Source organism: Cajanus cajan, chromosome 6, assembly GCF_000230855.2.
Source record: "Cajanus cajan strain Asha chromosome 6, NIPB_CcT2T_4, whole genome shotgun sequence".
Lineage (NCBI taxonomy): Eukaryota > Viridiplantae > Streptophyta > Magnoliopsida > Fabales > Fabaceae > Cajanus > Cajanus cajan.
Window position 1 is genome coordinate 58,451,446 of NC_138522.1, and position 71,276 is coordinate 58,522,721.

The 71,276-nt window shown below is 31.8% G+C and overlaps 8 protein-coding genes and 1 non-coding gene across 20 annotated transcripts in view; 5 read left to right on the forward strand and 4 right to left on the reverse strand.

Moving 5' to 3' along the window:
* The window catches only part of LOC109796150 (TOPLESS-related 3), a 10,563-nt gene extending 8,205 nt beyond the window's left edge, over positions 1-2,358 (reverse strand). Inside the window, exons 1-4 of one of the 2 annotated variants that reach the window (XM_083059100.1) lie at positions 2,156-2,358; positions 1,905-2,037; positions 161-340; positions 1-62 (exon numbers count right to left, since the gene is read on the reverse strand). The exon at positions 1-62 is cut by the window's left edge and continues 52 nt beyond it. In XM_083059100.1, the coding sequence (XP_082915226.1) occupies positions 1-62; positions 161-340; positions 1,905-1,984 (322 nt within the window). In that variant the 5' untranslated portion in view covers positions 1,985-2,037; positions 2,156-2,358. The remainder of the gene's footprint in view (positions 63-160; positions 341-1,904; positions 2,038-2,155) is intronic. The other variant, XM_020355808.3, reaches the window with a different exon arrangement.
* A 10,012-nt stretch (positions 2,359-12,370) lies between these two features.
* LOC109798175 (putative protein phosphatase 2C 34) lies at positions 12,371-15,980 on the reverse strand. Of its 4 annotated transcripts, none has more exons than XM_020358424.3 (6): positions 15,832-15,980; positions 14,290-14,596; positions 13,814-14,128; positions 13,276-13,393; positions 12,959-13,182; positions 12,371-12,679 (listed from the first exon to the last, which is right to left on the reverse strand). In XM_020358424.3, the coding sequence occupies exons 2-6, from the start codon at positions 14,530-14,532 to the stop codon at positions 12,470-12,472; spliced, it is 1,110 nt and encodes a 369-aa protein (XP_020214013.1). In that variant the 5' UTR covers positions 14,533-14,596; positions 15,832-15,980; the 3' UTR covers positions 12,371-12,469. The 4 variants fall into 4 exon arrangements, with proteins under 4 accessions (XP_020214013.1, XP_082915227.1, XP_020214012.1 ...); XM_083059101.1 differs by lacking the exon at positions 15,832-15,980 and adding an exon at positions 15,517-15,816; XM_020358423.3 differs by lacking the exon at positions 15,832-15,980 and adding an exon at positions 14,882-15,461.
* Positions 15,981-33,704: 17,724 nt separating this feature from the next.
* MDO1 (telomere-capping, CST complex subunit) lies at positions 33,705-37,124 on the reverse strand. Its single transcript, XM_020355421.3, has 4 exons — positions 36,966-37,124; positions 35,855-35,997; positions 34,079-34,232; positions 33,705-33,925 (listed from the first exon to the last, which is right to left on the reverse strand). The coding sequence occupies exons 2-4, from the start codon at positions 35,956-35,958 to the stop codon at positions 33,803-33,805; spliced, it is 381 nt and encodes a 126-aa protein (XP_020211010.1). The 5' UTR covers positions 35,959-35,997; positions 36,966-37,124; the 3' UTR covers positions 33,705-33,802.
* Positions 37,125-38,982: 1,858 nt separating this feature from the next.
* LOC109796427 (cation/H(+) antiporter 15) lies at positions 38,983-42,344 on the reverse strand. The gene is made up of 3 exons (XM_083076336.1): positions 42,153-42,344; positions 40,856-41,949; positions 38,983-40,705 (listed from the first exon to the last, which is right to left on the reverse strand). The coding sequence occupies exons 1-3, from the start codon at positions 42,342-42,344 to the stop codon at positions 39,424-39,426; spliced, it is 2,568 nt and encodes an 855-aa protein (XP_082932462.1). The 3' UTR covers positions 38,983-39,423.
* A 6,711-nt stretch (positions 42,345-49,055) lies between these two features.
* LOC109798055 (F-box protein VBF) lies at positions 49,056-50,357 on the forward strand. The gene is made up of 3 exons (XM_020358258.3): positions 49,056-49,530; positions 49,609-49,727; positions 49,807-50,357. The coding sequence occupies exons 1-3, from the start codon at positions 49,249-49,251 to the stop codon at positions 50,270-50,272; spliced, it is 867 nt and encodes a 288-aa protein (XP_020213847.1). The 5' UTR covers positions 49,056-49,248; the 3' UTR covers positions 50,273-50,357.
* Positions 50,358-51,699: 1,342 nt separating this feature from the next.
* LOC109797856 (F-box protein PP2-B15) lies at positions 51,700-54,604 on the forward strand. The gene is made up of 3 exons (XM_020358006.3): positions 51,700-51,990; positions 53,615-53,733; positions 53,944-54,604. The coding sequence occupies exons 1-3, from the start codon at positions 51,739-51,741 to the stop codon at positions 54,383-54,385; spliced, it is 813 nt and encodes a 270-aa protein (XP_020213595.1). The 5' UTR covers positions 51,700-51,738; the 3' UTR covers positions 54,386-54,604.
* A 37-nt stretch (positions 54,605-54,641) lies between these two features.
* LOC114915891 (small nucleolar RNA snoR69Y) lies at positions 54,642-54,739 on the forward strand. Its single transcript, XR_003804080.1, has one exon. It is a non-coding gene; the product is annotated as a small nucleolar RNA snoR69Y (small nucleolar RNA).
* An 8,781-nt stretch (positions 54,740-63,520) lies between these two features.
* Positions 63,521-69,309, forward strand: LOC109797164 (F-box family protein). Of its 8 annotated transcripts, none has more exons than XM_020357104.3 (8): positions 63,522-64,576; positions 65,801-65,926; positions 66,033-66,137; positions 66,254-66,653; positions 66,752-66,881; positions 66,982-67,276; positions 68,586-68,685; positions 68,780-68,973. In XM_020357104.3, exons 1-7 carry the CDS (start codon positions 63,956-63,958, stop codon positions 68,637-68,639), a joined length of 1,731 nt encoding a protein of 576 aa, XP_020212693.1. In that variant the 5' UTR covers positions 63,522-63,955; the 3' UTR covers positions 68,640-68,685; positions 68,780-68,973. The 8 variants fall into 8 exon arrangements, with proteins under 8 accessions (XP_082915230.1, XP_020212693.1, XP_082915231.1 ...); XM_083059105.1 differs by having other exon boundaries at positions 63,523-64,576; positions 68,592-68,685; XM_029271053.2 differs by having other exon boundaries at positions 63,523-64,576; positions 68,592-68,973.
* A 1,631-nt stretch (positions 69,310-70,940) lies between these two features.
* Positions 70,941-71,276, forward strand: part of LOC109797384 (Plant invertase/pectin methylesterase inhibitor superfamily) — a 2,275-nt gene continuing 1,939 nt past the window's right edge. Inside the window, exon 1 of the mRNA XM_020357410.3 lies at positions 70,941-71,276. This exon is cut by the window's right edge and continues 920 nt beyond it. Within this exon, the coding sequence (XP_020212999.1) occupies positions 71,254-71,276 (23 nt within the window). The 5' untranslated portion in view covers positions 70,941-71,253.

The following is a 71,276-nucleotide window of genomic DNA, read 5'->3' on the forward strand; positions in this document are numbered from 1 at the left end:
TGAAGGTGGAGAAAACTTTCAAGTCACCCACTAATATCTCAACAGCCTTTGCCTTGTCTTGCCTGAAATTTAACAGCACCAAAGACAAAACATGTGAAGTATCATCATAAGCAGAAACACAATTAAAAAAAATTCAATAGGGATTCAAATTAATAGATACCTATCAAGTGCTTCCAGATATTTCTGCTTCCTGATTTCAAAGAATATTTTCATGGAGTATCTATTATCATCAACTTTGGTAAACCCTGTTAAGTACTTCTCAACTTCATCCCACTCACCAGCCTGTACTTTTTCTTCAAAGTACTTCATATTGAAGAAAAACCCAGATTCTTTCTCAAGCCTGCACCAGAAACAAGAATTTAAGAAAGAAATAAGCATCAACGATAATATGAAAAATACGAAATGTTTATAAAAGGATGAGAAAGAGTTTTTAATTAATTTGTTATCATCTAAATTCCAATTTCTAAGTGACGAGATTATGCATTTCATTTTTTCTACATGAAAGGAATTCTCACATTACCATTAAAATATTTACAAGTTTAGCTTTCATATTGAAGTAATTCATTGCTTTAAAAAACCAACTAGAGTAACAGCCAACAAAAGAAGTGCAATATACATTGTTCTACCCCTTTTAATGTAATTGTGGTGGTGGTCATGGTTATAGAGAATTGCAAAAAAATAATCATGCTACCAACAATTATGCAGCCACAATTGTGGAAAATTTTGAAATTGCAGTCACAATGGCAGTTGCAAATTGCAATTCAAAACTTACTAGCCCTGTCATTCTGGCAGGATGATTGAATCTTAACAAAGAATTTGATAGTTGACAAACAATAGGGTTTTTATAATGCAAACATCAACTAGATTATTCACTCTGCAATTCATCTATCCACATTCAAATTATAAGCTTCTTGGATTACATCATTACAAGGATATCTATCAGCTTGAAGACATAAATTTGAAAACACTCCTCATCTCATTTCTCTAACTCTTTTAGCTCATTTCCAATACAATGCCCCATCTAGAAACATCATAGCATAAGCCAAAAGCAAGATTTAAAATCAGCCCACAACAGCGATTATGGCTGTGCAATGTCAAGGTTTTGAGGTCTCTGCAGCTGCACCAGCCACATTTGTGGGCAATTTCATACAGTATCGAGGATCACAATGAAACTGCAACCACAATTTAAACTTTAGCCGAACAACACTTAGTGTGTGTTTGGTTTCTCATCTCAACACACCAAACGTCAGTTGAATTCAGGGGGTGTTTATATTATCATTTGCACATTTCAATCAGAAAAGCATGTATCTAGGTGCATTCAAATAAATGGAAGTTTGCCTCTCAGAAACGTTAAAACACACATGCACTCAATCCATCAAGAGAGAAGCTTTTCCATTTAGGTGCAAAGGAACGTGTCAGAACAGTTATTCAAGCACACTCTTAACTCGCGAAGAGTGTTAATTTTTAACCACCTGTCCCTTTTTAATTTGAAAAAAAACTAAGATAAACAGAAGAAATTATTATGAGCTGGGACCATCATTTGTCTATGATCCAAACCAATCTCTATGAAACACGTAATCGAATTTTATTTAATTTTTCTCATAAATTGGCAAAAGCACAGTATGATGATCCCGAGCCATAAAATATTTTCTCCATAAACAGACAGCTAATTCATAATGACACTTGCAATTTCAACAAGCAGTCTACCCACTAACAATAATAATAATTGTAAAAATTTAACATTTAAAAAATTTCCCTCCCTTTCGTAGCAAGAATTGCTGGCTCCTAGCCTTTAATTTTATTTTCAGTCACACATAAAACTTGCACAGAGAAAAGAGGCGACAGATATTAGCTAAAGCTAAACAAAATCAGATGAAAAAGAGGGGCCAAGGAGACTTGCTTACCTGTGCACAGACTCCTTGAACTTTTCTTCCTCCAAAAATTGGAGTATCAGAAACACTAATTCTCGACTCAAAGAAGTCATAGCTGCTTCTCAAATCTGAAACACACCAATAATCTCGATCTTGGAACACCGATCTTCAAACACAAACACGCCAAAGAAAAAAAACACAAAAAAACAAAATCAGGCCGAGAGAAAACAGCACATAACTTAAATTCCCATAAACAGAGAGAAATCAGGAATGAAGCAGGCAACCTCAACGCGAAATCCGAACCCAGAGAGTGTCCGCAACCTCAAATTCTTCCAAAATCTAGAGCCTCTTTAGGATTACAGAAGCTCCGTTCGAGAATTTCTAGGGTTTGAAAGACTGCGGATAAGAGGAGGAGAGAGAGAGAGAGAGAGAGTCGGTCTCGCTATCTTCGATGAGTTGTACAGAGGCGTCTATCTTTTTCTACTGACCCATCAGACATAAGTACATCTAGTTATTTGATAAGTACGACTGCTTATTACGATAGGCTATCATTTCGTGAATGATAAGGCAATGAAGGAGAGTGTCGCGGATTCGAAACTACTAATTCAAATTTGGTGAATATTCGCAACACACGTCCACTCGGGCCCATCTTCTATGTACTGTCGCTTTCCCTTTCAAGCGATAATAATGCAATTTATTATTAACTCTTTTTAATATATCTTCTCGCCATCTCGGATTTTATCGCGATACTTTCAACGATGTGAACCCACGCAGCGTGCAGCATTCATTGTGGGGACCACAACTATTTTGTCATTTTGTTACTGTTTTTTATTTTTATTTTTATTTTCTTATACATTCTTGTCTCTCTGACTTGGTAGTGAGCCATCTCTTTCTGGTCTACCAATTAAGTAACCAATTATAGGACATATCACCAGTCGTGCCCATTTTCAGAAATTTAAATACTACTTACCTTTAAAGTCAATTTTAATAACACTATTTTAGGCTAAACGACCATTGTGGGGTACTATTAGAAACTTATTACCAAAATGGGGCTGTTTTGAAACATTTTACACCTTTGGGATTCTTTTATTGGGTGTCGCTATGGCCCATAGCGACACCCATGACACGTGGCATTTTTTGGTCTGAATATGAGCTATGAACGCCATATTGATAGAGTCGTTGTAGCTGGTGGAGACCTTCAAAGAGTCGCTATAGCCTATAGCGACTCAAATCGGCTAAAAACGAAAAAAAAATAATTAAAAAACGAAAAAAAAAATTTATTTGGGGCGCTATGGCCCATAGCTCCACTCAGGCGCTATGGGCCACAGCGCCTGTGTTAAAAATATATCTAATATTTTTAAAATATATCTTATATTTTTAAATTTTAATTTTTTTTTACAAATTTATAAAAAAATAACAGGTAAAAGGGAAAAAAAGATTGAAATAAGAAAAAAATGTTAATTTTAAAAAATAAGTAATAAAATGTAAAAAATAATTTTAAAAAAATAAATAAATTATTTGGGGCGCTATGGCCCATAGCTCCACTCAGGCGCTATGGGCCACAGCGCCTGTATTAAAAATATAAAAATTTTAAAATAAATTATAAAAAAAATTGTGATAAAAGGAAAAATAAGAAATGAAATTTTAAAAAAAAAATGTTAAAACTTAAGTAAGAAAAAATTAAACACTGGGCCGTTTTCGTGACTGAGAGAAGTTTGAAATTATATGTAAAAGTTCTTTTTAAATATAAAATTTTAAAAATAAATTATAAAAAAATTTATGATAAAAGGCAAAATAATAATTGAAATTTTAAAAAAATAAATTTTAAAACTTAACTAATATAATGTGAGAAATAATTAAAAACGAAAAAATATATATATAAATTGAGGCGCTATGACCCAGAGCGTCACCACACAGAGGCTGACACATGTCCACAGCTAATTTGAGGCGTTGCAACTCATAGCGCCTCATTAATTGACCGCCTGCGTGACCACACAGAGGCTGACACGTGTCCACAGCTAATTTGAGGCGTTGCAACTCATAGCGCCTCATTAATTGACCGCCTGCGTGACCACACAGAGGCTGACACGTGTCCACAGCTAATTTGAGGCGTTGCAACTCATAGCGCCTCATTAATTGACCGCCTGCGTGACCACACAGAGGCTGACACGTGTTAATTAAAAAAAAATTGATTTATATTTGAAATACGTTTAATTTATTTCTGCTTAAATATTGAATTTATTTATTTTAATTCTGTTTTAATTTTATTTAATTAAAAAAAATAAGTTTATTTAAATTTTGAATTTATTTAATTTAATTCTGTTTTAATTTTATTTAATTAGAAAAAAGTTTATTTAAATTTTCTAATTTATTTAATTTAATTCTGTTTTAATTTTATTTAATTAGAAAATAAGTTTATTTAAATTTTTAATTAATTTAATTTAATTTAATTCTGTCTTAATTTTATTTAATGTAGAAAATAATTATAAATAAAAAAAAATGGGGCGCTGTGAGCCACAGCGCCATTCAGGCGTACTGGGCCACAGCGCCTGTTAAGAAAATAATGTAAAAAATAATTGAAAAACGAAAAAAAAATAAAAAATGGGGCGCTGTGAGCCACAGCGCCACTCAGGCGTACTGGGCCACAGCGCCTGTTAAGAAAATAATGTAAAAAATAATTGAAAAACGAAAAAAAAAAAAAATGGGGCGCTGTGAGGCACAGCGCCACTTAGGCGTACTGGGCCACAGCGCCTGTTAAGAAAATAATGTAAAAAATAATTGAAAAACGAAAAAAAAAAAAAAAAATGGGGCGCTGTGAGCCACAGCGCCACTCAGGCGTACTGGGCCACAGCGCCTGTTAAGAAAATAATGTAAAAAATAATTGAAAAACGAAAAAAAAAAAAAAAAAAAAAAAAATGGGGCGCTGTGAGCCACAACGCCACTTAGGCGTACTGGGCCACAGCGCCTGTTAAGAAAATAATGTAAAAAATAATTGAAAAACGAAAAAAAAAAAAAAAAAAAAATGGGGCGCTGTGAGCCACAGCGCCACTTAGGCGTACTGGGCAAGCCTATAGCGACACTAGTCCAACCCAATCAAGTCTAAAAAAAAAAAAAAAACCCCACGTGTCATGGGTGTCGCTATGGCCCATAGCGACACCCAATAAAAGAGCCCCAAAGGTGTAAATTGTTTCAAAACAGCATTATTTTGGTAATAAGTTTTTAAAAATGCGCTACAGTGGTCGTTTAGCCCACTATTTTAACTATATTCTATAAAATATATATTTAATAAACAATAATATTCCTTGTTTTCAAAATATATAAACATTATGATTTTCCCTGATTAAATTGATAATTAATAGAAGATCTTATATTTTTAAATATATAATAAGAAATTTAATTTTAGATTTTTGTGCATAACAAATGTCACATATCCCTCGTGAGATTCCTTGGAAGATATGGAGTTGTTAAACAAATAGACTAAATCACGTTTTTATCTTCTAATACTATAATTATGTAATTTTGTTTTTTAAGATTTTAATCAAATATTTAATTTTGTAAGTATCACAAATTGTATGATTTTGATCTTTTGAATTTTAATTGAGTGATTTTAATTTCTTAAATATTATAATTTTATAATTTTAATTTATCAACCATTAGGGTTAGTCTAGTAGTTAGGTGAGGAGGGATTGAGATAGTTAAAAGTATAGATTCTGAATTTAATTTTTATTACGACCGTCTATGTAATCTTTCATACTTTTACAAAAAAAAAATTATTAAATATTACAATTATACGAATTTTGATCTATTTAAATTACGTATATTATAATTTTTATTTATTATTAAATAATATATTTATTATTATTAAATTACTAATATATATAATTTAAATAGGTAAAAAATTATATATTTGTAATATTTAGAGACTAAAATCACACATCAAATTTTAGGGGCTAAGAAATTGTTCAACTAAAAATTAAGATACCAAAATTGTACAATTATAATACTTAAGAGATTAAAATTATTTAATTAAAATTTAAGAGACTAAAATTATACAATTATTATATTTGAAATTAAGGGATAAAAATGCATTTAAACCAAATATTTTTTATATTTAAAAAAAATTAATTTTTAATTGACAGATACCACTAATTCAAAATAAGCATGTCTTTAAATATGGTTTGATTTATGTAATAAAACAAATTCGTAAGAAGCACTATTATGTTTTATTTTACAATTATTATGTTAGAAACTCATGGTTTGTTAAGTTAATTAAGACAATATATATATATATGTATATATATATCGAATTCAAATTAAAAGATAATTTTGAATTTTATTTCTTAAATTTAACATTTTTCTTCTTTTTCTCTACTTTTTTGGTTAACTTAATAAAGGGAAAAAAATTACGATAAATATTTTCCCCCTTTATCAATTTTCCTATCCCAACAGAGTTTGACGAATGCCATTTTTTTTTCTCCTTATGAAACATTGTTTGAAAAGAATTCATATTTTAACGCCCTATATCAAAAACTATATTTTTAATGCTACATTAATTAGATGAGATATAAAAAAGGAAAAAATATAAATAATTATTATTTAAAGGAAATAAGCTAGTTTTGCAAATGTGTAATTTTACTTTCAATTTTTTTTATAACAAATTTGATTCACTAACTATTCAAAATTAAATAGAAAATATTAACATATATATGAATTATACATTGACACATAAGAAAATAAAAACATTAAAATAATGTTTTAATAGATTATAATTTTCAATTACAATAAAAATAAACATAACATATAACATATATGTAATAAAAAAACTAATGTTATTTTTTTTACATGAAAGCCAACATAACTAAGTACTATTAGACAATGTCATTCATGGATATATTTGCATTTTTTGTTTAATTTTGGAATAACATGTTAATGAGTGGACAACATTACTTAATTTTTAAAATTAAAGGGACCAAATTTATAATAAAAAAATTTGTAAACCAAAATTACACATTTTCTAAATTATAGACACAAAAAAATAACTTTTTTTTAGTTAAAATTTGATTATTAAAATAAAAATTTATTTTTTACATTTCAATTTTATTTAACTTGAAAAAATAGTTTATTTTAAAATATTTAATACAATAAGTAAAATTGTATAAAAAAATTTAATAAGAAATAATTGGTACTATTTCAGTATAGTTTTATTTTAATGTCTAAGTCTTAAACAAATAACATTATATTATATAATTTTAAGGTTAAATTATATTTTTGTCCTTTTTCTAGTATTTTTATATTTATTATGATTTTTTATCTATTAAAATATTTATTTTGATCCTTTATATGTTATATTTGAATGATATAGTCATTTTAAAATAATAACTAGTTTAAATTTAAAACATGATTGTGAATCAATTTTTTGACTGATTTAAAACGTAAAACTTATAAAAATTATGAAATGCAATTGACATTTAAATTCAAAAAAATTATAAATACAGTAAAATTCATTTGACAAAATATATTTCATAAACAACTTGAAAATAGCATATAAATAAATTTTTTGAAATTTTTGATTCATCATGTTTATAACAGTTTTGGTTTAAATTTTGATTATATTTAATAATTTTCATATAATTAAATTGTATGAGACAAGTTTTAAGTTTTGAATTAATAAAAAAAAGATTTCAAAAATATTAAATTGACCTAAATTTAAAAGGTAAATTACCAAAATGAACATTTATAAAAAGATTAAAATAAATTTGAAAATTAAGATAAAAGAACTAAAAGTATAATTTAATCTATTTTTAACTAATTTTTAAATAACAAGTTTTTTAAAACTACAAAAATCAAATCAAACTAAACCAAAAAAAAAAATGTTTGATTTGAGTGACTTTTAAGTAAAAAAACTCAATCAAACCATTATGTAAACACTCATAACAAATACTTGAGGTATATTTGAAAATGTCACAAAAATTATAATATTTCAATACTCAATTGTTATTATAGTCGACTACAATCATAATACATTTTTATTTGAGAAAGTTTACTGAGAAGTGAATTTAAAGTATTATATTTTGTTTAGATATGGAAAAAAAAACCTATTTTATGTACTAAATTAACTTTATAAGAAAAAAAATTGTTAAAAAATAATAAAAAAATTTAAATCTTCATATTATTAAAATAACTTATTTTCAAAAGAAAAAAAATTGTGTATAAATTTCATGTAGTTTTTCAAACAACAAACTTATTTTACAAATAATTTTTTTCTAAAACAAAGTTAAATATAGTGGGGGAAAATTAGACATACACTTACTAACTGTGTTGCACCATGTATAGCATTAAAAAAATGATATATATATATATATATATATATATATATATATATAAAAAAATAATTTAATATAAATATGATAAGCTCCAACATGTAATTCATGCAACACATTATCTTATAAAATACAACACCACACAACTCAATAAGAACATCACCATGTTTGAAAGTAAAATAACTTAGACACATCAAACTTATACCACAAGCAATGACGGATCTAGGTTAGTAAAAGTGGGGGCAAATGCCCCCGCTATGTATTTTATGTCAATTATTTTCTCAATATATATTATAATAAAATATATTATTTATTATGTTAGCAACTAAGTATTTTATTACCTTTTGTGTTTTATGTTGTAAAAAAAAGTTAAAATCAATATATTATTTTTGAAGTATATTTTTCTTTTAAAAAATACATTTGATTGTAGCTTGATAACTTAATTTTTCTTAAAAATAAATGGATTTAAGTTATCAAATGTATGTGGGGTCTACTAAAATACATCTTATTATTTTTTTTAAAAAGAGTATATTAACAAGTTATAACCGTAATATTTCTTAAAATGTACCTAAATGTAACATGTTAACTTACTCCTTTAAAAAAAAAATAAGTAGTTGTGCATTAACAAACTCTTATGTATGTCTACGTGGTGTGTCAGGTTAATTATAATTAAATAAACTTAGCCAAAAGATGATGGTTTATTCAAGTTCATATTATGTTTTTTTTTTTTATAAAAAAGGCAAAGTTTTAATATGAGAAATAAACGGTTGAATGATTGTTTTATTACTTATATAAATAAAAATAATTTCGAAGATGTCAAAAATAAAAAATCATTTAGTATTTTTATAATACGGAATCTCGTAGAGAACAATTAAAATGTATATTTTTATTCCAAAAAATGAAAAATTATATGTCTATTACTACAAAATTATATATAAATATTGCTCCAATTATTTAAAATTTTCAAATTCGTTCCTGGCCACAACCATGTCATTCAAGAAGGTAATCACCTAAGTGTATGAATATACCAAATCACGCTATATCATATGTATACACCTCAATTAATGTGTCATCACATATTCATCTATAGAAATCTTTTACAATAAGATAAATAATTTAAATAATTTGATACTATCAAATTGACATAACATTTTTATATTTATTAGGTCAATAACTAAATGAGATATCAATCCCTTGAAGAATAAGAAATCCTTAACTTCAAAATTTTCTCAACATCAAACCTCAAAATTATTAATAAAAACATAATAATTAATAAAAATATACAATATTATACATACATCTTTTAATATTTATATTCATTCAAACTAGGACATGTAAACCAAAATCTAATTATAATCCGACGTAACCAAGTAAATTCTACGATTTAGCGATTCAACGTAAAACAATATATAAGACTATTATTTATGTGAATATTTTAGGACGTAAATATATTTTTGCATAAAATTAACATGAAATTTTTAAAAAATGTATCTTATTACATTAGACTAATAATAGAATTTTAGCAAGTTTTAAATAGATATATCAAAGTTTTCATTCAATTTATTGCTACGTTATTATTTATTATTTATAAAATATCACTATCCCTAGATAAATCTTACAAGTATTTTGTTCTTTGCTAATATAAAAAACTTTTAATATTTAAGTAGTATTTTTGTTTGTACGTACGATTTATAAAAAAACAGATAAATATTTATTTTAATATAACTATAAATATAGTTTATAATAAAATATATTTTTTATAATAATAAGTACTCCATTGTCTTTTTTAATTGAGAGAATGAGAAGGGGAGAATTTCATTGCTTTTTTAATATAAGATAATTTTTTTTTCTCTATAAATATCATCTATGTGATATCCCAAAGCTAATAATAAAGACTATCAAAATTACATAATTTTTTTTTCTTATAAGAGATTGTAATCTTACTTAAGTCAAATTAATTTATCATAAATAGAGGGGCAAAAAAACTCTTACTCATTTAATGTTACTAGTAAAATTTAATCTCAAAACTACTGAGTAATATTAAAACAATCATTCACCAATTAATTAACGCATTCAATATTATGTAAAGTCATTTAATCCTCACCAAGCAAATTAAAAGAAAGTGTTAAATCCGTGGTGAATGAAAGTTTTTGAATCCATTAGAGACTCTATGGTCTATTAATGGCCAGATTAATCCCAACATGAAACCTAAGTAAGGCAGATGATAAACACACCTCCATTCTCGTATAAGCACACTCCCTTTTTTAAAAAATATATATAAAATGTCTAAATTACTCTTAAAAAAAATGAAATTCCTAAATTTATACCCTCTTCCCCGCACCCCCATACCCCGCACCCCACACCCCCCTTTCCCGCACCCTAAGTGTTTAAGAGTTCCTAAAAGCAAGTTGGGGTTTGGATTCTGGGTTTGAAAATAAAAGTATCCTTCTTTGCAACCAATGTGGCCACGGTACTCATCTACGGATGGCAATGACGACGCACGATGATGTATTCTTTCAGGATATTTTCCTCCGTATCTAACCATGTATGACATATTCTCTGGATTGCTTCCAAGAATGTAATCCACCTGCATAAATGTATACATGTACAGTAAACATATAAAAATAAATCGTTGAGTTATCATATGGACTTAAAAGTATAGTTAAATCTAAAATTTGCATATATACCTGGCTTCTTGCTATTTGTTTGAGTCGCGTTGGAGAAGCCAAAACATTACCACCACAGTCAATTTGCCAGCATAAACGAGAAACAAAAATGAGAATGTTGTTGCATGCTGCAAGTTACTCCCGCCAGGCTTGAATAGAAGCCCACCTAATTTCTCAAACACAATTTGGAAAAGGTGCAGGGAAGGGGGTGCTTATACGAGAGTGGAGGTGTTGGGATGCGGGGAAGGGGGGTGTGGGATGCGGGAAAGGGGGTGTAAATTTAAGAATTTCATTTTTTTTAAGGGTAATTTAGATATTTTATATATATTTTTTAAAAAAAGAGGTGTGGTTATACGAGAGTGGAGATGTGTTTATCATCGGCCCCTAAGTAACGAGAAGAGGCCACGTTTCCCTTTGTTCTTTAGGCCCAGAGCTCCACAAAAACAACATAGTTTGTACCCAAACAATCTGCTAACAAACATCAACACTTGCCTGTCAGCTTCCCATTCCAATTCCATCAATCATGCCAAATAATATTCTTAATTAGTAATTAAATGTCACCATTTTTAAACTATCTAGGCAACGTAGCTATCAAGTTGCAACGTGTCATAATTTCCAACTAGCCTGTGTGAAAAAGAAAAACAAATTCGCATCATGCCTATTCTTATACAAAATTTTTCATTTTATATATTGTTTATTTATAAAATATGTGAAAACAGCTGAATCATCTGTGCATAGACACGAATATGGTAATAGTTTGAATCATTACTTTGCTGGAAGGCCTATTATGGGTTCCTGACCAAGGTCTTAACAAAAACAAAGGCAAAAATTACAAATCAGAAATAAGCATTCTAATTAATCACGTGGGAAAGTTATCCGCAAGAAGCCAAAAAGTAAGTTGTGGATCCCATGAGGTAGATTGGACTGAGAATACACACCATAATCATATCCTTGAAAAATCATCATTCGATTTCATTATTTGGTGAGAACACATATCCTATTCCAAATGTAAAAACCACGTTTCAAAAACTGCAACGCGTACTTCAAGCAATAATTTCGCCGACAATAATTTGCGAGTTTGAATTTTGAATTGTGAGAATTTGGCTTTGTAGTAATTTCATCATCGGGGAGATCCGTTACTGATAGATCTATGAAAAAGCCACAAAATCTTACCCTAGCAGCTTCCTTGATGATACAAGGGTTGGTTCTGTTTTATTCATATTTGCCATTTTCTAATGGCTGGTTTCTATTGTTAACCGTTATTTTATTGATTTAAACTTGAATATCATCAAATTACTAGAATTGGGTGCATCTCTTTAGACACAGCAAGGAGTAACTACAGTACCTCTTTTTAATCGGTTAGAAACCTTTTCTATTTTATTATTATTTTATACACATTTTAAAGTAAAATTTGTGTTTGAAATTAATTTGAACATATTTTTTAAATTATGTTTAACAATTTAAAATTATTCCTACTAGATTAAATTTATCTAATTTCAGAAAGGAATAAGTGTATGGTGCACTTCTAAACCAATTTATGTTAACTGGACCAAGGTTACATCGATGGAACATCATCAACTGTGACATGACTAGCTCATTTTTACACGACAATCTATTTTAAGGTGGCAAGCTGAACTTGTTGTGATGAAATGGAAGAGTGAAAGAAGAGACAAATAGCTGAAATGTCATCCACGGCAATGCCCCGTCTCTTGCGTTTCCATGCATGCACCGCACACTCCACCAAACGTTTTGCTGCCTTAGCTTTATCTGCTGTTGAAGATACAATTTCCACTGCTTCTTTGTTAGATATTACATCCCAAACCTTCATCACAAAACCAACAGAATGTGTTAATGTTGCTCTCTATTTCAATCTGAATGTCAATGTTAACAACACTCTATCTAATACTCTTTTTTATATCAGTTTAAATTCATTGAATATTACAAATTTTGAATCTCATTTAACTGAGTCTTGTATGATTTAGTAGTACCAAAATTTATGATTTTCAACCATAGAGAAAATTGCTGGTAAAAGTGTTAGTAACATTTCTTGTTAGAATATGCAAATACAAAACAGTTGCAATTCAAGGAGAAGACTTCATACCCCATCAGTGGCTAGCACAACAAACTGGTCTCTACTGCTTATATTTCTCTGTGTTACCTCAGGAACAGAAATTAGACCGTACCCTTTAATGCAGTGGTCACCAAAGGCCCTAGACATGGCTAGTCCTGGAGACTCTTCATCTGGTAACCACACCCTATGCACCCCTGGCTCGTCCTCTAAGCAGAACACACGCCCCTGGCACTGAATTATTCTCTCTGCCTCCTCTGCAATTGAATGTTAATTAACACCACCACAATGAGAAGCCAAAGAAATATTAGAGATGAACAATAATGGAAATACACCGAGACAAAACTAACGGGGTAAGTTTGGCTTGAAATCAACTGTTAGTTGAACCGGTACCAAACTTCCATCATCTAATGTTGTAGCTAATACGGCACGAGAATCACCAACATTTGCTATGACAATGAGTTCACCCTGCCCATCATAGAATAGTTAGGCATTAGTTTCAAAGAATCTCCAATAATATTGGTTTGTCTATTATGAAGACAAAACTAGAGAACATAGTATATACATTAATATGAGTCCTTTCGGATACAAATTTAGAAGCACTTTGAAAGTTTATTAGCCGAAAAAAAGCTTCTTTTTTTTTTATAGATAAATTTTCAAAAATATTTCTAACTTATATCTAAAAAAAAACTCTATATTTTACATTATCATCTAATCTATTATGTATGGCAAGTTTATTAGACTTTTATAATAATCACCTTAAAAAGTCATATAGATGGTGGTGATTTTTATACGGATAATACATGTCTATTAAATTCATGAAACAAACTAATAAAATTGCAAGCGATCATTGTTTGAAAAGTGGATAGATTTTCATTTTGCTTTTACCTGTCTAACAATTGAAAGGGCAGTTGTTCCACTGTAAAATGAGTCTATCTTGCGATACTGCTCTAGTTCTTGATCAATGGCAGCACAAGTCTTCAAGTAAGAGTGCTTCCATATGTTGAACCGGTATTGATGCCTTTTCTCTTCCTCTACATCAATACCTTGATCATCAAGTGAAGTTTGGGCTAGTGTCTCCTGCCAGTTACATAACAAAGATGGTGGCATTGACTCTCTCACTCTTTTGGCCACAAAGTGACCCCATGGCCCGTGCCCATCAAAAACACCGCAGAAGATCATGTCCTCTTGGCATCCAAATTCCTATAAACAACACCAACACATCCATAAGGGACCACGATGATGTAAACACTTAACCACTCACCAATAGGTAAGTTATCATGGCAATTAAAATAATTCTTCCCTTAACAACATGAAAAAGAAAACAAAGATTTTTGAGTATTAATTTCTACTATATACCATACCTCCCATACTATGCAGCAATCTTGGTTCACTCCTTTCTGGCCTCTTTTGGAGAAAACGGAAACAAAGTTGTTTGAACCATCGACATGAACATTGCCAGAGTTGCACAACATCATGTCATTTTTCTTAGCTTCTTTTGCCATTGCTTCAGCAGCTTCCCTCCCTCCACATGTCCCATTCTTTCTTCCTTTCTTCATTGAAAACGAGCGGGCCAACCCATTGAACATTGAGGAAAAATGCCCCATCAACTCTACAATGTGATTCCCCACACGACACCTTTGTGGTTTTGCCGTTTAAGTAGTGTGGAACCTGCGCAATGAAAATACTTTATTTAAAACGTATGTACGGCACTAAAAGAATGAGGAGCAGGTAAGAAATTCTACAACAGCCCATAGGAAGAAACCGTTTTAGTTTTTTAATTTGTATCTTTGCCTGTTCCTACATACTTCCTTCTCAAATAAAAATCAAAGTTGGGGTATGCCGTGACTGAACATAAGGACAATTTCTGACTCAGAAAGCTTAGAATCTCACAATTTAATATTTATCACAAATTTAAAACTCAAAACTGCAGATTATTATGCAGAACATTCTCACGTTGAATTCCAGTGTTGCAACTTGCATCCACGAGCAGAGGAGTGAAAATTGAAAATATCTACGCACACATCCAAGTGAATATGAATAGTGAAAGAGAAAGGCTAATAGGTCCCATTCCATTAAATGTCCATTGTCCACACATTGGTTTATTTATAGAAAAACATAGATCAAACTCGAATTTTGTAGTGGTAACTGCTGATTTGGGAGATATAAGTAAAAAAATAAAAATTGATTCTTTTTCTGCCTTGCCATGTAAAAAGAAACACACTGCTCTGTTGAACAAATTTAAAAAGAGATTCTGCATATGGGACCTGGGAAATACAAAATTTCAAAGATGCATGATATGTCACTGGTCAGAACCCATATCTACCGGAACATGTTGAAACACCATTTTAAAAGAGGAGCAGAAAGAACAGACTTTGATTCTGCAAAATAATAATGAAAGAAGAGAAACCATGTCCCACACCTGACACCACCACCCGAATTCATCAAAGTCATGACAGAAACAAAAGATGTAAGGAAAAAGAGAGTAGCTTAATTTGTTATTGTTGACTGTTGAGGTTGTGATTCAATTTGGAAAGTACCATTTGGTTTAGAAAGAAGAAGAAGAAAGTGAGAATGGAAAAATGAAAGACCTTGGAGTGTGTTGTGTTGTGGAACTAGATAGGGAGTGACCGGAGAAGGAGGTGCGGTGGCCGGAGGAGGGAATTCCGACGAGGCAAGGGAGAAAGCAAAGGCGCAGAGGGATCAGAATCATCCATAATGGAACTTTGTTTTGTTCGGTTCTAGTCTCTTCTTCTCTTCCTTTTTTTATCTACGGCCTAAGGAGACCAAAACAAAGACATTTTTACAAACAAACAATACCAGCTATCTGCACTTAACTATTATTTTCTCTCTACATTAAAATAAGACATAACAATGGAAGAAATTAGAAAGAGAGAGAAAAATACGGGATAAGGTAATTCACGTCATAAAGAAGAATAAGAAATATTGTATGTATCTCTAACTCTAAGTCTAATATAACTGTTTTAAACGTGCACAATTCAGAGAAGAAAATCTTCCTCAGTGCTCTCAGTTCTTGGCTCCAAAGGGTTATGCAGCCTCTTTTTCTTTTTACCAAGAATGGAACTCTATTCATCTATGTATGTTCTACATTAATACTCTCAAGGATGTTTGGCAAAGTAGAAAGTCAGGTATACAAAATAATGGAGAAGTCGGGTAAATGAAAATAAAGTAAAAATATGAGTATTTAGTTTAAAAGAAATACGAAATAAAGAAATAAAAAATAATTACTTTTTTAGTTAATTGATTAATTTTAATTTAATAGATTAAGTAAAAAAAAATGATCGATTTTTATTTAGTCAATTAAACCAATTAAAATCATAATTTTGTATATAAAAAATGATAATCGATTATTAACACGAGAGATTCGACATTTCTTCCCATCATTTTTACCTGAAAATTAATAACAATAGGTGAGGCTCATCATCTTTTGAATTTATATCCGACTTATTTTGTTGTTACTAAATACACATGTTTCTACACCTCTTCCAAATAAACCTATAATGTTGTACCAACACAGTTCCTATATAGACATAGTACACATGTGTGTTTGTTTTTGTGTCCCATATACATGCATGTAGGAAATTAATGAGTTGTCATGTGTTTTTCCCCACATGTAGGAAGACAGCCATTATGAAATTTTTGAATCTAAATATGGTTCGTATGGACACACAAACAGTGGGAATCTTTTTTGATTATTTAGTAGAAACTTGACCAATTTTATAACGTATATATTATTGAAATATTCTTATATACCGTTCTGCAGATTCGGGCATTACCGCATTGTTGTCCCTAATGTGTCAAAATCTTAAAATATATAAAATTAACATTGAACAGGTAAACGAAGGATCATTTCCTTTCCTCGCAATTCTAGACATAATTGCAGCTGATTAAAAAAATCAGTAGTTTGCAACCATCGTTATATTTATTCATATTCGATAGCCATGAACTCATTTTATTTTATTTTTGATTAAAACAAAGGCTGTTCTGCAGATAATACAAAAAGTTCAACTGATAATAAAGTCTTTTACAACAATTGAAATTGATATGAAATAATGTTTTCCCTCACCTTCTCGGTTTGCGTGGTAGAAGTTTACAAATTAAATTTCTTAAACGACATATTTTTATTAAAAGAGTTTTGTAGATGGACTCAGCGTCCATGGTTTGCATTTTGCAACGTTATTAAAAACGATAAATATTTTTAGGTAAACCATTGAAAACTATATTATAAAGGACAAGAGTATGTCAGCGATGGCTTAATGTTTCTTAAACATTTCCTATATGGGCACAATACCGCCCCAAACCTTAATTTACCATTATCATCAGATTAAATTACATGATCAAGAAATAAAATATATAAAAGTAGTTGGTATCCGGAGTGGAATAAAATTTAATGTGTTCATGGGGTGACTACTGGGAACGCCAATCCTAGGGAACCATTTCATTTGTGGAAAATGAAATAAATGATTTTAAATCAATGCTAAAAGAATTATTTTATTGAGTTTGAGTCATGTTGGTGATTGCAAAAGCAATAGATAAATCTTGTGCAATTTTTTAAGTTGGCTATCTAAATTTGGTCAAAAAAGAAAAGGAAAAAAGAGTGATGATGTAGGGTTTTGGACAGTATTATTCTGCATAATCGTGATACGTATAATTGGTTCCAATCCTAATTGGAGTCACTCCTGAGTAAAATTTAGGCCTTGTTTATAAATTTTGGAATTGGGATCTTCATCGACAACAAGTGGGATATTCGTTGAAAATGAAGAAAGCAACATGTTCTCCATTTCTTGGTTTTCCCCTTCCAACACATATCCTTATATGACCTGTAGAGTGCAGACAGAAAGAGAAAGGATATCTATTTTTTAAATATCGTATTTTATTTAAGAAATTTATTTCACGCAACAGGATTGAGGAATATTTTGTGGTAATTGATTTTTAAGTTATAAATTTGAATTTCATTCTTAAATATAAAAATATTTTTATTAGTTTACTTTTTTTTAATGATATTTCTCGTTATTTATCTGTACTTTTTTTAAAAGAAATTGTATTTTTAAAGTATCGTATTTTATGTCTCATTCAAATTTCTACATTTATTTTTATAAAATTATCTTTTTAATTCCCATGTGTTTAAATAAGATATTGATATTAAACCAACACCGTACTATAATTTTATTCATATAAATTTATTTGGAATATTTTTGTGTGAAAATATAAATAGTTGAGATTTAAGAAAAAAAAAGGGAAAAGATTAAATAAAAAATATAAAATTAAAGAAGTTAAAATTAAAAATAATTGAAATTTAAAGTGAAAGAAAATTTTAATCTTAAAATATAAATCAACTAATGTGTTAATTCTTAAAATGGTAGTTTTGCTATCTATAATAGTTATACTCAAGTCAAACAAGATTTTTTATAAGAAATATTTGTAGTCTATACCAAAAAAATCTTTAATTTTTTTTAAAATTAATTAATATCTATATGTTTTAGATGACCATTCTAAAAGTTAATGTAAAAATTCACATTTAACATCAATTTGGAGAGCTATTGTTCTAAAGAAGTTCTTGATATTAAATCTTGTATCACTAGTACAAAAGAAGTCATTTACGTCAGTTATTTTAAGTTTTTTACGTCAGAAAAAAAGTCTGACGTTAAAGCAGGAGACGTAAATTTACGTTGGTTGTAAAATCTGATGTAAATTTACGTCGGACATTACCAATATCCAACGTAAAAAAGTTGTAAACAAAAAAAAACATAACTAGTGCAAGTAGAACGACCTGTTCTACTTGCAGAACAGGCCGTTCCAGATGAAAAATCAAAATTCTCTGCGCGAAACAAACTTACAAACTTAAAAATCAGGCGAGTTACATACCTTACCTGTAAATGCTCCATATCCTGAATAATCATAACTGAAAGCATAGCACAAAATTGAAAGAAACTAAATAAACATAAAACTAAATATATGAAAGTAAAAAAGCAAGAAATTTTGGTGTTGGTGTGTTACTTCTGACGAAACCGAAATAGAAGAAGGAAAGTGAAGAGTGGTAGAAAATAAATTCAACCTAAGCGGTTGAGCTTCTTCTTTCTCTCACACCGTTTCCCATATCTCTTGTTTTTAAATACTCACACCATTTTACATGTCTCTTATTTTCAAATATTGACGCGTGCGGGAAGATTAATAGACTTTTTTACGCCGGACATAAAGGAGTCCGACGTAAAATGTAAAATATACGTCAGACGTATCTTATGTACGACATAGATTTTACATTTTACGTCAGACACCTTTATGTCCGACGTAAAAAAGTTCACAAAAATTATAAAAATGCCACTACATCTTTTTACGTTGATTTTTGATATGTCCGACAACAAAGAAATGACGCAAAAGACTGATTTTCCACTAGTGTATATCACTCCTGTAACGACCCACCTTAGGTCATCACATCAATAACCAACCAAAATAAAAGAGCATTTATAATAAAAAAAATAGAGCAAAAGCCAGCTACGCTAGAGTGTAAAAATTGTTTTCATAATAGCAAACATAAGTATATTAGTCATTCTCAGTAAAATCATACAGTCATCCAAAATATATTAACATTAACCATTAACAGAAACACCCTAGGTGCTGGTCAAGCTCTAAGCCTAGCCACTTCTCAAAGCAGCTACCCAGAAGACTCCTTGCTATCCTATGGCTTCACACCTGATCTGCTCCCCCACATAGTGAGATCATCACAGTTCCACCACATGGAAACATAAGGGTTAGCACGTATAAAACCAACCATAGTATAAATATCATTTAACAATTATTTGTTCAAACCAACATGTATTTCCAAGATAGATATAAACCAATAGCATACATATTAATTAAAGAAATCCATAACCCTAGTATACAATCCATACCATATGTATACATAATCCACATCCAAAGCAAAGTCACACCACCGTATAATCCATGATGTAACCAACACATCCAAACCAAATGTTGGCCTCAACACCTATCCAAACCAAGTGTTGATACGGTGAAACATGTCAGCAACCCATGTCTCACGCCTAACCTCTCATGGAAAGTATACAGTTGGATTACGTCGTCACGTAACCCTGGTGGGGTCACCTCATCCATCGGTATGACTCGACCCAGACCCATACCGGTAGCAAATAGATACTTAGAGGAGTACTTCAGAATCCACCTAACATCTGAAGTGGTTTACTATATAATCCTTGGAAAATTTCCAAATTGGAAATCCTCACAATGGGATTCCGAAATACCATATTTTCTCCAAAGATTATATCCCTGATCTCACCAAGAGATCTCCCATCCATAACCTTACTCCTCTCAGTCCTATTTACTTTTCCAAACCACATACACATACTTCATAATTATATATATAAACATAATCATAACCATGCCAAATTAAATATCCAAAACAACCACCAACTTGAATAAATAACAACCATCAATTTAAATAAATAACAACCTTCATACAAACAAAATAGCATATTAAAAGTTATCCTACTCCTATCATGCTCATGTATACTAGATTAAGTCTTATAAGTACTACCCATACTAGATTAATTTTATAAATGCCACCCTTACTTGGATAAACCTGAATTGAAACTCGGGCAGAAACTGAGACTATAGCACAGCTGCCTCCCCAAGGCTCCTTCCGTCTAAAATAGGGGCCGGAGCTAAAACTAGGACAGAACCTTCTCCTCTAGATTTCCCTTGGTCTTCAAAGAGAAGAAGAGGGAAAGAAGAGAGTATGAGAGAAGAGAGGATGAGAATGAGAAGTGTTTCTTGGGATGGTTTGCAATGGAGAAGTGAAGCCTATTTATAGCCTCCAAAACACATTAAAAAAATGTAAAATAATGGAGAAAAAGATAGACAAAACTAAGTGGAATGAATTAGTGGAATGAATTATAGAAGTTGGTGGGATGAATTAATGGAGTTGGTGTGAATTAATGGAGTTGGTGCCATGTTCTTTTCCGCACCGACTTTGGCTACTGATTTGGACCTTATAGACAGCCGAATCGGAAAATATTTCCTTCATGAAAGTTGTAGGATTTTCTCTTATCTTTCCATAGCCACCAAGTTTGTATCATTTGAACAACCACCGACCAAGTTATACCCCAAAAACCGAGACTTGCCAATCAGCCCAGCGAGAAACAATTGTATCAATAAAATTCCAATTTTGACCTTCTATACGACCGAATTTGAAAATAGCTATTTCAATAAAAGTTGTGCTTTTTTCTCTTAGATTTCCATTGACACCAATTTTGCATCATTTGGACCATCACAGCCCAAGTTATGCCTCGGACACTGAGACTAGTCAGTCAGCCCAGCGAGAAATGATTCTAAAAAAAAAAATTTCACAACTATCTAATTAGATCTAACAACACACATATCTTTCTAAGCATAAATGGAGTGTGAATTATCTATAATTGAAGTAAAATATAACCACCAAATTATGACCAAATACCACATAGTAATAATGACAATAATAATAATAATAGTAATAATCATGTTGAAAACTGAGATGTTACAATTCTCCCCAACAATAAAAATTTTCGTCCCCGAAAATTCACTTACTCAAAAGAGATATGGGTATTGATCCTTCATATTGTCTTCCAACTCCCAAGTGGCTTCATTAGTGTCTGCATCCCAAATAACCTTCACCAAATTGATAGATTTACCTCGCAACTTCTTAACTCTCTTGTCTGCCACTGAAACTGGTTGTTTCTCAAAAGTTAAATTCTCCTTCACTTGCACTGCCTCTGATTCCAAGACATGACTCGGATCGTGAATATACTTCCTCAGTTGTGACACATGGAATACATCATGCAGATTAGATAGAAATGGAGGTAATGCAATCTGATATGCCACTGGTCCAATCCTCTTGAGAATTTGATACGGTCCAATAAACTTAGGATTCAACTTCTTCGCTTTGATAGCTCTTCCCACACGTGTGGTAGGAGTTACCTTCAAAAATACATGTTCTCCCTCTGAAAATTCCAAAGGTTTCCTCCTCTTGTCTGCATAAGACTTTTGTCGACTCTGAGTAGCTCTCATTCTTCCCTGAATTTGTTTCACTTTTTCAGTAGTTTGCAAGATAATCTCTGGTCCCACCATCATTGATTCTCCTTCTTTAAACCAACACAAAGGTGTTCGACACTTCCTCCCATACAGAGCCTCAAATGGTGCCATTTCTATACTTGCGTGAAAACTGTTATTATAAGTGAACTCAACCAAAGGCAACATTTCTTCCCAACTCCCTAGATGATCCAAAATACAAGCCCTCAACAAGTCCTCTAAAGATTGAATAGTCCTCTCAGACTGCCCATCAGTTTGTGGGTGATAAGCAGAACTGAGTCTTAACTTAGTTCCTAACGCCTGATGCAAACTCTGCCAAAATCGGGATGTAAAACGAGGATCCCTATCAGAGATGATACTAGAGGGCACACCATGTAATCTAACAATCTCCTTAATATACAATTGAGTTAACCTTTCTAAGGACCACTTTATATTCACCGGAAGAAAATGAGCACACTTAGTTAATCTATCCACGATCACCCAAATAGAATTACAATTCTTAGCAGACCTTGGTAATCCAACAACAAAATCCATGGTTATACTATCCCATTTCCATTCAGGGATCTCCATCATTTGTAACAAACCTCCTGGTTTTTGATGTTCCACTTTAGCTTTTTGACACACAATGCAAGATGCAACATACTCAGCTATCTCCTTTTTCATTCCATTCCACCAAAACATTTTCTTCAAATCTTGATACATTTTTGTCATACCTGGATGTATACTCAATTTGCTTTTATGAGCTTCCTCAAATATCAATTTCTTCAACTCCTCATCCTGTGGAATACAAATTCTACTCTTGTACCTCAAAATTCCATCTGTACCTTGTTCAAAATTCTTCCTAAACCTCCTAGGAAAACCCACAACAAAGTTTATACACATTATCTCATTTCCAAATAGGAACATCTAAAGGCTACAAAAGTCCTAAAAGGCACCTAATGTTCTGTCTCAGACTTATACTATACTAAATATGAGTACACACCATCCTCTATTCCTTTCTACACTTAAGGCCACCATGCTTCCACTGCACGACTTTGATACACCTTAATAGCTCCTCAATGGATACTAAGAGAACACTTGTGTCCTCCCTTTAAGATCATCTTCCTAAATTCAAGATTACTAGGCCATAGATCCTATTATTGAACCCCAAAACATCATCAATTTCCACTCGTAAAGGGCTATTTATACCCACCCCTACTAATCCTCTCCACTTGGTTCACTAAGAAAGAATTTAACTCCTAGGCTTCTCTAATCTCGTCCATTAATTCATTAGTTACTTTCAACATACTAAATTCAATGCTCCTAAGGGTGAGCTCACACATCACGCTTAAGTCTCTAAGTTCTTTAGTCAAATCCAACCCTTAAATCATCAAATGTGGTAGGCGAAAGATCATCCTACTCAAGGTATCTGCCAGAATAATATTTTCATTTCTACGACCCTCTCCAAAAATCATGTGCCTAAGCGTAAGTTTTACACAGAATCAATCTCCAAGTCTTACCACCTCATCTATACCGAAGGCAGCTCTTATCCACTACCTTGTCCTATATCCTCTTGTCTTGTTTTCAAAATGAATCAACTAATTATGCTTCTCCAATTTCCTTCAATAATTCACTTGTTACTTTAGTCATACCTAGTCTCATACTACTAAGGGTAACCTCATAAGCCAAACTTAAATCTTTAGACCAAACCAAAAGATCTATCTCTCTAACCATAAGGGAAGATATATCTAGAGGTCTTCTACTCAAAGTATCAACCACCATACTAGCTTTGCCCAAATGACAATTAAGATCAAAATCCTAGTCCTTAAAAATTCCAATTATCTCTTCTTGTCAATAGATATTTAAAATTCTTATGATCGCTAAAAACCTCTAGCTTAGAATCATATATGTAGTGTCTCCAAATCTTAATTAAAATTGCTAACTCAAGGTCATGGGTAAGGTAATTCCTCTCATGAATTTTCAATTGCCTAGAATCACAAGCTACTATCTTTCCTTCATGCATCAACACTCTTCCCGAATCTATCTTAGTAGCTATAGGAAAAGAAAGCAAAGTGATTCCTGTAGTAGAGGCGAGTGAGATGAGAGTAGCCTAAACCTCGATCTGCTATCTTAGAAATTTACTTAATAAATCTCCTATAAATTATCCTAAGAAAACTCTTAATTTTACTAATTGAATTAGGTATCTCTCACTACAACTTCTACCTTAGGTAGCTCTATGTTAAACCTTCACAAGAAATTACATGGCCTAAAACACGCACCTAATACAATCAGAGTCATACTTAGATAATCTAGCCTAAGTTTATCTTGGATATATCTTCACACTTAACTCTAATATGATGATATCACATCCTAAGATCAAAACCTTTCATTAACACACAAATATCCACTAATTGATCCATAAGGTCACATACTTGCATATCAATTCATATTAGAATACTTCCTTCACATATACTATCCCTAAGCATATATGAATTGATCACCATGAACCAAGCATATCATTTTAATCAACCTTTCAATGACCAAACCTCAAAACATCACCAAATCTATTTTATCCTTGTTATGCCTATCATGACAGTATATATCTATAGAGTTATACTCATCCAAATGATTTCAAACCTGTCTTAAATGAAAGCTAAATGAATAAGCTACAACTCTTAAGATTTCAAAAAGATCACCTTCCTAACTAAAATTTCAACAATCACTTCAAGTATATTCAGCTCTAACAACTAGACTTCTGATCACCAAAGCAGTCATAACTAGAGTTCTAGACCTGCTTTTTACCTGATTCCAGTTCCATTAGAAAGATAGTATCTAAAGCCATAATTCTCATAAAGACCACAAAATCAGATTCTATCAATATGATACTCATACTGGCACAACAAAATTTCAACAAAAATAATCCCCATATCATACAGCATTAGTGTACTAACATACCTTAATCATTCCAAACTCACTCCTTTCCACCTTAAACTCATATTCAAGCTTTTCATTACAATCCTAAACCAAAACAGCTCACAAAATAAAATTCACATACTACCTCAACCATAAAAGTTATCATGCAAGCACCAACACTCAAGGAACGTTCCAATCTCCCATCAAAACTTCAATTCTCAGATACAACCTCTTTGGATTCAATCACTACTACTATAGATTCCTAAATTCCATTAATTGTAAACTCTTGCCAAATCAATGTCTCACCTAAATCTAAGGTGTCAATAATTTCTAGTTGATTATCAAGGCTTTATTCATACTATTGGTACCTAAGCTCACCATAAAGTATTCTATTATCCAATAGTAGCAGCAATTAGCTCCATAGCTCGAGCAATTTGCCGCCCATCCATGCTTGAAGAAGAATTAGAATGATTTCCCCTACCAGTCATCCTAAAAAGGTCAAAGAACTTTATGAGTTTACACGAAACTCATAAGAAATTCCTAATCAAGATTAAGAAACTCATGAGTTACTCATGAAGTTCCTTTCAAAATTCGTTTCCATACAACGGAAACATAACAAGACCATTCCCCACAAATCCTAAAGAGACTTAACCAGGCTCTGATACCAAAATTGTAACGACCCACCTTAGGTCATCACATCAATAACCAACCAAAATAAAAGAGCATTTATAATAAAAAAAATAGAGCAAAAGCCAGCTACGCTAGAGTGTAAAAATTGTTTTCATAATAGCAAACATAAGTATATTAGTCATTCTCAGTAAAATCATACAGTCATCCAAAATATATTAACATTAACCATTAACAGAAACACCCTAGGTGCTGGTCAAGCTCTAAGCCTAGCCACTTCTCAAAGCAGCTACCCAGAAGACTCCTTGCTATCCTATGGCTTCACACCTGATCTGCTCCCCCACATAGTGAGATCATCACAGTTCCACCACATGGAAACATAAGGGTTAGCACGTATAAAACCAACCATAGTATAAATATCATTTAACAATTATTTGTTCAAACCAACATGTATTTCCAAGATAGATATAAACCAATAGCATACATATTAATTAAAGAAATCCATAACCCTAGTATACAATCCATACCATATGTATACATAATCCACATCCAAAGCAAAGTCACACCACCGTATAATCCATGATGTAACCAACACATCCAAACCAAATGTTGGCCTCAACACCTATCCAAACCAAGTGTTGATACGGTGAAACATGTCAGCAACCCATGTCTCACGCCTAACCTCTCATGGAAAGTATACAGTTGGATTACGTCGTCACGTAACCCTGGTGGGGTCACCTCATCCATCGGTATGACTCGACCCAGACCCATACCGGTAGCAAATAGATACTTAGAGGAGTACTTCAGAATCCACCTAACATCTGAAGTGGTTTACTATATAATCCTTGGAAAATTTCCAAATTGGAAATCCTCACAATGGGATTCCGAAATACCATATTTTCTCCAAAGATTATATCCCTGATCTCACCAAGAGATCTCCCATCCATAACCTTACTCCTCTCAGTCCTATTTACTTTTCCAAACCACATACACATACTTCATAATTATATATATAAACATAATCATAACCATGCCAAATTAAATATCCAAAACAACCACCAACTTGAATAAATAACAACCATCAATTTAAATAAATAACAACCTTCATACAAACAAAATAGCATATTAAAAGTTATCCTACTCCTATCATGCTCATGTATACTAGATTAAGTCTTATAAGTACTACCCATACTAGATTAATTTTATAAATGCCACCCTTACTTGGATAAACCTGAATTGAAACTCGGGCAGAAACTGAGACTATAGCACAGCTGCCTCCCCAAGGCTCCTTCCGTCTAAAATAGGGGCCGGAGCTAAAACTAGGACAGAACCTTCTCCTCTAGATTTCCCTTGGTCTTCAAAGAGAAGAAGAGGGAAAGAAGAGAGTATGAGAGAAGAGAGGATGAGAATGAGAAGTGTTTCTTGGGATGGTTTGCAATGGAGAAGTGAAGCCTATTTATAGCCTCCAAAACACATTAAAAAAATGTAAAATAATGGAGAAAAAGATAGACAAAACTAAGTGGAATGAATTAGTGGAATGAATTATAGAAGTTGGTGGGATGAATTAATGGAGTTGGTGTGAATTAATGGAGTTGGTGCCATGTTCTTTTCCGCACCGACTTTGGCTACTGATTTGGACCTTATAGACAGCCGAATCGGAAAATATTTCCTTCATGAAAGTTGTAGGATTTTCTCTTATCTTTCCATAGCCACCAAGTTTGTATCATTTGAACAACCACCGACCAAGTTATACCCCAAAAACCGAGACTTGCCAATCAGCCCAGCGAGAAACAATTGTATCAATAAAATTCCAATTTTGACCTTCTATACGACCGAATTTGAAAATAGCTATTTCAATAAAAGTTGTGCTTTTTTCTCTTAGATTTCCATTGACACCAATTTTGCATCATTTGGACCATCACAGCCCAAGTTATGCCTCGGACACTGAGACTAGTCAGTCAGCCCAGCGAGAAATGATTCTAAAAAAAAAAATTTCACAACTATCTAATTAGATCTAACAACACACATATCTTTCTAAGCATAAATGGAGTGTGAATTATCTATAATTGAAGTAAAATATAACCACCAAATTATGACCAAATACCACATAGTAATAATGACAATAATAATAATAATAGTAATAATCATGTTGAAAACTGAGATGTTACAACTCCATCCCACATATAAATGGAATATGTCCTAAAAGATCAATTTGATCGAGTCAATTCTAACCTAGCCTCATATAAACTAACTTAACTTCACGCATAAATTGAATTATTCACATTATTTTGATATTGTCACGATTTACTAAATTAACAATCATGTATAACAGAAAACATCGTATAATACACTTCTTAAATACTTGTTCATGTAGGATAATAACTTTTTCTCCTACTTTGTCCTTCGCTCACTGTAGTAGGACTTCTTATCACAAGTTTGATATATATTTTTTTCTACAATTAATATTGTTACTTTAAAAGAATTCTTAATGACTCGAGCATTGAAGTGTTTATGGGTAAATTTTGTCATTTGCTTGAATACTTTTTTACTAGAATCAAGATCAGGACCAATCTTAAGACCATTCCCTAAATTTACTATTCCAACAACTAAATCTTATTTAATGAATAAGATCCCTACTATTTTTACATGCAATCTAAGTTTTTTTTTTCACATTTAAATGTTCCAAAAATTCTTTGCACGACTTTGAATTTTTGCTGCATTCTACCCGTATAAATTGAAAAGAAAAAAATGATATTATGATATTAATTGACATTTTTTACTCACTATTGAAAAATGACTTTTTATATCCTTTAATTCAGTAATTTTACATCGATTCAACAATTGAAATAAAAAAAATCCTTATTTTCAATATCGATTATTCAGCCAATATAGAAAGGCATATTTTCTATATCAGTTATAATAAACGATTACTACAAAAAGTCGTATTTTTAACGTGGATTATAAGACTTTCTGTATCAATTAATTGTTACCCGAACTGATAATTAGTTATAGCAATAATTAACCCATATAATTTATATTCATTGTTTGTGACTCAAATTGATTATAATATCATTATACTCACTATGATTAATTAAAAAACAAATATATGTGAGAAAAAAAGCAGAGGAAAAAATATATTATAAAAATTTATTGATATCTATGTTAATGTATTATTAATATTATATTTCACGGCAGGAGTCACAATCTAGTTCTTTATTTAATGCGATGCAATACAAATCTAACTACAAATGCATTGATTATCCAATACAACATGATATATAGCACCAAGCATTAAACAGTTTTGAATAGATAATGCAAGACACAGTTTATATTGACGTGCACGTTTAAATTGCTATGAACTCTTGCTAATACTCTTTCATTCAACTGGGAGTAATATTAATACTTACTGTCATTCTGTCAAGGATAATCAATACAATGCACGTCATGAACGCATTAATTATTTAAACAATACTGATAACATCTTTAGTTTTAGTTAATTTATTTTGTTCCGGTTTTGTTATCTTTTATCTGTAAGGTAGTAAATAAGGAATTAAAAACAATTTATTTATTGAAAACATATTATTTAATTAAAAAGGTAGTTATTTATTCCTTTTAAGTTTGGAATACCAATTTTGTTTAAACCTTCCATTTCTCTATGTTGCGTGTCAAAGTCTTAGGCGTACGTAGACATAAACGCATTCTATAATAAGTCCAAGTGCAATTAATTATGAATATGCGCCCACAGATTAGGCTCTTAACTGAAAAAAGAAGGAACTAGTTGTAGTGTGAGCTTTTCAAAAGGCAGAGTAAGACAACAAAAGTTAGTAAACTTTCCTTAAATATATAAAAAACTACCCTTTGCTCAATCGGAAATCCAATTCCAGTTCCTTCTTTAGTAGTCCCTGGTGAGAAAAAAATGAGCCAGGAACTATGTATCTGCTTCTACATTTCTCATTTCACACTACACTTTGATTCCCTACCCCAGTTAAGTACCACTTACTTTGTCTCCTGAATTCACTTTTACTTTTTTGCTGGACAGCATAAAGCAGAACCTTTTTATTTTTCCTAACCTAGTTACTAGACATGGTTACTATGATTCCTCGTGCGGTACAAATTAATGTCAAGGATCCTATGGTTCACCTTCATTTCATTAGGATGTGTTTAAGGTAATAAATTAAATGTGGTCATGCATCACATGATCTTAAATCAGTTTTTACCTAAAATTTAATTCAGTGTTATTAATATTTTCTTGTAGATAAAAAAAAAACTAAAAAAATGTTAATCAGTGTCCTTAATACACTGGTTAAAGAATCAAAAGTAAAAAATTTATATTGAAAAGTATATCTGCACACTCTATTTTAGTTTTTAAAAGAAAACTTTTTATGTATTGATTTCTTTACTAGTGTCTTTAGAGTCCAGATTAGCATGATCAAAAACTTAAATACCTTTAGTAATTAGTTGAGATTATAATTTTGAATTACTTAATAAATTCTTGTGTTTTAGGTAACAAAAAGACAAACCAAAAGTTCCACACACTACAAAACAACATTCATTCTAGGTTTGAGTCTGAAGCACACGACAAATTGTTAAGCATTCATTTGAGCATTTGTCATGTGAGAATTTTCCAGTAGTGTTTGCAATTTGCAGTTAAAAATCAAAAAGACCCCACTCAGCCATAAATAAAATTGCACCGAATACTTGTGCTGGATTGCTAGTTTCTAGATATGTTGACATTGTCTCTCCAAAAAGTTAATAGACCCCATGAAAAAATGTGGAAAGTTCAGTGAGAGTTCTAGATCTCAATGACCTCATGGTCCCCTCCCACAACTAAATTGCAGTGACCAATGCACATTGACGAGTAGCTAAACAAAGCAAACTTCTTAAAGGGTGATATTGGAGTTGAAAATAATACTGCACGTGCATGTAAATTTTTAGTTTTCTAACTAATTAAGTTCATTGTTAACATTATTTTGTTATTGAATTAAATCAAGGGTATAGTTTTATTTAGTGTAAGATTATTTTTTCTCTATTTAGATTGTCCCTCCCTACAAATACTTTTTTGGCAAATTTAATCCTCTAATATTGCAAAACCAGAACTTGCTTACTACTTAAATTACCTCCTGAGTTTTATATAGATTAACAAATTATATTACTTTTTTCTCTAATATAATTAAGCATGCAATATTGCTTGAAGGTATTAAGTTGACGTATTTGCGTCAGTGTATCAGGGAAGATATGGTGGGTGGACCCATGTCTCCAAGATGTAGTCCTATGGGTCAAGGCCTCCCTGTCGGTAGAATTTCCTGTCAAATCAATTTTTGCTTAGGCGTCAAAAACAAAACTAGAGGAATAACCCAAACAATAAAGAAAAGAAACAAGAGCATATATATATATATAGTAATAAAACACTGGTCGCTAATAAGATTGCTATCCAGTATTCCAACTCATTTAGTCATTTTACACAAGCAAGTTGATCACAAACATAATCTTTTTTTTTTTTTTTTAACATTACTATATTTTTAATACAAAATCAAATTGATTACGAATAATTTAATAGTTCTGAATTTAACCAAGGTATCAGTTTCTGTCAATCTTTAACATCAATTTTGCGGTGGGAAGATAAAGTCATGGGTCATAACTCATAAATCATGATGCGATGAGATATCCAAATCCAACCACCTTACGATTTCACTGTATAAAAAAAAAGTGGCCGAAAGGGGTAATGCAAATCACCATTTTGTCTTTCAATTTAAAAATATTTATCTTGAGAAAAAAAATATAATATAAACACACTAACATTTACAGTATAGTGTTTTTATATAGGATAAATTTGTTAAATTTATAATAATTATTTTTAAATCATATTTAGTATGATTTCTCATGCTTTTTTTAAAAAATTAAATGTTATTTCTTAATTGAAATGCAAGGGGGGAAATAAGGATCGGATGTGAAGGGTTTGGCTGAGGGAGAGATCTGTAATGGCAGGTAGAATTGGGAGAACCAGGAATCACGCGTAGGGCCGGTAATCACTGTGCAGTGCCTCTTTTTCTCAATGGGTAGGTGTGAGGGATGAAGGATTATGTTCTTCGTCAACAATAGAGGAATTATGTTAAACTGAAATATGTTCTTGGAGACGACGAATTATGCTAAAACCTCGTGATCTCATGTGGTTGGTTATGTATATGATATAGAATTAGGAGAGAATTTGACTTTTCATACTTTGTTATTGAATTTTTTTTCTCCTCACATTCTCTCTATGCACCCAACATGAAAGTCACAGAGATATATTTGTTCCTACGAGAGGCTATATATATCACGAGTCATGTCTTGACACTGGTATGAAACTAAAAAAACAAGATGAAAGACAATACCAAAAAAAAATAAAAAAGGATGAAATTATCCAAAAAAAAACCCAGAAGTATGAAAACTATACATATGTATATGAGTTAATCACTTATACACTACCAGTGTAAAAAAATTTTACACTGGCAACCAATCATATCTTTTAACAGTGTCATGTCAAATGCTTATTTATTGAAATAAGAATAAAATAAAATAATTTAAAAGATATAATTAGTTGTCAGTGTAAAAAATTTTACACTAGCAATATATGAATGATTAACTCTATGTATATAAGAGATTAAGAGAATAATTTTACCACGATTTTAATAATAAAAAAAATTAATTCTCGCATGACCATGGACTTTACGGTGTCTACACGTTTATTTACCATCATATTGCAATTATATAATGTTACTAGTGCAAAGATGAAACTAAAGCTAATGCCTCAATTTATTCGGCTCAGTGAATGTGAATGCATAGAACCCACTTTTGCCCAATCCAAAGCCAGAATTCCCCCTTTACTCCAATTATTAGCATGTTTGCATTCGAGTTGTGACGTTTCACGTTTACCTTGACATTAATCTTGAAGCAAAAAAATATTAACTTTTACGTAAAATCTACATTTGACGTGGAGAGAGAAAAAAAAAAATAGCGTTAGAAAATAAATACCAAACACATCATTCTTGGACCATTAAAATTAATTAACACCGAGCTTGTGGATATACAGGGTCCACATAGTTTGACGAAGATATTGACGTTAGTTTTACGTTTAAACAAGTGGTGTATTTATATTATATAAACAGATGGATGTGCTTTTGTTAGCACTAAGGACGTACAAATTATCCAAGAGCGTGCTCAACAAAGATCAAAATCAAATGAGTATGGAGTGATATGTGGGGCATGAAAACCAACATATATTCCATCATTACAATATAAATATGCATCTTCATCTACAAATCATTGCTTGTCAACATATAAATTTGCAAATTCAACACCCAAGACTTTTGCATGAGTGGTGGATAATAATTTGTGTGAAACACAGTATGTTGATTTGTGCCTTTTCAATTCATCACAATGTACCACATGGAATACAACCTCCTTCCAACCTCAACCGCTACCACATAAATTTACGTGACGGGTCCTACCAACTAGATAACTGGCACCGATATTTTTCCCACGCAGATGCAAACATGTACGACCATGTAGCATTCGAATGCTACAAAGATGTTGAAATAGTGGTGCAAAATACAAATAGAGACAGCTGACATGTATTAAAATATATTATATATTGCCTTAAATTAAATATCACTCCACCCTCCCCCTCCCTTACCACAGTTTCAGATTGCAAAATCAGGGTGGCCAAAAATTTGTTGCATAGTTTCACATGAAAAACTAAATGTCCCCCGTGAAGCCTGCACAGCTAAGCCCAACTCACACCTAACAGCTCTTTGATGTCATGTCCCATTTGCAGCCAGAAGAAAGGGCGAATAAAATAAAATGAAAGGCCATCATGAACGTTGTTAAGATTCTGTTTACATGGCAAACACTACAGAATACCATGTCTTTATCTGAAAAACATCGGGAAATGCCTAGGCATTCAGTATCTCTATGTGACAACATTTTTCTATGAAAATAGTTAAGGGAACAACCTTCCAATTCCAAGTTCCAACTTTTTTTTTATATTATGAGAAAGATAAGTGCTAGCAATACACTATTTTATTCGTTAAAATTTATTAAAAACTATAAAATAAAGAGAGATAATCATTAAATAGGATGCAAATTCTCTAAATTTTGTGGTTTTCAACAAAAATTCAACTAATTAGAAAGCAAGTTCAAAATTGTATTAGAATTAGAAAGTGTGTTGTTAACATTTCTCTTGTGAGAAAATATGTATTTTTTATATTAGTATGATGACCTCTACATAGTTGCTGGATTGTTTAAATGATTGGCTTGAAACTGTCTTAAAAGCAGCAGGGACTGATGATAAAGATTGAGATCAATCCCATCAACATTTCTACCAACTCGTGCCTGCAAAACTCCCTAACAAAGAACAAAGAACCATGTTCAATCATCTTCTCAATGAGACTGTTGTGCATGTTGCGAGTGAATGTGTATTTACAAAGTTTGTTATGTGTGTTTGCAGGAGAAAACAGAGAGAAGTATGCCTTTTACCAAATCTTGACAAGCACATACCTCATTATCTGGTTGGATAAGGAGTTCACCAATGAATTGGTAGACAGATCCAACATGAAAAATAAGGTCCCTTAGATGTTCAGTATTAACCTTTAGAATGTCATCACCATCAATAATTATTGCTAGGCCTGTCTCTGTAGAGTATTCCTGTAACCTGTGGAAGGCTCCTCATAAGTTATTGAATGACACTTTACTGCCATCACCGGCAGCAGCAACATCAAAAGATATATAATAGAGCCATTTGGTTTGTCAGACTACAGCAACTTGTACCGGTAGAATGGATATTGGCAATTGGATAAGGAATTCAAATATCACAACAATATGTATGGACTGTTTCAATTATTAGTAAATATCGTACATGGTTTATTACTCTCTGTTTTTACCAAATTCAGTTTTGATCCCCCCTAGTTTTAGTTGAAGATAGTTCTCAAATTGATGCAATTCCAATCAGTATTATGTTACTTGACTACCATATCTACAAAATATAATCGCACATGACTCTTATCATCAGTTTAATGTCACATCAACAAAAGACATCGCATTAGTAAAAACTAAGGACTGAGAAAAATCAACAGCAATCTAACAATGAACTTAATTGCATCCATTTAATATCTATAGGTGCCCATTATCAAAATAGGAACTAGTGGGTCCAAAACTGAACTTGGTGAAACTCGAAAACCAGAAATGTAAGTAAAGCTGTTTTATATGTTAGTAAAAGTGTAAAACTCTTTTATTATGCAGGCACGTGAAGATAAAAGAGACTTTAAAATGCCACTATCACTTATTAGGGTGACACATGAATGCAGAGATGATGTATTCCCACAAAATAGCAAGTACTTAGTACAATACATTATTACAATAAACTCAATCATAGAATTTAAAGTGAAATCACTTCCAAAATGTTTGTGATCAGGTTTCATAACTGAAAACTAATATACGTATGATTGTTAGCAAGTTGAAATCTTCTTCAAGGTCCAATAGATGAAAAAAATGTATTTTATTGCAGATTGTTGATGTGTTATTTGATATTGTTGGAAACGAAAACAGGTGAAAATGAAAGTCTAGAGAAACTGTATTGAGTACATTCAACCGAGAAAAAAAAACTTGCAGTGTAATTTTGTTATATTCTAGTAAATATTGAACATATGTTTCTTATATTGAAACTTGTTTCTCCAATCCTAGTCTACAGACCATGACTTTGAGAAATGAGTCAATCTATTCATATTTTTAGCAACTTTGAAAATCATTAACATTCTGAAATGTACAGATCTGATCTGACACATGACATACGCCAACTATCTACAAGCTGGCAAATCTTCAGGCAGTTTAGCATTTTCATTTGAGTTCCATCTATATGATGGACAGTAAATTTACCATACTCAAACTGCCATCATACCATACCAGAAATGTCAATGTTGCTGTTCCCAATATCCATCCATGGCAAAACCAAAAAACAATTGCTGCTATGCTCACCCTGCTAGCATGCCATTTATAATTCTTCCAAGCACAACATAACTAATGGTATCCACATGACCGTCACAACTATAAGTCATAAATGCATAACCAGATCTATGGATGGGGATACTAACATAATGCAAGCTGAATCCTTGAAAGTGTTTCAACTTTCAACTCGTATTCACTTACCATGATTGGCAACAAAACCCAAAGAAAATGAATTTTAACATTATTTTGTGTGCAACATTGTCACTACAGCTGTTAAACATCTCACTAAAAGAAAAGACACAGATACATTGGAGTTAGAATGGCAGCACTCACTTTCCAATTATTCTGAGCGAAGCTCCTTGCTTAAAAAAAGGAGATGATGGGCGCAGGTCTTGTAACGAAACCAATGCACCAGATTTTATTTCCAAAGATGCCATTAGGCTTCACCTAATATCAAACAAAACTTCCACTTTTTCCTGCAATTTAGCAAACATAACATATGCAATGATGACATTTCCCAAGGCACAAATTCATGTTTAATGGTAAGTTTCATATTACTAAAGCTTCTGTAGCAATCATCTACCTCAAGACAACCTTTTAACTCTAACATAGTGCCATATGATATCATCACATAATTTATTTTATAAATAATGTCCTTCACAAATGAAGGATACTCGTTCACAAATCACAACTTCAACAAATTCCTAGTCAATTAATTATTCTCCATTGCTGTCTATCCAAGTTTGGTTTTTGATATTACAATTTTCACAAGCAATTTCTGAAGGAGCAGTAGGCAAATAGCGTTAATTATTAAAAAGCTTTGTCTTCATAGCAAAACCATAGGACACAGAATATCTAGTTTCAAATCCTTGATATTATTATTTTTTATTAGGATAATTATTATTTATGATTATATTATTTTATTAGAAATTTTCTGAACAAGAGATTCATTACTGATATGATTGATTTGGATTTGTGACTCAGGAAGTCCGAAGGTGTTCAGGAATAACAGCTTTCCTATGGACTATATAATAACGGTTTCAAAGCATGAAGCATCCTATTGTGTAACCCTAACTATGAAGGATGGTATAATCTAATCAGCTATTGAAGGAAAAGAATCAAGGATAAATGTTGAAAAAGTGATCATTTGTTGGCACTGTAACAATTCATATCTTAATTATTTGGCAAAGGAAGTAATATTCCTCCTCCCCGCTACTTTTTCCTCGAAACGAACATGTTGCTGTGAACTTGCATTGGTATAAAATTTTATATACCTGATACACCATAATGCCACTAAAGATGAACAAATTTATAGAATAACAACAAAGCTAGATCTAGTTGAGGTTTAAGGATGTTATAAAACGGTTGAATAGCAAGTAATTTATGAAAAGCAGAACAGTTAGCGAAATAACAAAAATGGAATGGGAGAGAGAAAGGGACTGACCTCAATGGCTACTTGATTTGGCGGCGACCTATGAGGCTGCTGCGTCGTTTCGCACCGATTTCAAGAACGGCAAAGGAAGAATAGCGTTTTGCCTTTCGTGTGATACTTATGTCAAGTCTCAGTTTGTTTTAAAACAAAATGTCTGCCCTGTATATCAAACACAACAACATTGGGAGTTTTTAAGAATTTTGGGCTTTTTACCCCCCTCATGTTTTTAGTCCACTCATTTTTTTTTAAATAGAAAAATGATTTAAATTAATATATCACTGGTCCTGGGGATGACAATGGAGCTCCATGGGGCCGGTAATAATAAACCCGTCCCCGTCCCGCTAGATGAAAATTGGCCCCATACCCACCCCATATTCGCGCGGGTATCCATTAAGCGGGTATCCATGAATTTTTTAAATATCCACGGATATCCATGGATATTTATAAATTTTTTAAAAAATTAAAAAAATTATATTACAAATAATTTTAAGTTTATATTTAATGTCATTGAAATATTAAAAAAAATTTAATGTTAATTTTGAACTTGTATTTAACGTTAATTTTGTTAAAATAATAATAAAAATGCAAGATAATCAATAACTTAAAATACATCAATCTCATAAGTAAGTGAAAGTCTCATGTTACATAGCTACAATTATTCAATCTCATAATTCCAAACGAAAATAAAAAACTAAAAATACATAAATTTTATTGGCTCAATCAAAGATAGAAAATTAATCAAATTACATCCAACATAATTCTATAACATGCTTAACACATGTTGGTAACTTCATCAACCTCACTTTTGTAAGAAAATAAGATGAGAGAGTGTAGTTTTAGGATTATGTGGCACAAGGATAATTAGGATATTTAAGAAATATTATTAAACGGGTATCCACGGGTATGGATATCATCATACCCGCCCCCGCCCCGTTTATAAATAGGTAAAAAATTATCTGTCCCCATTATCCGCGGGTACCCAATTAGCATATCCATTTATTATCCATAACGGGTTTTACATGCAGATACCCGCGGGTGCGGATATTTTTGTCATTCCTAACTGGTCCTCAACTTATTTTTAAAATGTTTAATTTGGTTGTAAAAACTTAAAATTTAGATTTTTATTTTAATTTTTCAATTAGTCTCAAGAGTTAATTTACGACAATTTAAAACTATCACACAAAAAATAATTAAATATTAAACCTAGAAAAACCAATCTAGAGTCACACACAATTCGGAAAATACAGCACTGGATAGTGAAGATTTGGATGTATTAAACAAGAATTTTTTTCTCAAATAATATTTTTTTAAAAAAATTATAAAAAAAAATATCTATTACACATTATTTACCCAAATAGACCTCTTTATTCTTCACGCTCAGAATTCGATTCCCGGATAACCGAATTTTGAATAGTGTTTAAATTTATTTTTTTTTCGTTTTTGGTTCAGGAATGTGACAATTTTGCAACTGGAATGGACCGTTCTCCAAAACCCTAAACCATAAACTCCAAGAAGAACGACCCGTTCTAATCTATTCGTCATGTGTATATTTTTTACCTGAAATAGGCCGTTCTGATTGTAAAACGGCCTATTCTGAATCCAGTTTTCCTCTTTCTCAAAAACTAAAATACAAAAAAAATAAAATAAAAAAATAACACTGCTCAGAATTCATCAAACAATCGTTAAATAACGTGTAAATAATGTGTAATAGATTTTTTTTGTAATTTTTTTTAAAAAATATTATTTTAGAAAAAAAAAATCATCAAACAATCGTTAATAATAAAACTCAACGATACAGCCTCTTTTAAGTGCCAAACTATCTTCAATGGTTTAGTACAAAACTTGCGCTTTGAAGAAATCCGCTAATGAAGTTCGGAATGAGGAAAAACAAGAAAAGAACGAGATTGTGGTTAATAAAATGGAAAGCATTAGAGAGAAAGAGAAATGTACAGTGGGTTGGGTCGGGCCGGGGCATGACCCGATGATTATTACAGAAGATTCTCACAAATTATTCTCATCCCTTATTTATAACGAAAAAATAGTTGATCGGTCATTTAAAAAAAAAAAATCTTTAATTATGATTTATTTACTTCACCTTTTTTTATAAAAAAATTATATGTCTAGTAAATTGGTTTAAGTTTATGATGATGTTACGTTATCCTTTTTACTTGATTTAATGTTGATTCATTTTAATCCTTTTAAGTTTTCTTTTTTCATTATTAATATTTTTTTCCTTCATTCCCTTCTCTATTAGAGAAGAAAAAAAAATCATAATGCAACAATGAGATGAAAATGGAAGTATTCCACTCCTGTGAAAATGTTCTATACAATTAAAAAACCAAAAAACAAAACAACGTTAACATCCATTGAATTTATTTATTTATTGTTCTTCTTACAATCCATTTACATTACACATGCAAAACAAAACATAACACACTGTGTTTGCATGAAGTTGTGGTAATCCTAATGTTTATTCTGTCTTCACGATAAGTGATTCAAATCCATTGCTAGTGTTGGCCAAATGGTTGGCATCCTTTCCAAATACCATCCCTCCATAGCCATATTGTTGAATAACCAACAAAGACGAGCGCGAACCAAAATTGTTCGAAGCCAAAATATCCCCTATAACTCCGAGTTCTAAGCAATCACACCACTCTAACAAATTCGAAAACACGCGAGAGTTCCTACAATTCCCTTGTCCAACAATGTATAAATCACAACCGTTTTTCTCTAGATCATTGAGGACCGAGGGAATATCTTCACCACTATGGACATCAATCTCTGAGTATGATATAGAGTCCTCATTGTTCACTGCGGTAAGTCTAAATGAACTCACATACTCATCATCCAACTCTTTCTGCTTCTCATTATCCATAACAGCAGATAATATCCCTTGTGCTTCCCCGTGATTTGAAGTATCAACTTCTGCTGCTTCATCCAACAAAAAAATCCTAACCACTGATAGTTGAATTCCTGGATGTCCTGCCATCCTCCATGCAATAGCTAATGCTTCACGATCATCAGGGCCTCCAACAAAGAGCATAAGAATTCTGAGGCCCTTTTTTGGAATTGATCCGAAATCACGATCAACAAAGATTCCAACAGAACAAGGTGCAAATTGCATTACATTTTGGTTTATTTCTTTGTAAGCAGCATTGGTCATTTCAAGTGTGCCTTCTGAGGTTAATTGTTTGTGGAATGGAAGGAGGACCAAGCTTGTGAATTTCTCACTAGCCGAGTTGTATATGTCCTCGTGAATGGTTGAATAGGCTGACACAATATTTAAGGTCTCAATTCTGACAGCATCATATACCTCTCCCAATGCATCGAAGGTGCTGGCAATGTTTTCTAACTCTACCTGTGATCTTGTCAGATTTTGTACTCCAGGTTGGCCACTAGGCTTCTCCATGTGCGCAGCAACAAGTGCAGCAGCACGTCCAGTGAGTTCAATAAGATACAAGGCAAAAACATGTATAGGGGAAAGTCTGGTCGCATTGAGAGATTCAATTATGCTGATCATGCCTGTGGCTTGGCGAGTATTGTGGACACATGCTAGAATTCGAAGCTCTGCATCAAGTCTTAGTTTCTGTATTGTCTTCAGCTTGTTCTGCTCAAATCTCTTTCTCGGTCTGTACACAGCATTGATGATAGGAGACACTGCTACAGTCATTAGAAGAACAGCTGAAGTAACAACAGCATAGGTAGGTACAGAAAAAATCTGCAATAACACATTAGAGAACTTGTAGATTAGACTGAAATTGCATCAATGAGTAATTTCAAGGATAAAACTTACATGCAATGCCAAACATACTACCATTAGTGTTGTTCTACCATCAAAATTAGAGTTTCACCCAATAACATGTGTAATAAAGAATTTCATACAAGATAAAAGTCAATTCTACCTGAAGAACAACACCAACGGTATAAATAGTGTTATATCGAAGTTTTGTTCTAATTTTAAATAGAGTTTAAAATAGATGAATACCGATCTATCCCAAGCAATGTTTAGCATTATGAGTGCCATGGCGCCCTTGGTATTGAGAAGCAAGCCTAGGGCTAAACCGTCTTGAGTGCGCATACCAAAGAAGAAAGTGACGAATATAGTGCTTAAAATCTTTAGAGTACACAACAAGAGTATAACAAGCAGTGTCATGGGCCAATGTCCTTCGAGGAAAATAGTGGCCAACATAAGTCTCATTCCAGTGCCACCAAAGAAGAGTGGCGCTAGAAACCCGCCAGCAAAATCATCTAAAATGGACATGAGATGATCTGCAAATCTACCATGAGGTAAAATCAATCCATATACAAAAGCCCCCACAATGCCATGTGCGCCAAGAATATCTGTAATGTATGAACAAGCAAGAACTCCCATCACCACAAAGATTAATTGGTTATCATCCCACTCATCCTTTTCTGTCTTGCGATCAATGATCCTTGCAAGGATTGGACGTACCACAAATACGCAAACAACAATGAACAATGTCGTGCTTAGCACCGAGTACACAGCTTTTTCACCATTGATTGCAAATGGAACCACTAAAGTGAAAAGAATCCAACCATAGGTCTCACCGATCATGGCTGCTGTTAAAGCTGCTTTGCCAAGACCAGTGTAAAGGAGCTTGAGCTCAGAAAGTGTGTGAGCCAAGACAGGAAAACCTGTAACGGTGAGAACCACGCTCCAAATTAAAAAAGCACTACTTGTACTTTCTTCAAGGTGTATATTTACATCATTTTTGCCGTAAAATTTTCGAAGTAGAACATACAAGGCCGGTGCCATCACCATGGGGAATATGATCCCCGCAATTGCGATGCTTGCGGCTTTCTTTTTTACTTGTAGAATGTTGTTTAAGTTCATCTCCAAACCACTGAGGAATGCATAGAATATGAGACCAATGTGTGCCAAGACTTCGATATTAAGGACTCCGTTTACAGGAAATATGAACTCAAAAACTGCTGCGGATCTCCCAAGTAATGGTCGAGTTAGTAGGAAACCAACCTACATAATTAAATTTAGAATACCTGTAAGTTATCTTATTGGAACCCATATGAGAATTTCTTACAACAATTTATCATAAACAAAACAACTTATAGTTTGGATATCGACATAAAAAAGTTTTCAACGGTTTCTCTATCAAAAATAAATAATTTTTTCAAAAAAAAAATCTCAAAAATACTTCTGATATCTTTATATTAACTTACAGATATTTGTGCAATAAGACGAGTTTGACGGAAAGGTTTGTAGATAAGGTAGAAAAGACGAGACAGCAAAACGGTAAAGGCAATTTGAAAAGCGAGAGTGGGAAGCTCCTTTTTTAAGACGTTATCAGTTTGCCAGATTCGATTAGGATTAGTCACATAAACCTTATAACATGCAGGTAACGTATCCGCCATAGTTTCTCTGGTATTGTATCCGATATGTGACTTTCAATTTTTCTTCTATTATACTGGTTTTTCCTTTAGAACCTTTTTTCAGTTAATGTTTTATTCTTTGCTTGCATGATAACAAACGATCCAAATTTGGGAGGACACTATACGCATGCATCTATTTGAGGTGGCACTTATCATTAGTTGTAATTTCATCTTGTACACCAAAAAGAGTTGTGATTTTCTATTATTGGCTTATGTTGCTGTATATCCACCCCTATTCTAAAGGAACAATGGGAATAACGAATTTCTTTTTTATTTTATCTAACTCATTACACGCGTTGTGCAATGTCATTTGTCAACCAAATAGCTTTAGTGTTTCTACATTAATATTCCACTGATATCTAATACTTCCTTTCTTACAGACATGCATGCTAAATTGTAACATGAAATGGTTTTGACTCTAACATTTAAATTTCAAAATCCTATATATCAAATACAGTGTCATCTATGCAATTCCAAAACCAATATTCTAACTAACAATAACTAAATGGTTTGTCTACCAATAAAAAGTGGTTGTACACATAAGACTTTCACAGACTTTTCGTTTTTTTACAATCACGATAATAAATGAAATAAGTCCCCAGTCATCTACTAACATACCACTTTCACAAATCTATTTATCGAAAGAAAAAAAAAAAGTCATATTCTTCATGGAATTCAACAAAATAAAAACATCTTTTTCTAAAATAAGAAATAAGTATAAAGGTTGTACATGGTATGAGTACAAGTACAATTACGAAACAGGCCACCTCATAAAGAATTGGTACACGAAGAAAATACATAATTAGTACATTTTGGCAAACTGTTTAATTTTATATTCTATTATATAACTTTATATGATGGAAACAAAAATATATATTGATTAAAAATTTAAAATAAAATAAATAAATATTGATTGCAAATAGAGCGTGCTTAATTTTGTTCTTATATCACGTATGATCATTAAAGTCTAATAAAAAGAAAAAATATATAAGAATAAACTAATATTCAAAAGAATAATTGCATAACAAGTATAATAGTAAAAATAACTATACTACTAAAAATCAATATACAAACCACGCAATACAATATCTCATAGCTTACAACTTTCACAACACATAACAATTTCAACTTATCAATAATTCAACATAGTATACCACAACAACTATATACATCGTCATACATTCAACTAAAAGATCTCTTATAACAAAGGTGAGTAGTTTAAATGGTTTAACCATACCGAACCAACAACACGATCTTTTTACACATGTTAGATAAACAATTGAATTTGGATAAAATCCACAACAACATCGTTTCTCTAATTTCACTACTTAAACTAAGAAAGTCTAATATTCTTGTAGGATGAAACATCTTGAGAGTGAACCTACCACAACTTTAGTAAGTATAACTAAGTCTTCTATGTGATTCGTTTGTCGACTATCCTCCAAATACTACTCTCTTTCTAATACTTAGTTAAGAAGTTTGGTTCTCGACTCTATGCCTTACTCTATTTTGTCGCTTTGTACACGTGTGGTTTGACCTAATCCCATACAAATTAGCATATTGGTCACTTTATAATCAGTATAACTCAACCTAACTCCTATATTGTGGTCACTTATAGACGATATGATTCAACCTTACCCCTATACCGCATCAGTATCAACTAAAGTCTTAGAGGGGACTCAATTATTCATTTCAAGAGTCAACTTCTCAATAAAGGTTTTTCAACATTAGACTCGTGGAACACCACATCAATATCTTCACAATAGGATATCCAACTTTCTAAAACACTTTTTTCTAGTCTTAAGTCAATTAACACAATACAACTCAATGCTTTAAGCATTATTAACACCATTACCCAAACATCACAATAATTTAATCATCTATACATTATCTTAGATTAATGTATAAAGATTTAACAACATACAACATGTGATAGATCCAACTAACCTATATGTGTTCAACACTTAGGTAAGAAAATAATAAATTTTCATTAGGCAATCCATGCTCGATGTCACTTTTCCCATGTCTAACGTCATTGAGATGGAGAGCTCTCAGATTCACCCACGCCCGATGCAACTCAAAACACGCTTGACATGAATGAAGAAAAAACATTTATTGCAAACATGCTTCACATGGCTAAACCTACGCTTGACCTCTTTTTAGGCAAAGAACATCTATCTGACTCATGCTTGGTGTCACCACAATGGCGCTCGACATGGTTTAGACAAAGAACTTCTATCTCAATCATGCTTAACACTGCTCAACTAAACTCGACATCTCCAAGTCAGAGAGCTTAAAGGCTATCACACTCGGTGCCATTCAACCCATACTTGACATAATCAAGTCAAAGAGTTTTTCTCTAATTCACGTCCGATGTCAATGAGACAGAGTTTTTAACCCATGTCATATCCAATGTTCGACTGATAATGAATTCTAGACTTGGCAGATTCACATTTTGGCTGAATCCTACCTGAAATATAGGAAAAACCAATATGCAAGGCACCAATTCATTCATACATGTTATGAGTAACTTGAATCCAACCAGAAAATCCATATGCAACAACAATATGGCTCAAAATCATGCATCTTATCTCAACTATACCACGAGAACACCAAAACCCTCACCCTCAACATTCAAATCTTAAAATGCATCGATAGAGCCATGAATTGACAAAAATCAAACAACATTCAACACCCTAAGTCAACAAAGACTCAATTTTAGTTTCCTTTACCTAAAGATTAATCAGAAAAGGAGGAAGAAAGGAGAACGAAATTGTGTTATGAGCCAACTCCAAAAACTTTGCACCACACTCCATTTCTCAACTCTATTGTCCAGAATTTGCAACCTAGCTACTCCAAATCTCTAGGGAAGGATTGCTCACTCTATAAAAAGGTTTAGGGAAGAAGAGGTTCTCTTAGACTCCATAGTCCTTCTCTCTAGACCATCTTTCTAAATTTTTTAAGAAATAAACTTGTGAAATTCAAGTCTTAAAAGAAATCTTATATTATTTTTTCTTATAGGTTCAATTGAACCTTTGTTCAAAGAAACTCCTAAACAACTAAAATTCCTTAGAAATTTCCTAATTCTAGAGTTTCTCAACATATAAATAACAATTCACCACAACACAAAAAAAATCAATAAAATCAATAATAATTACTAAAATATATAGTGTTACATAAATTATTAAATATTTAAAAATATAAAAAAATTATCTAATTTTAGAATTATTTTTAAATTATTAAATATTTAAAAGTTGGCTAATGTTATTTTTGTAAAATTTAATATTCAAAGTTCAAAAAGAAAAAAAATATAATTAAAAAAGTATATATGATGGAAGTTAAATTATCTTATTCAAATTGAATTGATTTATTTAAAGAAGATATTTAATAAATTAACAAAATTAAATCAAAATAATTCAAATTTCAACCATTTTAAATTTCCAAAATTGTAAAATTTTCCATCCAAATGTGAGTTTGGGTCTCATCACTCTCATGGAAGCCGAGGCTTTCTTCTCCCCAGAGAAGTTAAGCAATTGTCATTGTTTTTCTTCACTTTATGGTTTTCTTTTTTGCATGATTTGAATGTTCTATATTTCTTTGGCATAAAATGGTTCTTTCCTTTTCTTTGTATTCCAAAATTGAACGCAATATACTATCCTTCTATTGTATTGTTACGCTTACGCCAACGAAAGATGGATTTAAAAACTGGCTAATTTTCCATCTTTCCTCAATCAAGAACTAGAATTTTCATTTTCTTGAAATGAGATATTTATTTTAAAGATAAAATAAAAATATTTATAGATTATAAGTTGAACAGTTTAAATTATAATTACAAGTATGTATAATAAGTGGGGGAAAAAATATGAATATATCAAACTGCCCGAAACTTTCTTAAGTTATTTAATTTCATTTCCTTATAATTTAATTTCAAAATTTATTTAGTCAAAATTCAATCAGGTACCAACATAAGACGCCGCAACTTGCAACCTGTTACAGTTTGGGTTGTCACTCTGTCAGCTACGGCTGCGCTAGCGGATTCAACTTAATAACCTCATTTGGTCAACCAAATTCTAAAATAATTTTGGGTTAATAATTTATATATATATATATATATATATATATAAATGATCTACATGAATAAATTTTTATAGACTTATTTCGTTCAATATCTCAAATTTTATATTACAATATAATTTGATTATAAAATTAAAATATTATAATATATAAATTAAGTTTACAAATTTTAAAAAAAATTGAAAATTATATAATAATTATATATATTTAAATTAATATATAAAATTATTTTATCATTATCTATCAATTTGAATTAATGAAATAAAATATTAAATAATTTTTAAATTTTAATTTATATATTAAATTTTTTTAATTTAACCATTAAATTATTAAAATTTAATTTAAAATAAAATTTATTAAATAAAATAAATATATCAAAATTTAATCTGAAAGTAAGCGAATCCCTCCATTATTATAAGTATTTAACATTGTCAAAATTGTTCACTAAAAAGTATTTCATTCAAACCCAGATTCGTTTTCCCATCCACGACTCGAAAATATTCAACTTATTAAAAAAAGTATACAAAGTCAATGCTTGTTTATATAAGAACGATTATTAAATAAGAAAAAATGTCAGCACAATTGGCGTTGATTTAATGTGATTTTATTTTTTCTAAAAATAAAAGGTGACATACTAATTGAACTAAGTAGTCTTTCATTTTTAAATAAATTATAATCAAATCAATATATATAAAATAATAATTTTGGTATTTAAGTAGGATACAAATAAATCCATTTGATTGCAAATTCAATCATGTTTAACCGTTCAAATAGAAATAATGAATTATAAAAGGAAAAAGAACCTTTTAAATAAATATTCAATACTCAATTGTTTTGTTTAAAGAGAAAAAAAAATTATCTTCCCAACAAAACTATAAAAGTATAAAATATTTGTCTAAAAAATATCATTATCTTTTATAGAAAGAAAATAAAATATTTTATTGAAAAATTAAAAGACAAATAATTCATTAAAGTAACTATTAAAAATTAAAACCACAATTGATTAAAGTAACTATTAAAAATTAAAACTACAATTGATTAAAGTAAAAAAAACTAAAATTCTAAACTAACCTAACTTTAATAAAAATTATTCACTAGCTAAATAACCGCACTAACTTAGTTTTTTTTACTAGTTAATTACATGAATTAGTCTAATTAACAGAGTAAAATAATTTAGCTTTTTTACTAAATCACTAAACTAATTTAATTAATAAATACAAAAGTAATTAATTAGCTATTCTAATTAACTTATACTAACTACATGTTATATGACTAAATTTTTTGGTGTCAAAGTTGGTGCCCATATTGAGCCAAAACTAAGTCAATGGCAAATTTATACCTAAGGTGGTGTCCAAAGTACGATAAACTAAACGAAAAATTAGTTTAGGCAATTTTAGGAACAAATAGAGTGTAACAACAAATCAACCAAATGTAAATAATATCAACATGTATAATGGTCCCAACAACATGCAATGAACATATAATTGCACCAAAATAATTAAAAATAGCAAAGAGACAAAGCAAAAAAGATCAAAATAGGTGTTAATTAGGTATAAAATTCTTCGTGATCAATGACAGACACAATTATAAAGGAGGAATTTAGGTCGCAAACAACAAACAATGGCAAAAAGAAATTAACATGAAGGTGTGAGTAGAGAGTGAAGAAAATGTGATCACTAAGAGCATAAAAAGTCACATTTTTCATTGATTGTAAATACTATTGATGTAGAACACACATTTATATGTCAAATATGTTAATAATTAACATAGAAAAATTGGTTAAATTTGTAAAAATGTCATTCTTCTCATTCTATATTAATTGTTTAACAACTAAAATAGAAGTACAACGTTAAACAATATTTTTGTACTAATGTAAGAAAGAACATATTATTATCAAAATATTAATGAATAATTATTATGCGAGTTATAGATGTTATTTTTAAAATACACTAGAATACAAAATAATAAAGGTTAGTTGACTTTAATTAAGTTGTCCTAATTATCATATAAATCATGTTTTCCTTAATATTTAATATGAAAGACAGAATTGTGTATCAAGATATTTTTTAATTACATTAAGGAAAGTACTAACCAGAATTCAATCTCAAATACATTATCTTATGCAGGTTAAAATTTATAAAATAAAAAATTATAAAATCACAAGCGAGACTGGTTAAATAAGAATCAAGATCATACACTTTTTATGATTTTTAATAATTTATATTTTGTATAATTGCATGGTTAACATAATAATTAGACATGGTGAACTTATACATTATAGAGACTTTTATTTAATGAAGAACTTGTATTTGATGTTGTCATATGCAATCAGTTAGGGACAGCCAGACTAAATATACTAGTAACACATTCTAATTTTTAAAATAGTTAAAATATAGTTTTTTTTTTCTTATACGTTGCTTGATCAACTTATCCATTATTACATGAAGTGAATCTGACGCTCCAACAATTCTTGACTACACATGATGCTCGTATGCATCCCTTCGCCCGACTTGACTTTGACAAATATTGATTATTCTTTGGTACTATCTCTAAGTTTCCAGTTTCCAGTTTCCATTATAATAATCCCATATCTCGTTGTTTCACAAGTTATCCACGACTAAACGCACCACGTTTTTATATATAAAACAGGCAAGGTAACTGCAAACAACTTATTGTGCCTTGGTCTGGTTACATAAGGAAAACGAAAGCCCCTTGTTTTAAAAACTTCCCATTCAAAATCCAAATATCTCATCCCCAGATTTTTCTTCCACTGAAACACTACCAAACAAACACGACAGCGTGAATTTACTTTATGAACGATATGGCAACTTGCTCCACCATAGAATCCTTGCCGTACGATTGTGTTTCTGAAATCTTGTCACGTACGTCCCCTCTAGAGGCATGCAGATTTTCGCTAGTCTCCACCAGCCTTGGCTCATGCGCCGACTCTGACACGGTTTGGAGAGCCTTCTTGCCCTCTGATTACGAGGACATTGTCTCAAGGGCCGTGAACCCCTTCACCCTCCATTTCTCTTCACACAAACAACTCTTCCACGCACTTTGCCACCCCCTTCTCATTGACCACGGCAACAAGGTATCTTCTTTTGTTTAACACTTTTTATTCAAAGATGCAATTAATTGATTCTATTTCCGTGATTGCTATTTGCTACAGAGCTTCAAGTTGGACAAGTGCTGGGGTAAACAATGTTACATCATATCTGCAAGGGAATTGTCAATAGCTAGGGGCAGCGACCCAATGATATGGAGCTGGAGACCAAACCCTGAATCAAGGTTTGCTAATTTACATTTGTTATATAAGAAAGAAAATTTATTTATTATTGTTTTTATTTGAGTTAATTTGAAATTGCAGATTCGGAGAGGCGGCGGAGCTGAGAAGAGTGAATTGGTTAGAAATTGAAGGGAAAATGAGAAGGCGGAATCTTACGCGAAACACGTCATATGGGGCTTATCTGATAATGAAAGTTTGCGATGGAGCGTATGGGCTTGATTCTGCGCCGTCGGAGGTGTCAATTAGCGTCGGAAACAAAGTGCAGCATAGAGGGAAAGCGTATTTGGGTGATAGAAGTGAGAAGAAGCGCAAAATGGAGACCCTGTTTTATGGGAACAGGGCAGAGGTGTTGGGAAACGCAGCGTTTCAAGTTCCCTCGAAGAGAGAGGATGGGTGGATGGAGATTGAGATGGGGGAGTTCTTCAGTGGCGAAGGTGATGAAGAAATCATCATGAGTTTAAGGGAAGTGGGTTATCAGTTGAAGGGAGGACTTATCCTGGAAGGCATCCAAGTCAGACCAAAAACGTCCTACTCTGCAAAATGTTGAACCAATGTTTATTTTTATATTACACTGGAATAAAAAAAATTATTATATTAATTTAGCAAATTAAAATAATTATATTTATAATTTATGGCAGTATTTTTTTTTCTAACTCCGCAAAATTAGATTCCTACTCTTCCATACAGATAATTAAATATAACATTCTTAAAAAAAACAATATTTTTTTTAAATAATAAACTAAGAAAAATAATGTTTATCTTTCTCAATCATATTATTTCTACTATATCTCATATTATTTTTCTCTTTTTTTTTAAAGTTTAATACTTTGTTGTATTAATTATACAATCATTCAAAATTAATGAATTAAAATATAAAAATAACATATTAAAAATATATTATAAACATTTAAGTTAATTATAATATTTAAAAAATGATTTTAAAGTAAATCAGTGCATAAAAAGTAAGAATAACATTAAAAATTAAAAAAAAATGTTCATAATATATTAAAAATTAAAAATTAATTATACAAGAGACTTACATGTAATTACCTTATTTATTTGAAATAGTTAACATAATACTTAATCGAATTATATACCTAAACATAATTTAATTATCTTAATTAAAAATATTATTCATATTATTAATTAGTGTTTTATAATTAATAATGTTAACACTAAACTAATAATAAGATTAAGAATCATTAAAGTTAATCTATTAATAAAAGATTAAAGTAATATATATAAAATCTTAAATTTAAATACTAGTATTATCATTATAATTATTGTTCTGGAATGCCTAAAAAGTTTCACATCGCTTAGAAGTCGAAGTTAAGAGTAGTTTATAAATATTCTCATCCCTTAACCCACCAAGGCGTCTTTTAAAGGACAAAATTGTAACAGTCTAACAAGTGTCAAAACGGACAATATCTCGGATGTGATGATCCTAACGATGGGCGCCTTAGGAGGGCCTAGACCACTCTTACCCCTTAGCGAACCTATGGTAGGAACAATTATGATAGATAAATAAAGACCAAAAAGATAATACTAGGGAAATGTTTTTTTTTTTTGGAAGCAACACTAGGTATATAAATATTAAAGATTTAAAACTAAAAAAAATTATATGGAATTGAAAATATAAAGTTCTACCTTTGTTGTTGGCATTGAAAATCCTACCTATATGAAAAATCTGCCATGAACTTTTACTATAAATGATGCCGAAGATATTAATAACTGTTTCACTAAAATTAAGAATATAGTATATATTTCTGGTCCTGTGAGATTTATGTACACTTCCAAATTAAGGAATGGTTCTGATTTCTTGGATGTGCTCATGTCCTGTCTCCATGTTGACATATTTATTCAGTGTCATAAAAAAAATGTCGACATACTAGCGATATGATTGAACCATGCATGTCCCACATGCAAAGTATTAAATTATATTATATATAGATAGATAGTAGAACTTGGTCATTGTGAAAGCAACTGTGCATTTGAATTTCCACTTTCCAAAATATGGAACTTTTGCCAGACGATTGTTTTGCACACATTTTATCATTCACATCTCCTCAGGACGTGTGCAGGTCCTCTCTAGTCTCCTCCATTCTGCAGTCAATGGCAGATTCAGATGCTGTCTGGGAGAAATTTTTGCCATTTAATTATCAAGAAATTGTTTCTAGGTTGGTGGCACCATTACTGCCATGTTCGTCAAAGAAAGATTTGTTTGTCAAGTTATGCAAACCACAACCAATTGACGACGGTAACAAGGTACTTTTTCATAATGTCTTTTTAATTTTAAATTTTATATATTTTCTGTTCATGAAAGAACCAGATCCATGAAGTTGGGTCTGCTCGATGACTCTAGTTTTTAGAAAATCAAAAAACATGTTCACTTTCTGTTGGTAGCTTCTTTATATATCGATAATCTAAGAGAAAGAGACGACGCTTCAGTTTGAGGTAAGAAAAACCTCTAGACTCAAAAAGTGTTGATAAAAACTCGAATTTGTGATCTGTTAGATGAGATATTATGTCTTGTTTCACTCGACTAATCTCTTGAAACTTTTTGTAGTGTGCTTTGATATTAAGGCATGATTGCAAATTATGAAGACTCGTAGCAAAATCACAAATGGGTGGAATATTCCAATGTAAACTCACAACTATTGTAGAGCTTACGTAATCTACCAACTCTGTGTACATTTGCTACAGTCTTCAAATGTGACAATCATGCTCATGCAAGACGTTGTTAGGTAAGTTTTGTTAGTGTACCTACCAGAATCGAAGCTTTAATATTAATTGATTGAAAAGGAGTTTTGACAATGTTGCAAATCGGAAATATAACGATCGTACGCTTAACGACAACTGTAGTTATTTACGCATGATAATGATGGATCATAAAATAAAATGAACCCCACCCTCCCCTACAGACACACGGGCACAATACAGGGACCTGTTACCCTGTACTTACTGCTTCCACTGGCCTTGGCTTTGCTAATAACTATTTTATCATTATAACAATTTTTATCTATCTTAATTTGATTGCATATCAGTAAGTTAAATAATTTATTTTATGAAATTAAACATATTACTTATATTTCTTAAGTTTTTATCATAACCTTAAAGGTGATATAAAATAAAATGGAGATAATTTTACATAGACAACAGTGCAAAATCCTTTTACAATGGTAAAATTATTAATTAATTACACAAGTTACGATGGTGAAAATACTCTTTTTTTAAAAATGATTAACGAGATAAAATGTAATTGTAAATCTATTTAAATACTTAAGTGAAATATTAATAAATAAGGATATAATTAAAAAATGAACAAATGTTTTCATCACTATTATTAATACTTTAATATAGAATAAGGGATAATACTAGGAGAGTATTATCGTATTCAGAAATGAACGCAGCAGTTGCACAGGAGTAATAAGATGCATGAAAGTGCAAAAATTGCAACCAAATGCAGTAGTTGTTAGCTTAAGGTTGATTGCGTATTCTCAGGCGGTGGAGCAAATATGAATTCTCCAAAAATAGTGAATTCATGTTTGCTCTATTGTCTGTGGATGCTGTAATCACCTTCCAAGCGCAATTTAGGCTGTCTTTGTAAGACTTAGAAAATAAACTGAAATTGTTAAAGGATAAATGAAAAATATTCATATTAGATACATGAAAGTTATATATGTCTAGAAGAAATAAGAAAGCCATACTCCAATTACTGAGAAGTAAAAATTACTATCATCATCTCAATGGAAGCGGAAACTTTGTCTCGTGGAAGTGATGGAAGGATAAAAATATTGGTACATAAGGATAAGGTAAGTTCATTTAACGTTAGAGCAAGTTGCAGCATTTATGACAGTACTAACATTACATTACCTTGTGATGGAATCAGATGTTCTGGATTGAGAAAAGAACGGGCAAAATATGTTACCTGTTGAGCGCAAGGGAGCTTTCAATTACATGGGGAAACAGCCTTCTGTATTGGTCATGGAAACCCATTCAAGGATCAAGGTTTGTGCAATCACAATATTAAATTTATTTTTTATTTTTTATTTTTTAATAAACATAGGTTTTTAATACGTAGAATGTAAATTTGGCTCTAATTTAACCTTATAATATATTTAAATTCTTTCATATCATTAGTCACATTTGGAACAGCGATAAAATTGTGTGATTGAAATTTAAGTACATGGTTAATTATGGTATGGGATTTGTTTATAGATTTGAAGAAGCTGCTGAGCTAATAACGACTTGTTGGCTAGAAATCAAGGGTAGCATAAAGAGTGGAATGTTATCTCCGAAAACATTGTACGGAGCGTACTTGAAGGTGAGAATCGCGGATCGTGCTTACGGGTTGGACTCGTTACCGTCGGAGGTGTCGGTAGAGGTTGGGAATCGCAACTCCCGAGGAACTCTTTACATACACTCGCATTGTAAAACAAACCGGAAATCGTCTTGTCATTGTAATTGTAAGCGTGAAGATGAGTGGTCGGAGATTGAGTTGGGGAGTTTCTACACCCATTCCAAAGAAGAAGAAGAAGAAGAAGAGGTGAGAATGTGCCTTAAGGAAGTTAAAGGGGTGCATTTAAAAGGTGGCCTCATAGTTGATGGAATTGAAGTAAGGCCCAAATTGTTGAAACAAGACTCAACATGTGGGCCGTAATGTACATTCTAGGCCCAAACGGAGTATGTTTTATGTAACCCTAGTAATACCGTAGCCGCGCTCTTTATAAACCTCGTGTGCGGTGGTCACTCACTCACTTGAAAAAAAAATAAGATGGCGTCTGGGTTGTGTTGTGTCCCTTCCTATTGGGTTTTTTTCTAGTCAGTTCTTTGCATTGATTTTCCTTGCATCTTATCAATGTCATTGGTTGATTTGTTATGTTTGTCTGGGAGTGCTGATTTTTCGTTTTTCTAATTGCCATTGCAATGATGATAAATGTGAATCCCAGCTCATTATGAGGCCTTTCTTAAGGTCAGGGAATGGAACCCTCCTCACATATATCTGAGCCTTTCTCTATTCTCGAATTAGGGTTAGCACGTTAGAACTGCATTTGGGCGATGTGGCTCAATTTGTATCTTTTTTATAAAAAAAATACTTTGTTATAAAGTGTGTTTCCTACCTTTATAATAATAAAAAATGCTGATTCCTATTACAATGATTTCTTAATTTATCGCGTGTTTCATTCTGTTTGCAATGTTGTTTTCCGTGTTGAAATTTCAAAATCTGATGGCTTTATAAAGGGATCAGTCTTTGGAATTAAAGAAGCATTATTTATAATTATAAGTAATGTTTTTCGTTTGGAACTTGGAAATATCCGAACACAAGCTGTGGGATGTGGCTTTTGTGATGTTGCTGAAGCTTCATTTTAACATGGTAAAGGATGAAATCTGTCCATGATGTACCATGTGGTTTTCACGGATTACAGCAGGTTATTAACAGGGATTTAAATTGATTCTATAGTGCCTGAAAAATGCCTAGTAGTGTTTTATCTTATTGCTGCTTTGCATCTTTTGGCAAAAATACACATACCTGATATTATCCGTTTATTACAAGTTCTTGGGATGGCGGAAGTCATTGAGTCGATTACAATCATCACCCAACAAGGTTTGGAATATCTCAGGAATGGATTAAAATATAATTTTTAATCAGCTAGCATATATTACCTGATTTTCATCTTGATTGGATTCGAAGTTTGAATTTTGTTTTTGGTTTAAATTGGATCCAATCAATTATAAATCATTCATAACGCTGAAGTGACATGTTGTCCAAGTTTCGAATTCCTAAAAAATAGTGGGTTAAGAGGGCTATAATTTTCTATTAGAAACTTCATATAGATGTTATACTAGTCTTAAAAAGTATCTTAGTTATTTAAAAGGTTGTTAACGTTGATATAATTAATGTATAATGAGTTAATCATTTATTCATTGTTAGTGTAAAGTTTTTTATACGGTCAACTAATCATATTTTTTAAATTATTTTATTTTATTTTTATTTAATTAAATGACTAAATGACATGACACTATTAAAAAATATGATTGATTGTTAGTGTAAAAAAAATTTACATTAGTAATGTATAAGTAATTAACTTTTATATAATTTAATAATTTTAAATATATAATGATTTGTTATTGAAGAAAAATATAAAATTTTAAAGTTTAATTTTAATATATCGGCAATCCAAATAATTTTAGATGATTAAATATTTGACAATTAATGTTTAGAATTAGGCATGGCAACGGGGCGGGTACGGGTTTGATGATACCCGTCCCCGTCCCCGCGACTAAAACCTATACCCGTCCCCGTCCCCATACCTGTCGGGTATGGGATTTTTGTCCCGTCCCCGTCGGGTATCGGGTATACCCGTACCCGTAAAAAAAATAATTTTTTTTTACAAAAATTTTTTTAACTTATTTTTATGTTATATTACAATGATAATTGGGTTGTTTGTCTATCTCATATTTTAATCAAGAGACTTCTTAATAATTAAACAACTACAGGGAAATGCTGAGCTACAGGGAAAATCACGGCCGCGATTCTAAATCACGCCCGTGATTCACCAGAGAAAATCACGGCCGTGACTCCCAATCACACCCGTGAACGCCACTGACCCTTCATAGATGTGCTCCAGAGAAGATCACGGTCGTGATTCTCAGTCACGGCCGTGATTCAGCAAACTAAAACTTTCATGTGTTTATTAGATTCAGCATTGTGTCAATTTATTTCCTTAGTTATTTAAAAAATTAAAAGTCATATAAAATATATTTAAAAATTCAAAACACCGAGATAACCAATCCAAACCAAACTACAAAGGTCAGTTTAGTTCGAATTTGATATTTCATTTTAACCAAACCAAACTGGAACCATATCCTTCTCACTGTCCAAGTGAGAAATTGTGAAACAGGTTATATCACTTAACAGTTCACATGAAAGGGCAAGACAAACTGAAGAAAGAGAGAGAAACAAAAGTACACTTCTTTCCAGTTCCCCTATTTAAACAGAGAGAAACCCAGATAATCAGATTATATACTTGAGTCGGAAGGCTCAAGATACCAACTACGGAGTGCTTGTGCGAAAGGAGATCCTAGAGAGATTGAGCGAGAGAGAGACGTACCAGTGTGGTGAGGGAGCCGCTCGGAGGGAGAAAATGTAGGCTGGAGTGGCTGGTCCGTCGGAGGCTGGAGTGGCTGGTCCGTCGGAGGCTGGAGTGGCTCGTCCGTCGGAGGCTGGAGTGCGCAGTGTGAAACCCTAACTCGTGGAGGCTGGAGTGTAATCGTGTGATTCGTGTTGCTAAACTTGCTATAATCGTGTTGCTGGAGTGAGTCACTTTAGACTAGAGACATTATTTTTAAAATTTTAATTTTTTTTAAATAATTAAACCGGGGACGAGTATTTAACCGGGGACGGGGATGGGGACGGGGACGGGGACGGGGACGGGGACGGGGACGGGGCGGGTAAGTATATACCCGTACCCGTACCCGTACCCGATTTAATTTATCGGGTTTTACCCGTACCCGTACCCGTACCCGGTCAAAGCGGGTATTCCCCGTCAAAGTCGGGACGGGTTCGGGTATTACCCACGGGTACGGGTTTATTTGCCATCCCTATTTAGAATGTTAGTATTATACCAAATTTATTAAAAGTGAATGAATATATATATTTCTTTTATAGCAATCCTAGTTTCTAGATGTAAATGTTGCTTTATTTAATTAAAAAATGAAAAATAAATGAAGAGATGTGAAATAATAAGTGAGAAGAAATAGTTATTAGAAAAATTAAAATTTTCAATTTCATTAAAATATAAAATATTTATCCTTCATCATGATAAAATTTTTTTTTTTTTTTTCTGAATAACCTCACCCCATTTTATTTATCAAAATGACCTATTTACTATTTAAGGTGAGAAATTGGCTGGGGAACCGATTTCTCACCTTCAATTTTTATAACATTGAAAAGTTTGCTGTGAGAAATCGGTTAACGTAAAACCGATTTCTCAACTGCATGATTTTTTTTTTTTTTGGTTTTTGATTTTTTTTTTCGTTTTTGTTTTTTTTTTCGTTTTTGTATTTTGTTTTTTTTTTTGTTTTTCGTTTTTGTTTTTATTTTCGTTTATGTTTTTTTTTTTGTTTTTGGTTAATTTTTTTGTTTTTTTTGTTATTTTTTATTTTTTTTCCAGATTTTTAATTTTCTTATTTTCATATTTTAATTATAAATTTGTGAAAATTTTTAGTATTTTTTAAATAAAATAGTTTAGTTAAGTTTTTAGAATAAAAATAAATAATGAAATAATTATTAATTTTAGATTATAAAAATGTATTTAAAATTAAATTTAAAGAATAAAATTGAATAAAATTAATTTTAAATAGAATATTTAAAAAAGAAAAAATTATGATAAATGACAACTTTAAATAAAAACAACATTAATTGAGATGAACAACTTGAAATAAAAACAAAATACAATAACAAAATAGGAGATCGAATAAAAAAGAACAACAACAGAATTACAATCCAGGAAATTACAATCCAATTTTAATGATGTCTATGCCCTTCGTTCCACACCTCGGAGGTTATCGGTTCCTTGTTGGGTTTCGACGACTAATGCGTGGTTGTTGTGGTTCAACCTGGTCCTTGTCATGTTCTATATTAACAGTATCGATAACTGGATTTGACGAACCACTTCCACCGACCTCAGAGTGATAAGACGAAAATGAAGGGAAATTCATGTTTTGCATGTAATTATATGCACTTTGTGGCGTGTGTACGTCGACGCCAAAAAGATTGCTCATGAAGTCCCCTGTTGGAGTTGTTATTGATGGTGGTGTGTACATGAATTGTTCATGGTGCGTATGAAATGATGGATAAGACTGAGGATGTTGTTCCACACTATAAGGTGGGTGATTATCTCCAGCCATTAGGAATGTTGTTGCAGTTGTTGTTGGGAGTTGCGTACTAGAAGTGGATGCATGAGATGAAGAATACTGACTACAAAGAAATAATTTAGAATTAGCACGAAACCATTGTAAATACTCCGGAGTGTGTTGGAGAGGCCCTTGAAGTGGTTCCCCGAAAATAACATGTTTGCGTCTGTCTTTCCAAATCGAAATCCAGTCTGCATGTTGTTGAGCCCAGTTGGTGTCGCTATGTCCTCTCATGTCTATGTCGTGCATTTTATCAAGATTATGAGCTTCGTTGGGGATTGGTTTCCATAAGCCAAATTGCAATTGGACTCTATCAGTTTGATGCCAGACTACAACTGCAAATGAAGTTAAAGCAGTACAAGCAGTCCATATTCTATAATCCTTATAAGTACATGCTGGCAGTGAGGACTGAAATTTCCTATATGGCATCCATAGAAACTGTAAAAGAAAAAGGTTAAATATTTGACTTGTTCGATGTAAAAGGGATTATGTTTGAGAGAAGTTTACATTGTATTATCTCGTTATGGTTCATGTTGTCATATCTTAATCTATAGCCAAGTAAGTCTCCATGGGACGTCCCTGAAAATCTTAGCCCTCTTCCTGACCACCTAAAACATTTGTACAATTATAAAATTTTAGGTTAAATATTTTACTTGTTCGATGTATTAAAATGGTATAAAAATTACTCCATACCTTGATGCTAGCGGAAATGTAATATCCCGTTGGACTCTTGGTTGGATGGAAGGCATTCTATACCAAGCCCAAGACTGTAGAAGCAAAGAACATCCACCCATTTTCTTTGAGGATGGATAGATTGCCCTACACAATTCTCTATACAAATGTGCCAAACAAGCAGAACCCCAACTATATCGTCCTGCACGTTCCAAGTCAGCCAATAATGGTAAATACATTAAGTGAATTCTATTACCTGACTTGTCTGGCATAATGACACCACCGATCAACCCTAAGATATATGCTCGACAATGTTGAAGCAATTGTTGTTGAGTGGGTTCATCTGGTAGTGCAATTGTATGGTCTCTTAACCATTTGAGTTTTATGCTTGATCCAACTAGAGCTTCCCCTTTTGGAGGTACGAAGCCTAACAACTCGTAACATAATTCATCCCAGTCAAACAAAGTTGGTCCTGTTACTGGTTTGCCGTCAATCCTTAAACCCAATTGTAGTGCCACATCTTCCAAAGTCACTGTGCACTCACCAACTGGGAAGTGAAAAGACATGTTTGCCCTCAAGATGGCCTTTGCTTAATTTCGGACAGGCACGAGTCTATCAAAAATGCCTACGCTAGACAAGGCAGTGGTTGGACACCTGAGAATTCAGTGCATGTATTCTGTATTCGCCATATAGCTCAAAACTTCATGAGGCATTTCAAGAATACAGAACGGAAAAAATTAATCATCAATATGGGTATGTACTTAGCATCATTAATTACTTTAATTTGTTTCATCATATTTCAACATTACTAAATTGTTCATTTTTTCCTTATCTGATTTCACAGCTTATGGGATGACTGAGCCAAGATTCAATTACTACTACAACACGCTAAGGAGCGAACCAGAAACTGAAGGTGTAATTGAATGGCTCAACACCATACCAAAAGAACAATGGACTCTTGCATGGGACGGTGGCCGACGATGGGGACACATGACTACTAACTTGGCTGAGGCAATTAACTCCATTCTTAAAAAAACAAGAAATTTGCCAATTTCTGCAATCATTATGTCGACTTATAAGAGATGTAATACCTTATTCATCCAAAAGGGGAAGGAAGTCGATGCTAAACTTAGGGCTGACCAAGTTTATACGGAAATAATGAATAGGGCCATGAGAGATGCAGAATCAAAGGCTAATACTCATCATGTCCTCAAATTTGATCGTCACAGTACACGTTTTTTGGTGCAAGAGACCATTAACCCAAGGGAAACATGACCTACTGGAACTTTCACGGTTAGACTACATGACAACTGGTGTGACTGTGGAAAATTCCAAAAGCTACACATGCCATGCTCCCATGTTGTTGTTGCATGTAAGCATGTTCACCACGATTATAAATCTTACATAGATCCGGTATACACATTACAATATGTTTCAAATGTTTATAACGAATTATTTGGTGAACTGCCTAATGAATCTTATTGGCCGGATTGTGAAGAACCGCAAATCATACCAAATCCGGAAAAGATTAGAAATAAAAAAGGTCGTCCAAAGTCATCCAGAATACGCACTGAAATGGATATGGTTGAACCAGGACAACCAAAAAGATGTTCTCTCTGCAGAAATGTAGGTCACTCAAAGAAAAAATGTCCTTACCGTCAAGGAAGTTCAAGTCATCAACCTTAAAATGCCATCAAACCTTCCAAATATTGTATTTTGTTTTCTAGTATTTTATATAAATATTTTATCTTTTGTTAAAAATTTTAATTAATATTTATTTCATTATTTATTTAATTAATAATTATTTCATTATTTATTTTTATTCTACAAACTTAACTAAATTATTTTATTTGAAAATACTAAAAAAATTATAAAAAAAACTGAATATTTAAAATTAATATACGAAAATAAAAAATTAGAAATCTGAATAAACAAAATAAAAAAAAACAAACAAACAAAAACCAAAAATGAAAATAAAAAACAAAATACAAAAACCAAAAACATAAAAAAACAAAAACAAAAAAAAATATACAAACAAAAACGAAAAACAAAAAAAAAACAAAATACCAAAACGAAAAAAAAAAACAAAAAAAAAATCAAAAACAAAAAAAACAAAACAAAATCTTGCAGTTGAGAAATCGGTTTTTCGTTAACCGATTTCTCACTGCAAACTTTTCAATGTTATAAAAACTGAAGGTGAGAAATTGGTTCTCCCAACCGATTTCTCACCTTAAATAGTAAATGGGCCATTTTAATAAATAAAATGGGGGTGAGGTTATTCAGAAAAAAAAAATTGATATATTAAAAAAAAAAGTCACAAATGTCTCCTTACTTTTCTTTTTTCACTTCTCATTTATTTATTTAATTTTATTTAAACACTCTAAGAATCTACTTATTTTATATTTATCTTTATTCTACTTTTATTCCTCTTTAATTTTTTTTTTCTCATCACCTTTTTTATTTTATTTTATCCGAGCAAAACATACATAAAAATTATTATTTTAAATGAAGATTCAAATTTTGATTGATTGTATTATAGAAAAGAGAATTACATTTTTTATATATTAAATTATAAAAAGTTCTTATGATAAATTGTTTGTGTTATTTTGTTGATGATAGAATACAACATAATAGTTAATTAAAGAAAGAAAAAATTTTATTATATATTTAAAGATTTGTTAAAATCTTGTTCATATAGTGTTAAGAAAATGTATTATTTTTTTTTATTAAAATTACATGTTTATTTTATTATTTAATACATATTTAAATTTGAAATTTTTTAAATGACTCTTATTTATTATATCATCTTGTGTTTACAAAATGTCAAAGGCTGACTCTTACAACATCGAACTTGGTTCTTGTTTCTTTTAAATAAGATATTAAGTTTGAATTGTATAAAAAAATATATGTGATTGAGAAGGAAATATCTTAATAAAAGGTAACCAACTATATTTTGTGATCATAAAAAAGTTTGTAAATACATTTTTTTTAAATTAAAAAAGTGTAAGATAAAAAAAAACTACACTCTAACATATAAGATACCTATGACATTAGCCAACAAAAGTGAAGTAAGCTAGAGAGGATTATTCATCCAAACTTGAATGAATTGATCATGTGTGATGTCATGTTTTGCTAAAAAATTTATAAATGAATTAGCTTGTTAGATGATATGTTAAAAACTAACAATCCAATTTAAAGAAACAAAATGTTAAATCTTCTTTATAATCGGAGTAATATAGATGAAAAATATTATCATTTTTTTAATCAACTTTAAGGCCACTATGAAATCTCATTCACAACTAGAAATACCATTATGACAAGCTTTCTAGCCTATAAAAGATATTCAATAACTTATTTTTGAGATTAGTAAAAACCTCATAATAGCAACAAAAAAAAAATAAATTGTCCATTATGGTTGCAAATTATATCTCTCGATTCCTTGGTGAGCTATTGTCAGTGTTTAATTTGATTGTTGAAAAAATTGGTGGTTCTCATTTTACTATTCTAACTTCTCTCATCTTCAAGTTTTTGTAAAGAGAGCTACTAATATTTATAAAGAGAGTTTGAATTTGATTAATGGTATTTCACATGTCCCAATTGATTTCTTCAATTATAACTGCATTCCTTGTTTTTCATATTATCTAACATATAACCGCAAACATTGTAGTTGTTGCACTATGAGGATTATGAGGAAACCACTCATATAAGTCTATATTATAGAAGTTGTTGTTTTGATCTAGTTTTAAATATTGTCAAATTCGTTGAGCATAATTACAATCTTTAAGCACATGTTTTGAAAACTCATATCAATTGTCACACTTATTACAAGAAATATCTATAGACGTCTAAAGACTCAAAAAAGGTTAATGGATAGGTTATTATGTAAGGTAAGTCATAAAAAGTGAAGGATATTCATTGGTGATTTAAAATTTCAAACCCAAAACCAATTTGTCAAAGTAGAGATGGACGATGATTTATTAACAAAAAGCTAATTAAATTTTTTTTTTATTTAATTTTATTTCCCATATAAAATAATTTAAAATCATATTATTTTGTATTTTTTCTTCTATTTTATTTGATTTTTATTTATATATTTTTTCTTATACCAAACAAAACATAACAAGATGAAATAAAAACAAGAGAAGTGAAATAATAATATTTAATCAGGCGATACGTGTGAATCCTATGTGGCATCGACCTGTTCAATTTGAAAAAAAGCAGAAAAGAACAGTCTCTTCTCTTCAATTGGTGTTAAGTTTTGTTCCCCTGTCACGGCCAGATCTTCAAGAAATAAATAAAAAAAGGCAGCATCGAAGGAAGATGAGTGAGTGTGAGCACATGAGGGAGTATTGAGCAGGACATGGGCGTAGCGTAGCCGAAGAAAGCGAAAGCGCAGTCTCATAATTGATAATTCTGAAATCCAAACAAAGTCTCCGTCGTTCACACTTGTAAACTTTTCCACCCAACACAATGAAGCCAGAGAAACCCCGTTGCAGGTTCCACCTTCGCACGCTCTCCAAACGCACGCACCACCCTCTTCTCCACCTCCGCCTCCTCTTCCTCTTCGTTCCCACATAAACCTATTTCCCTTCAATTCCACGTTCCACAATTCAAAACCTCACCAATCACCTAATCCTCAACCATGTCCGAATCCCTTCTCTGCCTCTTGACCGAAGACCTACTCATCCGACTCCTCCAGAAGCTCGGCTCCCACCGGAAACCGTTTCGCTTGGTGTGCAAGGACTTTCTCCGGGTCGAATCCGCAACCCGGAAAACCCTTCGGATCCTCCGAATCGAGTTCCTCCTCGGCTTGCTGGAAAAGTTCTGCAACATTGAGACGCTCGACCTGTCGCTGTGTCCGCGGATCGACGACGGCGTGGTGTCGGTTCTGCTCACTCAGGGATCGGCGAGTTGGACTCGGGGACTCAGGAGGCTCGTGCTGAGCCGGGCCACCGGGTTGGGCCATCTGGGCTTGGAGATGCTGATTCGGGCCTGCCCTGTGCTGGAGGCCGTGGATGTGTCCCATTGTTGGGGCTATGGTGACAGGGAGGCCGCGGCGCTATCGTGCGCCCCGAGCTTGAGGGAACTCAACATGGATAAGTGTTTAGGGGTTACTGATATTGGGTTGGCCAAGATTGCTGTTGGGTGTGGCCAATTGGAGAGGCTCAGTTTGAAGTGGTGCTTCGAGATTTCTGATCTGGGGATTGATCTGCTTTGCAAGAAGTGCTTGGACTTGAAATTTCTCGACGTGTCCTATCTCAAGGTTTGTTGCGTTTTCTCACATAAATTCATATTCATGGATAAATCGAGAGAGAGAAATGGTGGAGATTAGACTTTTTTTACTTTTTTTATTTTTATTTTTTGAATTTGAATTTGAGTATCGCCTTACAGTCAAAGACTAATCATTCTATAATTTCTCCAAATACTAAGATTCATTTAATGGTATGACCTCTTTAAAACATGTTATTTTACATACGGGAATATGGGATTGAACTTTGACTACATATTTAAGGATTATGGTTATTTTTAACTAAATGATTAGAGTTATGTGAGAGACTTTATATACTTTGTTTGTAATTGAGATTTGGGAATAGGTTGAGGTCACGAAGTTGACGATAGAGAGTAGTGACTAAAGCAAACCACTTCATTCCCTACCGTTGCCGGTGTTGATGATAGAAAAGCACTTTTTTAAAATTCAATTTCAGATTCCTAAATGGTTTTGAGGGAAGCACCGACCAAATTCTTAATGTGGGTTTTTGGATAATTATAGTTGAGCAGTTGGTACTGCCATTTGAATAAGTATCCTTGTTCTTTCTTATTGAAGAAGGAATAGACGTTCTGATTTATGGTTTCCAAATTGCGAGCAATGCAGAACAATAGAGTAGGAAAACAAGTTCCTTGATGACTTATGACAAACGTACAGCCCGTCTTGGGATGTATGAAAGTGGGAAGAAGAAAAGAAATTAAAAGAAAAAGGAAAAGGAAAGAATAAAATAAATTGATAGTCTTGAGGTTTCATGAATTTGCACCGACACTCCCTGCTTTTTAATGTTTATAGTAACTTCTTTTTATAGGGAATCACAATGTAATGCTTTTCAAATAATATTTAGTGTAATGTCTAAGTGGTGTTAGTGTAATTTTTTTCAAATAATTAAGAAAGTTATTATAGAAGTAGAAAATGTAGGGAGTGTTTAAGCAATTTTCAACGTGTAATTTACAGAAAATTAAAAGATAAATAGAGAAAGTGACAAATGTAATAAATGATGATACGATGGAAAAGACAAAAAGAGATAAGAAGAAATTGGAGTGGGAAAGAGCTGAAAGAGGAAATGAGTAGTATATGTTTATAGTTATTGTTCTTTGACTAAGGAGCATGGACAACAGACTACCATATTTATGTGTTGCGATATTGTTCTTAACACTATTCCCAAGAACAACATATTTCAATGACAATATGATAAGTAAATTAAAAGTCTTTCATCATTAGGTAACGAGTGAATCTTTGAGATCAATAGCTTCTCTGTTAAAGCTTGAAGTTTTCGTTATGGTGGGCTGTTCTTTGGTGGATGATGTTGGATTGCGATTTCTTGAAAAAGGATGTCCACTGCTTAAGGTATTATAAGTTATAAACTATGACCAAAATGGTTTAAAAATTATTAAAGTTTGATGGAGGGGGTGTTCACCGGAGTATCAACATAGAGTATTTCCATGCATTGCAGGCAATTGATGTATCAAGGTGTGATTGTGTTAGCTCATCCGGTTTAATATCTGTAATTAGTGGACATGAAGGTCTTGAGCAGTTGGATGCAGGATACTGCCTCTCTGTAAGTTTATGTCTAAAATTCTAAAATTTGTGGTGTATATGATAGTGATATCACTGTGTACCATATTTTATTGTGATAAGTTTTATATACGCTAACACCTCAGGCATTTCCCATAGGAGCTTTCAGCACCTCTTGTTAAATGCTTGGAGAATTTGAAGCAGCTGAGAATAATTAGAATTGATGGTGTTCGAGTCTCTGATTTTATCCTCCAGACAATTGGCACCAATTGCCAGTCTTTAGTGGAACTTGGTTTAAGCAAATGTGTTGGGGTGACCAACAAGGGAATTATGCAACTAGTATCTGGCTGTCGCAATTTGAAGATACTTGATTTGACTTGTTGTCGTTTCATCACTAATGCAGCCATCTCTATTATAGCAAACTGTTGTCCAGACCTTGTCTGTCTGAAGCTAGAGTCTTGTGATATGATGACTGAGAATTGTCTTTATCAACTTGGATTAAATTGCTTGCTGCTTGAAGAGCTTGATCTCACTGATTGCTCTGGTGTTGATGACTTAGGTAAACTGTGGAAGTTGTACGAGTAAATAATATATCAGTCTTGTTCAAAATTGCAAATGGTTCTGATTAGTTTATTTCCAATTTTCTGCTTTGCGCAGCACTTAGATATCTATCAAGATGTTCAGAACTCGTAAGATTGAAGTTAGGATTATGCACAAACATATCGGACATAGGATTGGCACACATTGCTTGTAACTGCCCAAAAATGACTGAACTTGATCTCTATCGGTAATTGAACTTTACAGTCAATGTGGTTAATTGCTCATGGTTCAATGAATAATGAACAAAGTAGTGATTCTGTTTAGTCCATTCTGTTCTGCGATCACAGCTGTGTACGTATTGGTGATGATGGGTTAGCAGCACTGACAAGTGGATGCAAGAGGTTGACAAAGCTCAACTTGTCATATTGCAATAGAATTACAGACAGAGGAATGGAGTATATCAGCAATCTTGGTGAACTATCTGATCTGGAGTTGCGTGGGCTTTCAAACATCACAAGCATTGGTATAAAAGCAGTTGCAGTAAGTTGCAAGAGATTGGCAGATTTAGATTTGAAACATTGTGAAAAAATTGATGATTCAGGTTTCTGGGCCCTTGCTTATTATTCACAAAACCTGCGGCAGGTCAGTGGTGCTACTTTCACTCAATCAAGTTATTATTATTCTGAATCTCATGAGTTCTAACTAACACAGTACTGTGGCCTCTAAATTAAAAGTCCAACGTTTATTGTAAAAAAATTCTAAATGTTACATCAATGAACATAATTGATACTAATGGTTTTGTTACTTTATTGTTGCAAAGTGTTATATGGTTTGATCTAATTGACAAATTTAAAACTATAATTCTCCATTAAACCTTGGTTTGGATGCTTGTCTAGGCTCCCCGCTATCCTTTCTTCATCGGTGATTGATATTCTTCTTCTCTTTCCATGCTTTTGTAACTATACCCATTTAAATTTGATTTTTATGTTTGATCTCACGCTTCCAGTCACACATTTAGCTTTGACTTTTTCATGAGCACATATGGGAAAATAAAATAAAGAAAAATGAAATAAATTTCTCATTAGCTAAAATTAACTTGTACTTAAGTTTATTTGTAGAATCTTTTTCATATTAACAATTAGTTTCTCTAAAGTTGATTTTAACTTGTAAATGAGCTAATTTTATATTATGAGAGTAACTTATTTAATTTTTTCTTCTTATTTTCTAATCTTATAATTACTTGTGGAGAAGTTTATTTTCTGCCTTGGACTTAAAGAAGGATAAACACTGTAAATTTTATTATTGCTAGAAAACTTTTTTGCACATTAGATTAAAGTTTCTGCCTCATCTTGCTACAAATCTTACTCATATTCAGCTCCATTTTGGAATAACATATAAAGCTGGATGTTAATGATAGTAATAGCTGTTTTATAGAAGATTTTATTCAAGATAAGTGAAGAAAGGAGAATATTAGTCTAAAAGAATAAATTATATCTGCACACCTATTGATTGGATACCTACTAATATCATTTTGTAATTCATAAATTGGAGCCATGCAATTAATTTGGTTTTCTATATGGCTCTGTTTCCCATTTTCTCCATTTTCTCATATTATCTATCACATTGGAACTGTTAATCTTACTTTTTAAAAGAAGTTTATGTTTCTTCTTGGCTTCAATAATCTTTTATTTCCTTCAAATTGAAAATCTGATATATGCTCTTAAATCTTTAATAAATTAAACTTAGAAAACTTACTATTTTGTGTTAACAAGCGGTTTTTGCTAACCGACTGAGTTTTTTCTTATGCTTTCAATAATTAAAGTTGCCATATATATATATATATATATATATTTTGTAGGAGTGCACATGTTATTATTCTTCAAATAGGTTAAACATTGATATTTATTTACATTAAAACAGCTTGTAATTGATGGAAATACTGTTATGTTAGGATCAGAAGTGCCAGCAATACACTCTTTTTAACACACTCCCTCTCATTGGTTAGAATTTATTGAAAATTACGAAATTAGGGAAGAAACTCATTAAATAGGGTGAGAGCATCATCAAATTTTATGCTTTTCAATAAATTTCAATTAATTAGAGAGAATGTGTCAGAAAGTGTGTTGCTAACATTTTTTATGTTAGGATTGGGGGACGTAATTCTATGTTCTAACTGGACATAGTGGTGATGATGGCAGATAAATATGAGCTACTGTATTGTCTCAGATATGGTGTTGTGCCTGCTTATGGGTAACCTGAAACGCCTCCAGGATGCCAAACTGGTGTGTCTTTCTAAAGTCACTGTCAAAGGATTGGAACTTGCCCTTAGAGCTTGCTGTGGTCGTATTAAAAAGGTTAAACTTAAGAGGTCCCTCAGGTTCTTGCTTTCCTCAGAAATGCTCGAGGCAATGAATGCACGGGGTTGCAAGATCAGATGGGATTAGCCTATAGCCACGCTATCAATCTGTTATACTTTCTTTTCTTGGAAGCAATGCTGCTTCATTAAGATCTTTTTTGATTCGAAAATTTAAATTTCAGTTGCATTTTCTTTTCCTTAACCTCTATTACACTAGTAATAAGATGCATGAGTTCAATTAGGTGACATTGACAGATTTCTAGAGAGGTATTTTTCACCTTCTAAAGTTACATTCTCCAATAAAGCATGAGGTTACTTATCTTCGAATTAAATCTGATTTCAGTTTCTGTTACACATACAAAGCTTATTCTGTTGCCAATCCACGTAACGAATCAAAAGCAAAGCGCGTTTAGTAAAGCGATGTTTGAGCCTTGAGGTACTGATATATTTACAATCAGAAATGATATATCCTTCAAAAAAATTTTTTACCGAAACATCCTCCGAATGTTTAAAATTTTAAGATAATAAAGGTAAAAAATCATTTTATTTAATTATTTTGATATATGTAAATAGTTAAATGTTTTGGAAGATGATTCCGAATTATATTCGGAATATATATCATTACTCATTTACAATAAAATGATTGCTGCTGATCCATTTTTTTTTTCCTTAACCATGCACTTTCTTGTTATACTTGCTTTTTATGAAAGAAAAAAAAATTAATTCCAAATTCTCTGCAAAAAGGAAGTCTAAAATGTGGATGCAGAAAATAAAGTCGAAGAATAATATTTTACATATATAGGTATTCTCTAAGATTATAAAATTTAGGATTAATATAAGTAAAGTATTAATCTTAATACTTTTAAAATATTTTAGTAAAAGAGAGACAACTTGAATTGGAATATATTATTATTGTCATCGTCTAAAAAAAATATAAAAATTTATATAAATTTATAATGAAAGTAGCGTGTGAGTAAAATAGATAATTCTCTGATAAACAATAGATATTCATTGAACTAAAATATTAAAACCATGTGACCAAAAGTAAGATGGGTGTTGGATTGTCATTGAACTTGAATTTAAGTAAAAATAAATAAATTAAAAAATCAAAGTAACTTCAAATAGGTTTAACAATATCACATTTGAGCATTAAAAATAAAGCATCATTATACATCGTAATATTAATATACATAATTACTTTTAACTTTTACTAACATTTTATGTTTGGATTATTACAATTACATGTTTACTCTCTCGTCTATATTTCATTTTTACTTTATTTTGTTCATGACTTTTTTTTTCTTTTCCTATCATATTATTATCATATTTACTACTTTTTCTTTCTGTTTTTCTTTCCTCCACCCCAATCCACTTAAGACGTTGAGATTTTTCACTTACGTTTATATATATATATCCAAAAACTTTTTTTTTTATAAACATTTTCTTCATTTTGATATCCATTAGCAATACAATTTGAAATTTCACTATTAAAAAATTGGAATTAAAGAAAGGTTAATAACACATTGTCTGATTCAGTTTGTTGAATATATTATTCTTAGTTAAAATTTATCAAAAATTATATGATTTTGTGAGTTTATTTCTTACTCTATAAGTCTCACTTATGTGATCAAGTTTGTAACAAAATCTAAGTAACAGTGGAGTATAACACTTCTCTAGAAATTATATTACCGCGCAAAAATCAATGCTAGGCTATGCGAAATCTACTTGAAACTTATCCAATAATTCGAGTTTTCAATAACTATACGAAGCAAGGAATACTTTTAGAGTGAGATTACGATTCATAGGCCATCCTCATTTATCTATCTTGTGTATTTATCAAAGTATATATAAACAAATGTGCAGTATGAACAGGATCTTGGGAGAGGCATGTGTTTTAAGGTTGGTTTAACAAGAGAAGCCGAGACCTTAGTGATATGTATACTTTTGATCAAACATCAAATGTGAGAAGCTATATTTGCATCACACAACAGCAAAGAAAGTGGCCAGTGGGAATCATCAATGTTGAGCAACAAGCTGAAAGCAGATCAGAATATCATGCCATGCCTCCAACAAAAGAAAGCATTAGAATAACTTGGGACTTTGTCCATAGAAAAAGCATAAAGCAACGTGAATGATAAAATTAAACACAGAAGAAAAGGAAAACAAAAAACTCTCACTGCCACGACATTTCCCCTTGTATAAATAAAAGTTGCTTGGAAAGACCACAACCATACTTTCTGCCTCTCTAGTTCTCTCTCAAAAGATGGCCACCCTTAGTTTCCTTTT

Excerpts from the sequence above, each read along its gene's own strand:
- LOC109798175 (XM_020358424.3), bottom strand. The coding sequence starts at position 14,532 with ATGGGGCATTTTTCCTCAATGTTCAATGGGTTGGCCCGCTCGTTTTCA. Across the intron at positions 13,394-13,813 it reads CCCTTTCAATTGTTAGACAG|GGTGAACTCATTGTCATAGC; the intron begins GTAAAAGCAAAA and ends TATGATGGGCAG. Across the intron at positions 12,680-12,958 it reads TTGTGCTAGCCACTGATGGG|GTTTGGGATGTAATATCTAA; the intron begins GTATGAAGTCTT and ends TTTGTGATGAAG.
- MDO1 (XM_020355421.3), bottom strand. The coding sequence starts at position 35,958 with ATGGCATCTTTGGAAATAAAATCTGGTGCATTGGTTTCGTTACAAGAC. Across the intron at positions 34,233-35,854 it reads TCGCTCAGAATAATTGGAAA|GTTACAGGAATACTCTACAG; the intron begins GTGAGTGCTGCC and ends AGCCTTCCACAG. Across the intron at positions 33,926-34,078 it reads TTATCCAACCAGATAATGAG|GGAGTTTTGCAGGCACGAGT; the intron begins GTATGTGCTTGT and ends GTTCTTTGTTAG.
- LOC109796427 (XM_083076336.1), bottom strand. The coding sequence starts at position 42,344 with ATGGCGGATACGTTACCTGCATGTTATAAGGTTTATGTGACTAATCCT. Across the intron at positions 41,950-42,152 it reads GTCTTATTGCACAAATATCT|GTTGGTTTCCTACTAACTCG; the intron begins GTAAGTTAATAT and ends TTAATTATGTAG. Across the intron at positions 40,706-40,855 it reads CCGTTGGTGTTGTTCTTCAG|TCTAATCTACAAGTTCTCTA; the intron begins GTAGAATTGACT and ends ATGCAATTTCAG.
- LOC109798055 (XM_020358258.3), top strand. The coding sequence starts at position 49,249 with ATGAACGATATGGCAACTTGCTCCACCATAGAATCCTTGCCGTACGAT. Across the intron at positions 49,531-49,608 it reads TCATTGACCACGGCAACAAG|AGCTTCAAGTTGGACAAGTG; the intron begins GTATCTTCTTTT and ends TATTTGCTACAG. Across the intron at positions 49,728-49,806 it reads AGACCAAACCCTGAATCAAG|ATTCGGAGAGGCGGCGGAGC; the intron begins GTTTGCTAATTT and ends TTGAAATTGCAG.
- LOC109797856 (XM_020358006.3), top strand. The coding sequence starts at position 51,739 with ATGGAACTTTTGCCAGACGATTGTTTTGCACACATTTTATCATTCACA. Across the intron at positions 51,991-53,614 it reads CAATTGACGACGGTAACAAG|ATGTTCTGGATTGAGAAAAG; the intron begins GTACTTTTTCAT and ends TGATGGAATCAG. Across the intron at positions 53,734-53,943 it reads AAACCCATTCAAGGATCAAG|ATTTGAAGAAGCTGCTGAGC; the intron begins GTTTGTGCAATC and ends ATTTGTTTATAG.
- LOC109797164 (XM_020357102.3), top strand. The coding sequence starts at position 63,956 with ATGTCCGAATCCCTTCTCTGCCTCTTGACCGAAGACCTACTCATCCGA. Across the intron at positions 66,138-66,253 it reads ATGCAGGATACTGCCTCTCT|GAGCTTTCAGCACCTCTTGT; the intron begins GTAAGTTTATGT and ends CATTTCCCATAG. Across the intron at positions 66,654-66,751 it reads CTCTGGTGTTGATGACTTAG|CACTTAGATATCTATCAAGA; the intron begins GTAAACTGTGGA and ends TGCTTTGCGCAG.